General features: G+C 42.3%; 1 protein-coding gene and 1 pseudogene across 4 annotated transcripts in view; both read left to right on the top strand.

The window, feature by feature from the left end:
- LOC135548733 (heterogeneous nuclear ribonucleoprotein H-like) overlaps nt 1–4922 on the top strand; it is a 10690-nt gene extending 5768 nt beyond the window's left edge. For 2 of the 4 annotated variants that reach the window (XM_064978608.1, XM_064978607.1), the window contains exons 9-11: nt 25–105; nt 259–354; nt 4295–4922. In XM_064978608.1, the coding sequence (XP_064834680.1) occupies nt 25–105; nt 259–354; nt 4295–4392 (275 nt within the window). In that variant the 3' untranslated portion in view covers nt 4393–4922. Of the gene's footprint in view, nt 1–24; nt 106–258; nt 355–4290 lie in introns of all 4 variants that reach the window. The other 2 variants (XM_064978610.1, XM_064978611.1) reach the window with 2 other exon arrangements.
- Nucleotides 4923–18271: 13349 nt separating this feature from the next.
- Nucleotides 18272–70142, top strand: LOC135547876 (uncharacterized; annotated as a pseudogene).
- The last annotated feature ends 1947 nt before the right edge of the window (nt 70143–72089 follow it).

Below are 72089 nucleotides of genomic sequence, written 5' to 3'. Positions count from 1 at the left end.
TGCCCTCTCGCTCTTCCTTATCAGAACACCGTTATGTTGAGTTGTTCCTCAACTCAACAGCAGGGGGCAGTAATGGAGGCTATGGTGGCCAGATGAGTGCTGTGGGTGAGTATTTTCAGTTGGGGATAGATGAAGGTATAAATTTGGATTTTCTGGGCCCACGGGGGGGATAGTAGAGTACTTTGTGCAGACTTTGGCATTAATTGGACAAGCACCATATTGTTAAGTTATTTTATTTGAGAGTTCTATTTTCCACAGCCAACCAATCTTCCTATGGAGGCAGCCAGCAGATGAGCGCTGGTTACACGGGTGGTTACAGCAGCCAGTCCAGCATGGGGGGGTACAATGATTACAGTAAGTGTCAGCTCTCTGCTGCCTGTCACAGGAGGGTTGTAACTAGGGCTGTTACAGTGACCTTATTACTGCCACACCGGCGGTCACGTGCCATGACCACAGTCAAATTCCATGTGACCGTTTAGTCACGGTAACGAGGCTTCTCCAAGCTCTGCTGCTGCTGATGGTCATTAGTAGCCTACCAAACTCGTTAACTGTCTGGTACTCGGCCCTCTATTGTCCTGCTAATCACTCTGACATCAATACAAATGTTTTTAATAACATGTGCAACATTTCTATAGGCTATGCAATTACGTGAGCACAGTTTTGATAGCCTCTATGCTAGACCTATTTATGGACTTTCCTAATATTAAGCACATTGCTTTGCTTTACGACAGGATTATAGCCTACCTGGCTGGTATGAAAATGAACCACAGAAAAAGCGTCCTCCATTCGCTATTGAAGTGCATACATTACATGTATGTATTTTTTCCATGCCCCTGTTCCTGACAGGTGCATGATAATGATCCATCCTAAATTAGAACTAATTTCACACTTATAGTATTTAGCAGCATATGTAAAGACAACGCAAAATTAAGAATAGGCTTTTGTCACCCATCACACTATCGCTTGTGAATTATGTATTATCACTTTTAAATGATGTGCACTTAGGCAAACCCCTCATGCCTTTGTGGTTTTTTTTTTTCAAATCAGTCACATGCATCATGTAGTCTCGTCCGTAGGCCTATATGTTTGGACACGGTTTGTTTCAAAACCTAAAGTGGCCAAATAACTAATTAAATGAAGCACATTAATCCGCTTTACATACATACGCAGCACGTGAGTTTCAAGTTGGGGAAGAACTAAGTTCACCATAAACATTTACCTTTATTATAACGCATTACATGCATAGTTGCATCTGCGGTCACTTTTAAGTGTTTTCCCGCTAATTGATTGCTTTTTGCAACATTAGTGCTTACAGCCTACTGCCGTGTTCGTATTGCTGGCTTATGTGAAGAAATGGCGTAATAGTTTATCAACATTTTAAGCTAAATGTTCTGATTGGTTGCGTCAGCGTCATTGCTTTTAAAAGTTTATTTATTTAATTATTGGTTGTATTAAATGGGGATCTATTGCATCCCACAACGGTCCCAGAGCATGTTTGGAATATTTATTTCTTGCACAGAAGGATAAGTTGACCAGTGGTATACAGTACATTCAGACCCCTTTACTACTTCCACATTTTGTTGCGTCACAGCTTTATTCTAAAGTGTTTTACTCATCAGTCTACACACAATACCACATAATGACAAACCATTAACATTTGTAGACATTTCTGTAAATGTTATGAAAGAAAAACAAATCACATTTACATAAGTATTCACACTTGACTCAGTACTTTGTTGAATCAGCTTTGGCAATGATTACAGCCTCGAGTCTTCTTGGGTATGATGCTACAAGCTTGGCTCACCTGTATTTGGGGAGTTTCTCCTATTCTCTGCAGATCCTCACAAGCTCTGTCAGGTTGGATGGGGAGTGTTGCTGCACAGCTATTTGCATTTTTTTTGGTACCCATCCACTCTCTTCCTCGACACAATCCCCATAGTACAAAAGTTGACCAAGTGCATTTGGGAAGTATTCAGACCCCTTTTCCACATTTTGTTACGTTACAGCCTTATTCTCTAATTGATTAAATATTTTCCTCATCAATGACAAGGCGAAAACATTTTTTTAGTCATTTTTACAAATGTATTATAAACCTTTTTTACGTAAGTATTAAGACCTTTTGCTGTGAGACTCGAAATTGAACTTAATTAATCGTCCTTGATGTTTGTTGAACTTATTTGGAGTCCACGTGTGGTAAATTCATTTGATTGGACGTGATTTTGAAACTCACACCTGTTTATATAAGGTCCATAGTTGATGGTGCATGTCTGAGCAAAAACCAAGCCATTAGGTTGAAGGAATAGTCCGTAGAGCTCCTAGGCAATATTTTGTTGAACAAGTCAACAAATTTATGCTGCATTGAAAGGCCCCAAGAACACAGTGGCCCCATCAACTACCAAAACCCACCTTAGAGCTGGCCGCCTGGCCAAACTGAGTAATCAAGGGAGAAGGGCCTTGGTCAGAGAGGTGACACAGAACCCAATGGTCACTGACAGTGCTCCAGAGTTCCTTTGTGGAGATGGCTGTCCTTGTGGAAGGTTCTCCCATCTCTGCAGCACTCCACCTATCAGGCGTTTATGGTGGAGTGGCCAGACAGACGGCATTCCTCAGTAAAAGGCACATGACAGCCTGCTTGCAGTTTGCCAAAAGGCACCTAAAGGGGACTCAGACCACAAGACACGATATTCTCTGGCTGATGAAACCAAGATTGAACTCTTTGGCCTGGATGCCAAGTGTCGCATTTGGAGGAAACCTGGCACCATCCCTACGGTGAAGCGCAGTGGCAGCATCATGCTGTGGGGATGTTCTTCAACAGCAGGGACTGGGAAAGTTGAACAGCAAACTACAGAGATCCTTGATGAAACCCTGCTCCAGAGCACTCAGGACCTCAGACTGGGACGAAGTTTCCCCATCCAACAGGACAATGCCCCAAAGCAGACAGCCAAGTCAACGCAAGAGTGGCTTCGGGACAAGTCTCAATGTCCTTGAGTGTCCCAGCCAGAGCCTGGACTAGAACCCGATCAAACATCTCTGGAGAGACCGGAAAATAGCTGTGCAGCTCCGCATCCAACCTGACAGAGCTTGAGGATCTACAGAGAAGAATGGGAGAAACTCTCCAAATATAGGTGTACCTAGCTTGTAGCATCATACCCAAGAAGACTTGAGGATGTAATTTCTGCCAAAGGTGATTCAACAAAGTACTGAGTAAAGGGTCTGAATACTTTTGTAAATGTGATTGGTTTATTTTTTACATTTGCACAGTTCTAAACCTGTTTTTGCCTAGTCATTATGAGGTATTGTGCGTAGATTGAGGCAATACAATTGAATCAATTTTAGAATAAGGCTGTAATGTAACAATGTAGAAAAGGTTGAGGCCTGAATATTTTCTGAATGCGCTGTAGGAACTGCGAAACACAAAATGGAAGCATGTGCGCACTTTCTGGGGAATCGTTTGGTGAAAATATCCTATTTTATTCAGCGACGTTCAATTGTTTTCTAAATACCATAAAATAATGCCACTGAATTCTAAGCAAATCTTGTCTCTAATCTGCTAAATTAGCTAGTGTAGCCCACAGCCATATCAGGCCTAACATAAGGACAACTCAAGAGTGTTTATAAAGTTCTACTAGATCACATCTTTAGAGCTGTTTGCGATGGTGTAGGCTATATTAAGTGGATTTGTTAGACTTAGAAACAAAATTTTTTTATTAGCCTACATGCCAGTGACGCAGACCATTGCAGGACAGCCAGGAGATGCAAAATGTTGTTTTTTTTTGTTAATTAACGGTCAATTACCGTGAGACCAGCTGTTAGTGCTTGACCGTCTCCGGTTGACAGAATTTAATGACTGCCACAGCCCTAGTTAACATTATTAAGCCCTATTATTATTTTTATTTGTTAAACTCCATATCAGATGAGAATAACTCTTGGCCCGACACAGTTCTATATTTTGCATCTCTTACAAAAATATATTGCTAGGAAAGTGGAGACGACGTAGAACGCCTTCGTTATTGAGACGGTGACACGTTTGCTAGCAAAGAGATTTGCGGAGACTAAATTACTTTAAATAATTGTTTTGCCCTATGTTTAACCAAGATTAGCTAGCCAGCTAAAATTGTTTACATTTTGTTAGCAAAATAGTATAGAATAAATTTGCTATCTACAGTAGTGCCGCTGTGTCAAAATGTCTCAATGACGTGTCTGCTATCTTGTTTACATTTTACCGTTGTTGCATAGTTTGTTTTGAAGGTAAGCCTGCAACGGTCCTAATGTGGATATTTCTTTCTCCTGTTAGGTAATCAGAGCGGGATGAGCAGCAGTTACTATGGCAGCAGCCGTGGCTCCATGGGCATGAATGGCAGCATGAGCATGGGAGCTGGGTGGGGCATGTAGGAGATCCAGGGTGTTCTTCGCTGTTGGCGAAATTATTTTTCGAGATGGTTAAAGATTTTGTACAGATTGGAGTGGTATAGCTCTAATGTATGAAAGCTGGGGGGAAGACATTTTTACCCCGGCCTTTCTTAACCTTGTCATTGGAGCCCGTATGTTATGTTTTTGGTTTTGTGAATGAGACAGCACAGGGTGTAGGATTTTGGTTCCACCCTAGTTATACCTGTAGTTCAACTCTGAATGACTGGATGCTGTTTGTGAAGCCACGTGTCCTTTTGTAAATATGGTAATCATGACTGCTTGTAATGACTCCTCGTGAGTCTGCAAAAATGTTCTGCTCCTTTTTCATGGTTCCTATAAACTTGGTTAGAGCCAGAGGGATTTTTATAATGTTAAAAGGGCATGTTGAATTTGCTTTTTATAAACAGGATATTATTTTTGGTTGCTGTTTTAAACCTTGTAATAGATGTCTCATCCCCGCTCACTGTTTTGATTCTGCTAATGGGCATCATTAATAAACATTTATTCACTGATTTTTTTATTTTTTGTCTCATCCTTATAAAGCAATATATTTTGGGGCACATTATAGTGGTGTAGGATTAAACAACATGGACCGGTTTCCCAGGTGCAGCTAAAGGAGAGTACTGTAATAAAAAAGTATGCTCAATTGCAAAAAAAAACACTGCTGTCCCTATATGCCCCATTCTAGCACTGGGTGGCACTTTCTTCAGTTGTGCTTTATAGGCTAATGCATTCCAGGGGCCCCTATGGTCTAGTTATGGTGTTATCTTAAGCAATGTTGGAGTTTAGAAACACCATTCAGTAGTGAAAGTTGCATACCACCTCACACCTGTCAGAACCTCGAGCTCAGAGTGTTGTAGAAAACCTAGCCACGACCTAGAGAATGCGCACCAGTATTTGTGCCAACCTGTTAATGTGCCCCCCTTGCTTTTCAGTAATCATATCCTGGTCAATGTTTTTTGATAATATTCGATCAACTTCCATACTCACACATTTAAAGTCTTCAAATGTTGTTGTTTTTTTGACTCCGTCATGACTTAGGTCTACTGTAAAGGATTCCTTTATTATAGGATAATGCAGCGAATGTTCTCATGACAGTGGAGGCTACATATTGTTAGAAGTAACATTTTAATGTCCATTGACTTGGCCTATATGATACTGTACATGATCTAGTATGTGGATAACTGCTCGTTGAACATCTCTTTCCAAATTCTTGGGCATTAATTTGGAGTTTGTTACCACTTTGCTTCTAGAACAGCCTCCATTCTTCTGGGAAGGCTTTCCACTAGATGTTCTAACATTGCTGCAGGGACTTGCTTCTATTCAACCACGAGCGTTCGTGAGGTAGGGCGATTAGGCCTGGCTCGCAGTTATTCACCTGTCAGCAACTGGTGGCTGAAATTGCAGAATCCACTAATTTCAAGTGCAGTCCTCATACTTTTGTATATGTAGTGTATATGCCATGAAATTCATACTTTACAGTTTAGGCTCTGCCTCTAATTGAAAAGTGTGGCCATGAATCATTGGGCGGCAACATCCGTAGGGTTATTGCACCACTGGGGAATGAACAGTTATTTTCCCAAATTCTGTGCCAAGCACTGTGATAGAGAAGCCACTTGCTGAAAAGCAGCGACACCTTTAACGGAGATAGAAACATTTTAGCGGACATATATGGTGCTGTGGAAATGAGTTAAATAGGTTTATGGCGCATTGCGTTTATTTTCAGTAGCTCCAAAATAACAGCAATGAACATTGCATATCGACGATTTGTGCTTTTTCTTTTCCATAGATCAGGTGAGTGAGTTGGGACTGTTACAATGTTGCAGCGGTCTGTTTATCTTGGGGGTAGGTTATATTATATAACCTCGCCTACAGTTATAACAACGTATAGGCGAATCATGGGTGTACAGTCATGGCCTAAAGTTTTGAGAATGATACAAATACTATTTTCCACAAAGTTTGCTGCCTCAGTGTCTTTAGATATTTTTGTCAATGTTACTTTGGAATACTGAAGTATAATTGCAAGCAGTTCATACGTGTCAAGGGCTTTTATTGACAATTACATGAAGTTGATGCAAAGAGTCAATGTTTTCAGTGTTGACCCTTCTTTTTCAAGACCTCTGCAATCCGCCCTGGCATGCTATCAATTCACTCTGGGCAACATCCTTATTGATGGCAGCCCATTCTTGCATAATCATTACTTGGAGTTTGTCAGAATTAGTGGGTTTCTGTTTGTCCACCCGCCTCTTGAGGATTGACCACAAGTTCTCAATGGGATTAAGGTCTGGGGAGTTTCCTGGCCATGGACCCAAAATATCGATGTTTTGTTCCCCGAGCCACTTAGTTATCCCTTTTGCCTTATGGCAAGGTGCTCCATCAGGCTGGAAAAGGCATTGGTCGTCACCAAACTGTTCCTGGATGGTTGGGAGAAGTTACTCTCGGAGGATGTGTTGGTACCATTCTTTATTCATGGCTGTGTTCTTAGGCAAAATTGTGAGTGAGCCCACTCTCTTGGCTGAGAAGCAACCCCACACATGAATGGTCTCAGGATGCTTTACTGTTGGTATGACACAGGACTGATGGTAGTGCTCACCTTGTCTTCTCCGGAGAAGCTTTTTTCCGGATGCCCCAAACAATCGCTAAGGGGATTCATCAGAGAAAACGACTTTGCCCCAGTCCTCAGCAGTCCAATCCCTGTACCTTTTGCAGAATATCAGTCTGTCCCTGATATTTTTCCTGGCGAGAAGTGACTTATTTGTTGCCCTTCTTGACACCAGGCCATCCTCCAAAAGTATTCACCTCACTGTGCGTGCAGATGCACGCACATCTGCCTGCTGCCATTCCTGAGCAAGCTCTGTACTGGTGGTGCCCCGATCCCGCAGCTGAATCAACTTTAGGAGACGGTCCTGGTGCTTGCTGGACATTCTTGGCGCCCTGAAGCCTTCTTCACAACAATTGAACCGCTCTCCTTGAAGTTCTTGATGATCCGATAAATGGTTGATTTAGGTGCAATCTTACTGGCAGCAATGTCCTTGCCTGTGAAGCTCTTTTTGTGCAAAGCAATGATGACGGCACGTGTTTCCTTGCAGGTAACCATGGTTGACTGAGAAAGAACAATGATTCCAAGCACCACCCTCCTTTTGAAGCTTCCAGTCTGTTATTCGAACTCAATCAGCATGACAGCGTGATCTCCAGCCTTGTCCTCGTCAACACTCACACCTGTGCTAACGAGAGAATCACTGACATGATGTCAGCTGGTCTTTTTGTGGCAGGGCTGAAATGTAGTGGAATGTTTTTTGGGGATTCAGTTCATTTGCATGGCAAATTGCAGTTCATCTGATCACTCTTCATAACATTCTGGAGTATATGCAAATTGCTATCATACAAACTGAGGCAGCAGACTTTGTGAAAATGTATATCTGTGTCATTCTCAAAACTTTTGGCCACGACTGTATATTCTAGGAATATGTGATTATTGTAAAGATAACATGATTGTAAAATAGGTGTATATTCTAGTATTAAAATGTACATTAACTGGAGTCAGAGCATATGTTTCCTTTGACTATTTTTGCTGTCACTCGGGATGGATTACCTTTTGTGGCTGCGTTCAATCTTATTCCCTAGTAGTATTCAAATAAAAGTCCCATGTGTGTCTCCAGTGTCTTTCAGGCTATCCAGTGGTGCCTCTGTCAATGCCATGGACGGGTACGAAGGTAAGTCCCTGCCCAGATATCTGTGGACAGTCTCCTCCACAGTTACCACAGTTTATATATACTGTACGTATTCATCAGCCTCTCTGAAACTGGAAACTGTTGGCAAAGATTCACATAGTTTAGTAGTAAACCTACAGTGCCTTGCGAAAGTATTCGCCCCCCTTGAACTTTGCGACCTTTTGACACATTTCAGGCTTCAAACATAAAGATATAAAACTGTATTTTTTGTGAAGAAACAACAAGTGGGACACAATCATGAAGTGGAACATTTATTGGATATTTCAAAATTTTTCCCATTCCTCCTTGCAAAACAGCTCTAGCTCAGTGAGGTTGGATGGAGAGCATTTGTGAACAGCAGTTTTCAGTTCTTTCCACAGATTCTTGATTGGATTCAGGTCTGGACTTTGACTTGGCCATTTTAACACCTGGATATGTTTATTTTTGAACCATTCCATTGTAGATTTTGCTTTATGTTTTGGATCGTTGTCTTGTTGGAAGACAAATCTCCGTCCCAGTCTCAGGTCTTTTGCAGACTCCATCAGGTTTTCTTCCAGAATGGTTCTGTATTTGGCTCCATCCATCTTCCCATCAATTTTAACCATCTTCCCTGTCCCTGCTGAAGAAAAGCAGGCCCAAACCATGATGCTGCCACCACCATGTTTGACAGTGGGTATAGGGTGTTCAGGGTGATGAGCTGTGTTGCTTTTACGCCAAACATAACGTTTTGCATTGTTGCCAAAAAGTTCAATTTTGGTTTCATCTGACCAGAGCACCTTCTTCCACATGTTTGGTGTGTCTCCCAGGTGGCTTGTGGCAAACTTTAAACAACATTTTTTATGGATATCTTTAAGAAATGGCTTTCTTCTTGCCACTCTTCCATAAAGGCCAGATTTGTGCAATATACGACTGATTGTTGTCCTATGGACAGAGTCTCCCACCTCAGCTGTAGATCTCTGCAGTTCATCCAGAGTGATCATGGGCCTCTTGGCTGCATCTCTGATCAGTCTTCTCCTTGTATGAGCTGAAAGTTTAGAGGGACGGCCAGGTCTTGGTAGATTTGCAGTGGTCTGATACTCCTTCCATTTCAATATTATTGCTTGCACAGTGCTCCTTGGGATGTTTAAAGCTTGGGAAATCTTTTTGTATCCAAATCCGGCTTTAAACTTCTTCACAACAGTATCTCGGACCTGCCTGGTGTGTTCCTTGTTCTTCATGATGCTCTCTGCACTTTTAACGGACCTCTGAGACTATCACAGTGCAGGTGCATTTATACGGAGACTTGATTACACACAGGTGGATTGTATTTATCATCATTAGTCATTTAGGTCAACATTGGATCATTCAGAGGTCCTCACTGAACTTCTGGAGAGTTTGCTGCACTGAAAGTAAAGGGGCTGAATAATTTTGCACGCCCAATTTTTCAGTTTTTAATTTGTTAAAAAAGTTTGAAATATCCAATAAATGTCGTTCCTCTTCATGATTGTGTCCCACTTGTTGTTGATTCTTCACAAAAAAATACAGTTTTATATCTTTATGTTTGAAGCCTGAAATGTGTCAAAAGGTCGCAAAGTTCAAGGGGGCCGAATACTTTCGCAAGGCACTGTATTTACAATGTAAATGGACCATATACTATGAGTATACCAAGCTAAAAGAACACCTTTCTAATATTGAGTTGCACCCCCCCCCCCCCTTCTCTCAGAACAGCCTCAATTTTTCAGGGCATGGACTCGAGGTGTCGATAGCTTTCCACAAGTTGGCTGGATGACCTTTGGTCTGAGGACCATTCTTGATACACCTACTACCATACCCTGTTCAAAGGCGCATACATGTTTTTGTCTTGCCCGTTCCACCCTCTGAATGGCACACATACACAATCCATGTCTCAATTGTCTCAAGGCTTAAAAATCCTTCTTTAGCCTGTCTCCTCCAGCTCATCTACACTGAGTGAAGTGGATTTAACAAGTGACATAAATAAAGGATCATGGATTTACCTGGTCAGTCTATGTTATGGAAAGAGCAGGTGTTCTTAATGTTTTGTATACTCAGTGTATATTATATAAATACATTGTACATTACTTTACTTTCCTCTCCCGCTCATCTCGTGGCATTTTCCACCAAACTGAAAGTTCTGCCCGTGGCTCCTTTCACAGACAGGAGTAGGGAGGGCAATGGTAAGAAGAGGAACCACTGTCAGAGGAAATATAGGACTGCTGCATTCATGGGGTCTGACAATACCTGAGAGAACTACGAGAGCCATCATGCATGTGAGCCCCATCCGCTCATTTAGCGCATTATATGTATTTTGTTAGACACACATCATTGCGTCTTTGTGTGCACAGAGGGGTGTAGGAGTGACTCTGACATTGGGGGTTGACACATTTTGCTCCTCAGGTCTTGGTGTATGCCCCCAAATTTTTAAATGCTCATTTCTAGTACCCTTTGAGAAAAGGATATAGACAACATAGAAATGGGCAAATGTACACTGCTAAGGGGGGGGGGCCTTGCAGAGGGGCACTTGCTCTGATACAGTCCAAGCAGTCTTAGGGCCATGGCCATTCATACTGTACTGAATACCAGTGTGACTGATAATGTGGATATATTCAATTAAACAACTACTTTGTACTCTTTCTGCTAATGCATAATACATTTCCTAGTATTTTTCTCAATTCCCCTGTCAGGTTCTTAATACTGCTGCTCTACATACGGATTGAAACTTAACATAATATTTTCAACTTATAGTTATTATACTGTAATAATAATCAGCAGACATAGTTAATAAAAACTGTTTTAATATAAAAGTAGGCATGAAAGGTCAAACTGAAATTAATCTCCCAGCTACACAATTATCAAAAATAAAATATAATCACGGCTATCACGATCGTCATAGTGAGGAGACCAAATGTGATGTGAATACATCTTTTTAATGAAAGACGAAAAAACGCAAAGTACACTAAACAAACAAAATAACAAGACGAATGTGACCGCTATCAAAACTGAGTGCAAACAAGCAATATCACATAGACAATAACCCACAAAATACCCAAAGAAGATGGCTGCCTAAATATGGTTCCCAATCAGAGCCAACGATAAACAGCTGCCTCTAATTGAGGACCAATCTAGGCAACCATAGACATACATGAACACCTAGATGGTAAACAACCCCATAAACCTACAAAACCCCTAGACAGTACAGAAACACATACATTACCCATGTCACACCCTGACCTAACCAAAATATATAAAGAAATCAAAGAACACTCAGGTCAGGGCGTGACAGTACCCCCCCCGGACCACTCCGGCCGCAAAAACCTAATCTAAAAGGGAGGGTCCGGGTGGGCCTCTTTCACTGCAGCGGCTCGGGTGCGGGACGTGGACCCCGCTCTACCACAGTCTTGGTCCACTTAGGTGCGCCTCATGAGCGGGGACCCTCGCAGCGGGCCCCGGACTGAAGATCATCGTAGAGAGCGCCACTGGACGTAAAGGCACCTCTGGACTGAGGAGCGACTCTGGCGGCTCCGGACAGGAGGGCGACTCTGGCATCGCCGGCGTGACAGGCGGCTCTGGCAGCTCCTGGCTGGCAGACTGCTCTGGCAGCTCCTGGCTGGCGGCTCAGGACAGACGGGAGACTCTGGCGGCTCAGGACAGACAACAGGCCCACAGTACAGGGGGCTGAACCTAATCAGAATCAACTGCCAATTGCCAGTGGCCTCCTAAAGCAGAAAGCAGACAAGAGATTTGTTTCATGTTAAAGAGACACAACTTGAATATCTGGGATATTTTTCAAACATATAACCCCAAACTTTCAGAAAATTGTACCACAAGGATAGTCTGCACATCTGGCACATCCTCAAGGATGATAGCAGCATTCTGGACGTCAAGGAGGACTGGCAGCTGTGGAACATCTGGCACATCATCCAATGTCACATCCAACTGGACCTCATCAGCACAGTTGTTTCTAAAATGAGGAACATTGGAATATAAAATATTGTTACACATAAAACGTAGCAAGATTGCTAATACTAGCTAGCTAGGTAGCAAAAGTCGATCGCTTAGCAACAGTTACTAAAGTTAATGTTAGCTAGCAAGCTAGCTAGCTACAACATCTCTAGCACAAGCATTTTTGCCATGTCTGAATGATAGAAATACACAACATTTCGCAAATTATAATGACATTGTTAAATGTAGTAAAATAAGAGTTTTAAACTACTTCAAACCCTCTTCGAAGTCGCTGTCACTGTCGATGATCACAAACCCTGCAAAACAGAAAAAGACAAGAAAAACAAGCCACACCTTAATTTGAACAACCTGTTGACGCAGTAGGCCGCGGACATCCAAGCACTCTCTCCGCCAGTCTTGAAAAGCACCCAGGCATTTTCCAGTCGATTGTTCTCAGGTCTCAAAAATCAAACTTGTCAGCAGCAAACTGAAGTTGTTGTTTTTGCACAGAAAGCGTTCCATAGAACGTTGGTTAGATGTCTCTTGGCAACACACGTTCGAATATGATTGTTTACAAAATTGACTGTGTTGCCATAGAAATGAGTTTGGAATTCTATGATTCCCTTTAGAATCCGTTAAAATTGCTTGTCATCGTTCTAGTGACGTCAACATGCTCCTTCGTAGCTCAGTTGATAGAGCATGATGTGTTGCAAACATTGCTAAGAAGATAGATAATGATTTCAGGGATTTTTGTGATGATGAGTTATCTGGAGCTGAGATAATACTGTATTAAAAGCCTTAAAGGACAGTAGGTCCCCTGGAAATGATGGTTTAATAAGCGACTTTTATAAAGCATGCAAAGATAAATTGATTCCTTTCATTCTTACTATGTTTAGAAAATGGGGAGTTACCGGCTTCCTTAAAGCAAGGTGCAATTACATTGATTCCCAAACATAATAAGGATACACTATATAGACAACTGGAGACCCATTAGCCTGTTGAATAATGATGGGAAATTATCACGTTAGATATTTTTCGCATCAGCTCTTTTTCAAAGCATATATGATTGGTCAAAAGAGCAATTACTCAAAAAAATGACTGAATTGGGCTGCCTGTCTCAACGAAGCCATAGAAACCTGGACATGCTCCAGCTGAAATATTCCCTCCTGTCAGTACTGATGTTGAATGGCATTCAATACAACTTTTTTGTTCTCTTCCATCCCCTTTAGGTTTGTTGAACATGAGTGGAATTGAATCTCCAGCACACGGGTAGCACTAAAGACGTGTGAGTATAACTTTTCCAGGTGAGTTGAACCTGCCTGTGGGTGCGGTGGGGATTTTCCTGGGAGATCTACTGATGAAGAGGTATAAGCTTGGCGTTGTGTCTGGAGCCCAACTGTCTTTCAACACCTCCTTCATGGCCTACCTCCTCCTCCCTCTGCAGTCTGACACTAAGTGTGACAACGTTCAGGTGGCTGGTCTGACCTTGTCTTTCAATGGGTAAATATGACATCTGATTGGTTGGTTGGTGGGTGGGTTGATAAAAGGTTACAGGTTATGGAAAGAACACGGTACCAATACTATTAATGTACTGATTGTACAACACATTCACAGTGATGCTGGCCCATGTTGATTCCAATGCTTCCCCCCGTTGTGTCAAGTTGGCTGTATGTCTTTTGAGTGGTGGACCATTCTTGATACACACGGAAAACTGTTGAGCGTGAAGAACCCAGCAGCATTGCAGTTCTTGACACAAACTGGTACCCCTGGCACCTACTACCATGTCCCGTTTAAAGGCACGTAAACATTTTGTCTTGCCCATTCACCCTCTGAATGGCACACATACACAATCCATGTCTCAATTGTCTCAAGCCTTACAATAAAAAATAAAAACTTTCGCCTCCTCTTTATCTATACTGATTTAAGTGGATTTAACTAGTGACATCCAAAAGGGATTATAGCGTTAACCGGGATTCACCTGGTCAGCATATGTCATGGAAAGAGCAGGTGTTCTTAATGTTTTATACACTCAGTGTAACTCATTGGCACTGAAATTAGTTATTTTCAACCATTAACTGGGGCCTTGTTGAGGCCTTATCTAAGTAAGTAATTGCTGATTGACAATAAAGTATTATTTTGATGTATGGAAAAAATATGGTATGCAATTCATATGTAGAGAAGGTTTTCTCTGGTAGTTGTTCAATATGACTTCAACTTTTACAGGGCACTCTGGTAAAATAGATGTTTAATCTCAGAGTGACTCCCTGTTTAAATAAAAGTTAAATAAAATGTAAAAAACATCAACACAAACACAGGATATGGTGGGCGTCCATGTTTGTGTCCCTACTCTGAGGTGTGTTTGGATATGAATGAGCAGCAGTGTTGTGATGTGTCCTATCCTGTCCTTGCAGAGTGATCTTCCTTGGCCTCATCACATGTCTCAGTGGCTCCTCCTCCTCCATGGGCTGATTTCAAGGTTTTACTGCTAACCTACAAAGCATTACATGGGCTTGCTCCTACCTATCTCTCTGATTTGGTCCTGCCGTACATACCTACACGTCATAAGACGCAGGCCTCCTAATTGTCCCTAGAATTTCTAAGCAAACAGCTAGAGGCAGGGCTTTCTCCTATAGAGCTCAATTTTTATGGAATGGTCTGCCTACCCATGTGAGAGATGCAGACTCGGTCTCAATCTCTTCAGTGGGTCATATGATTGAGTGTAGTCTGGCCCAGGAGTGTGAAGGTGAACGGAAAGGCTCTGGAGCAACGAACCGCCCTTGCTGTCTCTGACTGGCCGGTTCCCCTCTTTCCACTGTGATTCTCTGCCTCTAACCCTATTACAGGGGCTGAGTCACTGGCTTACTGGTGCTCTTTCATGCCGTCCCTAGGAGGGGTGCGTCACTTGTGTGGGTTGAGTCACTGATGTGATCTTCCTGTCTGGGTTGGCTCCCCCCTTGGGTTGTGCCGTGGTGAAGATCTTTGTGGGCTATACTCGGCCTGGTCTCAGTAAGTTGGTGGTTGAAGATATCCCTCTAGTGGTGTGGTGGCTGTGCTTTGGCAAAGTGGGTGGGGTTATATACTTCCTGTTTGGCCCTGTCCGAGGGTATCATCAGATGGGGCCACAGTGTCTCCTGACCCCTCCTGTCTCAGCCTCCAGTATTTATGCTGCAGTAGTTTATGTGTCGGGGGGCTCGGGTCAGTTTGTTATATCTGGAGTACTTCTCCTGTCTTATCTTATCTTAACACCCAGGGAGAGAGAACGAGTGAACTCAGTCTAAGACAGTCAGAAAGAGGAGGTGGAAGAGGCATTAGATAGAGGAGGAGGTTACTCCAGAGGCCATTCCTCCTGTTCATGTGAGCAAGAAAGAGCAGAAGGCTTCTAATCAGCCAAATGACAGGCAGAGGGAGAGGTCATAGTGATAGACAGAGAGAAAGACAACCCACACCCTCTTGGTTGAGATGAACTGCACAGAGGTAGAGGCAGAGGGCCTTCAGGGCTAGCCAGTAAGCCTGCCTGCTCTGAACCTCAATTCAATTGTATTTAAATTCATGTTCATTAAAGATTTTTATTCAAGAATTGAAAAGTCCCATTTACTTAATGATAATCTTTCACTGTCTTCAACCCTCAAGAACCAGGGTGAGTCTGGGCCACCCTTTTACTGGGCAAACACAACTTGCATATCGTCATAGACTAGGCCGAAACTTTAGTCTTTTAACCTTGCCTGAATAAAACAATGCTTTTTTTATAGTGAGTTACGCTTTTTCCTTTTCTATGATGATGATCAAATTTTTGGTTGCACCTCAACTCAACGTTGGTTGAGCGCCCTCTGTTTTTTTGTTGTGAAATAATACATATTTTTTTAAATGTTCAAAGTAAATTATTAAAAGCATTAAAATTTGGATGTTTCCCACTAATTTACCCAACCTACTCCACACTTGTAAAGTGAAAGTTTATAGAAATGTTCTGAAATTAAGTAGTAAACAGAAGAAAAGCAGCATAGAGTCCAAATATAATGTGAATAATTTAATGGTCTATGATTCAATCCCATTTCTGAAGGTCTGATGAATAATTCATATTGTTCCTCCTCTTCCTTGTGGCAGGCTCAGCAGCACACTGCCCTCCAAAGCCTGTAAAATAATTGCCGGACTGCCCCTTTCCTGGCTCTGCATGGCACATCCAGTGTCACGTCCTTGGTGACGTGTGGGGTGACATCTGGGATGACCACAGCAACATCCTCTGGAAAGGGAAAAAAGTGGAACAAAATGTAAACAAATGCAAACCGTATTTTCTAAACACTGGCCAGTTGAAAGGTTCTGCTAAGATGTCATCACAAACTGCACCTGTCAGAGTGCTCTCTAAGTGTTACTCACCTGCTTGGATGTCAGCTGGCAGTGTCGAAGACGGCCATCGTGAGAGTCCTTTCTTCAGGTGTGACGTGCTCAATCGATCCTATTTATTTGTACTGGAATTTGATCTTTTTTTTCTCTGCTGCTACTCGTGTTTTACAGAAACACGTTTGAGTGGGTTTTCTACAGTCTGGCCCATGTTGACACAATATGGAGAATGCATAGGCTGCAAACCAGCACGACTATCAGGCATCAACTATAGACGAGTTTCACTCACTACTGCAGTTTGGAGTTAGGTTGATGTTAGAGGCTACTGGAGGAAGTTATGGGGCATACTTGAACTCTTTAAGGGAACATGAACCTTTCTACTCTGCAATCAAATTCTACAAGATGGGTTTTTGAATGCAGTACTGTATTTTCATTGAAATGGCAGATTTTTATGATTTCACACAAAATGTATGTAATGCTTCCCACAAAGAAATTATTTTACTATTTTGTTTCAAATGGTCCCTCTGGCATGCATATTTTTGTATGATTTAATACATGTTTGAATCCCAATACCTTGATATTTTGAAGTTCATTTTAGTCCTCCTCCTTGCATGTTTTGTTCCATACCTGTGCCTTGGAGAAAACAACTATAGGCCTCCAAGTCTAATACGCTATACACACCAGCAGCCTACAGTGTTAACTTATTGAGAATGTATATCATTGCATTTAACATTCAAACTTCTTTTGAACTCTTCAGATCTGAACCGGATCAAACTGTAATGTTAATATATTACCCTAAGTCAAACTGGTTTTGGTGTCTTAGACACAAAAGGTTGTTTTCTCCTCATAGTAAAAACACTTTCATGGTTTGGATTAAAAACACTGGGTATTTGTTTCGTAGAACTTTGTGTTTTTTTGGGGGGAAAGCAATACTTAGCTGTACTGCTGTTTGTGTAGAGGCGTGGTTAGAATTGTATTGCAATGACAGGCGAAGTGCTTGTTGAAATCATGCTGCCTTGCTGCTCATTCCTTAAAGTACTATTACCAACGAATACCTGTTTGTCTGTAGCCATAGCTGTTCTTAACCTGTTCAACTCTGAGGCCCTCTGGTGGCACTTTATAAACGATGCATAATATTGTATCCTGCCCTCATAAAGTACATTTTGGTCCTTACAGAAACATGCTTAGGGAAAGGGGAATACCTACTCAGTTGTGCAACTGAATGCATTCAACTAAATTGTGTCTTACGCATTTAATCCAACCCCTCTGAATCAGAGATGTGTGGGGTCTGTCTTAATCGACATTGACGTCATTGGCGCCCAGGGAACAGTGGTTTAACTCCCTTGCTCAGGGGCAGAACGACAGTTAAGTACTGTTAGAAAGCTAAGAACTGTGGGATTCATTGTCAGAAACAATGTGACTATTACAGAGCCTGAGATATGGAGGAGGTCCCAATTGTCAGTTGTTGGGGAATAAGAGATTTGAAAGTCTAGGTTCTACATAAAATTTGTAACCAATTACTCGCTCTAAACATGTGCACATTTCCATAGGAACATAGCCATTTTAAAAGTGCGGGGTTTATGCAACGTTTTTCATATGACAGGATATACACATGAGAAGAAAGTTGAAGTCTCTATCCATACATTGATGTAAATATTCCCTTGTCTGATTCCCAGTTCGTACACTAGTTAGCAGTAGGAGATCACATGACTTCTCTTGGCCACTTGAAACCAGTTGCATCTGGATCCTGTAATTTCCTAATGAAATTACAGGATCTCATCACCCAGGTGGTGAGGGTAGGCAACAATTTGTAACTGGATCCTGGACTTCCTGACAGGCTGCCCCAGGTGGTGAGGGTAGTTAACATCATATCCGCCATGCTGACCATCAACACGGGGACCCCTCAGGGGTGCCTGTTTAGTCCCTTCCTGTACTCCATGTTCACCTGTGGCTCCAATACCATCATTAAATTAGCCAATGACACAATTGTGGTAGGGCCTGATCACCAATGACTATGAGACAGCCTATAGGGATTTTTTTTAAAGTGTTTATTGCTTAAACACAAATTTTAACACAGAATAAACCAATACTGATCAAATTAGAAATCAAAGCAGTGGTAGGTTTATTGGGGAAAACATTCAATCAAATCACATACACATGGTTAGCAGATGTTAATGCGAGTGTAGCGAAATGCTTGTGCTTCTAGTTCCGACCGTGCAGTAATATCTAACAAGTAATCTAACAATTTCACAACAACTACCTTATACACATAAGTGTAAAGGAATGAATAAGAATATGTACGTATAAATATATGGATGAGCGATGGCCGAACGGCATAGGCAGGATGCAGTAGATGGTATAGAGTACAGTATATACATATGATATGAGTAATATAGGGTATGCAAACATTATATAAAGTGGCACTGTTTAAAGTGACTAGTGATGCATTTATTACATCCAATTTTTCATTATTAAAGTGGCTAGAGATTGAGTCAGTATGTTGGCAGCAGCCACTCAATGTTAGTGATGGCTGGTTAACAGTCTGATGGCCTTGAGATAGAAGCTGTTTTTCAGTCTCTAGGTCCCAGCTTTGATGCACCTGTACTGACCTCGCCTTCTGGATGATAGCAGGGTGAACAGGCAGTGGCTCGGGTGGTTGTTGTCCTTGATGGTCTTTTTTGCCTTCCTGTGACATCGGGTGGTGTAAGTGTCCTGGAGGGCAGGTAGTTTTCTACCGGTGATGCGTTGTGCAGTTGCTGTACCAGGCGGTGATACAGCCTGACAGGATACTCTCGATTGTGCTCTCGATCTGTAAAAGTGTGTGACCGTTTTTGGTGACAAGCCACATTTCTTCAGCCTCCTGAGGTTGAAGAGGCGCTGTTGTGCCTTCTTCACCATGCGGTCAGTGTGGGTGGACCATTTCAATTTGTCCGTGATGTGTACGCTGAGGAACTTAAAACTTTCAACTTCTCCACTACTGTCCTGTTGATGTGGATAGGGGGGGTGCTCCCTCTGCTGTTTCCTGAAGTCCACGATCACCTCCTTTGTTTTGTTGACGTTGAGCGTGAGGTTATTTTCCTGACACCACACTCCCGAGGGTGTAGCATAAGAACAGCTTCATTGGCACAATGGACAATAACCTTACACAATGTTCTAATCTAACATTCTAATCTATATCTGCTTAATTTGTAAATGATGTCAATGTTGGAGCCCCTGGCTATTCATAAATGAAAAAACAAGAATATGGTGCCATCTGGTTTGCTTATTAATATAAGGAATTTGAAATTATTTATGGGTTTATAAGTATATTTTATCCAATTATATTTTTGATACTTAAGTATATTTAAAACCAAATATTTTTAGACTATTACTCTAGTATTTTACTGGGTGACTTTAACTTAAAAGTAAAAGTAAAGATACCTTAATAGAAAATGACTCAGTCATGTATGACAATTGGATACTTTTTCCACCACTGCACTGGTTCTGTGTATAAGCCATTTAGCAATAACTTTTACCCAAAGCGACAATCATGCTTGCTTCGTCCCGCAAAGTATTGTTCCTAGAGATACTGAATATGTCGCTGTTAAGTGGAAATGTTATTTTTGTTTGAGTTGGTTGATCAAGGACGCAATCCTACGTACAGAATCTTCTGCAACGAGACGTCTGTATCAACAATAGTTCGTTGCGGGACGAAGCAACGGCCATGCACGCACATATTTTACATATGGGTGCTCCCAGGAAGCGAACCCATATTTCTTGCGTTGCAAGCGCCATGCTGTACCAACTAAGCTACAGGACCACAGACAAAAATACAAAAAAAAACGGAAATGTAGATAATACACCAGTATTTATTGTTTTGAGTGTTCTTTTTAGTGGTATGGGGATCCAGTATTGCGTCGCTGATTGCATTGATTGACAGATCATCCCTGAAGTTGTTTTATTACGTAAAAGTGCATTCACATTATGACGTTGGCTGAGTTACCGTATAAAATGCGATAGTTTATCTCCTTGGTAATCACTTGGTAAAGTTTTACATGATGGGAACATAGGCTCCAGCCATATACTTTAACCATGGAAGAGAATAAGGTAAGCCTATGAATTGCTAACAGATAAACCCTATGCAGTGGTGCAGGAACCGTTTACCGTATAAAATGCGATAGTTTATCTCCTTGGTAATCACTTGGTAAAGTTTTACATGATGGGAACATAGGCTCCAGCCATATACTTTAACCATGGAGGAAAATAAGGTAAGCCTATGAATTGCTAACAGATAAGCCCCATGCAGTGGTGCAGGAACCGCTGCACCGTCTTTTTTTTATGCTGCGGCAGGAACCACCGTGTTTACAGAACATGCCGATAGGGGTGCCGCAAGTAGTGGCAGCTGGGTGGCGGTGTGGGCTAACGTTAATGTGCCGCTAATATTATAATTTTTAATATTGTAAAAAAATGTATGCATTATAATAACCTATGGGACTTGTTATACATCAAACAGTGCTTCTACACCTGCATTGCTTGCTGTTTTGGGGTTTTAGGCTTGGTTTTTGTACAGCACTTTGAGATATCAGCTGATGTACGAAGAGCTATATAAATTGATTTGATTTGAAATATGATCCTTGCAAAGATAACAGCAGTCGGCTATTTATCATAATTATACCTAAATAATAATAATAATAGGTGACTCCATAACGCATTAATTACGAATTTTGATATCAGGCAATAGGATCTATGTGTATTTATAGCGAAAACCTGTTCTGTTAAAAAATGTATATATTGGCCATTATAAACTGGGTGTTTTGAGCCCTGAATGCTGATTGGCTGAAAGCTATGGTATATCAGAGCGTATACCACGGGTATGACAAAACATTTATTTTTCCTCTTCTAATTAAGTTGGTAACCAGTTAATAATAACTGTGCGTTGTGTCATGTGTAAGAACAGCTCTTAGCTGTGGTATATTGTCCATATCCATGAGCATTTAAAGAATGGTCTAATTTCTTCCAATCAGAGTTTAAACGAAGATGATCCACATCATCATCAAAGTTTGGAAGGTCAAGTCCAGAAAATCAAGAATGATATCCTGGGTTTAAACTATCCGGTAGATAGTGAAGTGAATGATCCCCTGCCTCAGATCGAGCTGAAGGCTGTGGACAAGGAGAAAAGTTAAGGTGAGAGAATAGATTGAGGAGAGAAAGGGAAATCTGGGGTCTTACCTTTCCACACTTTAAACCTGTGCAATATGCTATATAACATGTTGTTGTGAGGTTGGAGGGTAAATTGTCCTTACAACAGACTTCCATCTCATAATATTCAATCACCAATTGTTTACTGTAGCTCTTCTCAAACGCCTGTATAGCAATGGCAACATACAGTATGACATTGACTGTATTGTCTTTTTAGACCAAGAGGAGGACCAGTGCCAACAGGTCCACAGTTGAACAGAGCACTGATACTGATGCAGCTGAGAGAGATTTTGTTGATAATCAGAATGATGAAGATGAGGAAGAGGTGAAGAAGGATCCCCTGCCTCAGATGGAGCTGGATGCTGTGAAGAGAAATAAAGTCAAGGTAAGGGAATAGATTGAGCAGAGATGTGGATATTTCTGATATCTTTCATATCTATAACCTGCCCCTACAGCATGTTGTTCCGAGGAAGGTAAATTGCCTATGCAATACCCTTTTATCTCCTAATAGTAAATCTGGGGTTGACCCCATTTGGTCTACAGTGTGGTCGATAGGCTGTTGGTTGACTGGGATTTTTTTTCTTCATGGTGCACATGGACACCTGTCTGATTCGCGCCTGTCTCAGTTGACTAATCCATTGCCGAGGCCACAGGGATAGCACAGTCCATCACGCTAAGACGTGATACTGACATGGTATATGGTTATATAATGTAAAATAATGGTGCAACACTAATAAATCAAATATTATTTTACAACAAATGCACTTTCTCCTGCATTGGATACGGTCGCTGTCCGTGGTTCTGAAACATAATCTTCAGTGCTCTGTAGAATTGCCGCCCTTTCCTATGTTGCTATGTGCATAATAGCAAAGTTAACCAGCATATTGGGATTGAGAACAATGCTGCAAAGGCAGCAGCAGCAGCAGAGATGGGGAAACAGCCCTTGCCTTAGCCTAATTGTCTAATAAAATTGAGGAGAGAGGAAAACCCAACTAAATTAGGTCTATAATCAAAAGCCTAATTGTTAAATGTGCCTGGCTTTGTAAATCATCCATATATATATTACCAGTCAAAAGGGGTTTTCTTTATTTTTTACTATTTTCTACATTGTAGAATAACAGTGAAGACATCAAAACTATGAAATAACACATATGGAATCACGTAGGTATCAAAAAAGTGTTAAACAAATCAAAATCTATTTTACATTTGAGATTCTTCAAAGTCGTCACCCTTTGCCTTGATGACAGCTTTGCACACTCTTGGCATTCTCTCAACCAGCTTCATGAGGTAGTCACCTGGAATGCATATCATAAATTAACATGTGTGCCTTGTTAAAAATTAAGTAAAGGAATTTCTTTCCTTCTTAATGCATTTGAGCCAATCAGTTGTGTTGTGACAGGGTAGGGTTGGTATACAGAAGATAGCCCTATTTGGTAAAAGACCAAGTCCATATTATGGCAAGAACAGCTCAAATAAGCAAAGAGAAACAACAGTCCGTCATTACTCTAAGACATGAAGGTCAGTCAATCCGGAAAATTTCAAGAACTTTGAATGTTTCATCAAGTGCAAAAACCATCAAGTCGCAAAAACTATCAAGTGCTATGATGAAACTGGCTCTCATGAGGACCGCCACAGGAAAGGAAGACCCAGAGTTAACTTGGTTGCAGAGGATAAGTTCATTAGAGTTAACTGCACCTCACATTGCAGCCCAAATAAATGCTTCACAGAGTTCAAGTCACAGACACATCTCAACATCAACTGTTCAGAGGAGACTGCGTGAATCAGGCCTTCATGGTCAAATTGCTACGAAGAAAGCATTACTAAAGGACACCAATAATAAGAAGAGACTTGCTTGGGCCAAGAAACACGAGCAATGGACATTCAACTGGTGGAAATCTGTCCTTTGGTCTGATGAGTCCAAATTCTTTGTAAGAGTAGGTGTACAGAGGATCTCTGCATGTGTGGTTCCCACCATGAAGCATGGAGGAAGTGTGTGTGATGTTGTGGGGGCGCTTTGTTGGTGACACTGTCTGTGATTTATTTAGAATTCAAGGCACACTTAAACAGCATGGCTACCATAGTATTCTGCAGTGATACGCCATCCCATCTGGTTTGCGTCTCCAGGCTGTGTAAGGGCTATTTGACCAAGAATGAGAGTGATGGAGGGCTGCATCAGATGACCTGACATCCACAATCAACTAACCTCAACCCAATTGAGATGTTTTGGGATGAATTGGACCACAGAGTGAAGGAAAAGCAGCCAATAAGTTGTCAGCATATGTGGGAACTCCTTCAAGACTGTTGGAAAAGCATTCCAGGTGAAGCTGGTTGAGAGAATGCCAAGAGTGTGCAAAGCTGCCATCAAGGCAAATGATGGCTACTTTGAAGAATCTCAAATATGAAATATATTTTAATTTGTTTAACACTTTTTGGTACCTACATGATTCCACATGTGTTATTTCATTGTTTTGATGTCTTCACTACTATTCTACAATGTAGAAAATAGTACAAAGAAATAAAAGCCTTGAATGAGTAGGTGTTTCCAAACCTTTGACTGGTACTGTATACATATATACAGAAGTAAGACAGATATAGCTTCTGTTGCCTGTTTGAGTATGTGTTTAATAGCCTACTGATTCTGTGAGCAACAAGCCTCATGCACCGGCACAAAGTTGAATTAAGTAATTTCTCAGATCGGCTGTTTTTAATCTTTGCTATGCTGTAATAATGGCTTTATAACTTTTAGTCGTTAGAACAGACTGGTATTGCTTAACATTTGCTTAACCTTTTGCGCGTAGGGCGCAGTATTTTTGTTTTTGGCTAAAAAACGTACCCATTTGAAACAGCCTATTTCTCAGCCCCAGAAACTAGAATATGCATATAATTGTCAGATTAGGATAGAAAACACTCTAAAGTTTCAAAAACTGTAAAAATATTGTCTGTGAGTATAACAGAACTGATATTGCAGGCAAAAACCGGAGGAAAATCCAATCAGGAAGTGCCTCTTATTTTGAAACCTCTCTGTTCCTATGCATGCCTATCCTCCATTTAAAAGAATATCAACCAGATTCCTTTTTCCATGGCTTCCCTAAGGTGTCAACAGTCTTTAGACATAGTTTCAGGCTTTTATTTTGAAAAATGAGCGTGAAAGATCACATTGCGTAAGTGGATAGGTGGGGGCTCTCAGAGTGAGTTTTGCGCTACAGAGTAAAGCGGCCATTGTTTCTCCCGGTGTTATTGAAAAACCTACACAATCGGTTGATATATTATCAAATATATATTTTAAAAACAACCTGAGGATTGATTATAAAAAACGTTTGACATGTTTCTGTGGACATTATGGATATTATTTGGAATTTTCGTCTGTGTTGTGGTGACCGCTCTTTCCTGTGGACTTCTGAACATAACGCGACACACAAACGGAGGTATTTTGGGTATAAAAATAATCTTTATGGAACAAAAGGAACATTTGTTGTGTAACTGGGAGTCTCGTGAGTGAAAACATCCTAAGATCATCAATGGTAAACGATTAATTTGATTGCTTTTCTGATTTTCGTGACCTAGCTACTTAATGTTTAGTGTACACAATGTTTTGTTATGCTATCGATTAACTTACACAAATGCTTGGATTGCTTTCACTGTAAAGCATAATTTCAAGTCTGAGACGACAGGTGGATTAACAAAAGGCTAAACTGTGTTTTGCAATATTGCACTTGTGATTTGTGCCTGACCTCCCTGCAGCCCGTTACGCAACTCTTACAAGATCAATATCTTAGGTTTTGTACCATTGATTTTTCCAAGCGCTGGGATGCGCAGAACTTAGAACACAGAGTTATTGAAATGCCCAGGAAATGGCACAGAGAATTTGGGGCGGTCTTTCCATAAAGGTCAATGGCCACACACCAATACATGGATTTGACAGTCAAATTATTACTTAAATAGCAGTCAACTGTTGTCACTGTTGTTATTCTATAGAGGTTGGTGATTCGTTTAGGTTAACTAACAAAAAAAGTGGTCTGGTCTCTTTTCCATGATGGAAGCCTCCAGAAATCAACATCCAACATTCCAAAATATAGATATAAGCCTTCAAGTACTCACCTAACCAACTTCTTCAGGGCCAGCCAGGCCCACTGTCGCCCTCCAGGCGCCCTGAAACCCAACCCCCATAAGAAGAAGCCCAAATACGACCTGCCCTTGCCCAGTATACATACAAGGTCAGGGGACAACACTGGTTTTTCGTCTTGTAGTTCAACTTGTTTTATATACAGTTTAAAGGGATAGTTCATCCCAATTACAACATTTCTTAAGTTACATTTCATTTGAAATCCAATGCATCCAAAGTGTACATTAGTCTTTCCTGGTTCATAACATATTTTTTGGTCCCTTTCAGATCACAGCCATGTCAACATGTGAGATTCAGTGAACAACGCTGGAAGGTGAGATTCTATCTCTCTTAACTACTCATTGTACTGAATTTTTCAGTTTTCGATTTGTTAAAAAAGTTTGAAATATCCAATAAATGTCGTTCCACTTCATGATTGTGTCCCACTTGTTGTTGATTCTTCACAAAAAAATACAGTTTTATATCTTTATGTTTGAAGCCTGAAATGTGGCAAAAGGTCGCAAAGTTCAAGGGGGCCGAATACTTTCGCAAGGCACTGTATTCACAGTATTATGAATGAATTGTGGTTTATTTGGTAGCATTTCGGAGTGTGACTGATTTTACTAATTGCATTAGTACTGTATAAAGTTTTAGGTGTGCTATTTGATAGATTCCTCCACTCCCCCTACCTCAGGTTTTCAGTGGGGAGACCTGAGGTCAACCTACCGCCGCCCCATCTCTTACTTCTGAGTGGGAGACCTTTCCAGGCAGTAGCCTGTCTTGCTCACAAACTAGAATCAGGGCGTCCACTCTGACAAGATTAATTGACCCACAGCCCCACAAGGTGACATGAAATTATTGACGTGACGTGATGTGCAAATCAGTGATAGAAAACCATTCGCGCAAATGTCATCATTCCAAAACAAAATGTGTGAGAGCCCCATGCAGCCCCTGGCAAGATGCCGCCCTGGGCAGCTGCCCATGTCACCTACACCTAAATCCGCCACTGGATTTCCATGAGCCTCCTTTTGCCATTGAAATGCTCAGTCTACCATATTTGAATATATTTACATACAAAAACTTTATTTGCTGATAGGATCGTCTCGACTCTCTAGAGCCCACCCCTTTAACCTCTTACACTTATGGTGGCGCTATTTCATTTTTGGAAGAAAAACGTTCCCGTTTTAAACAAGATATTTTGTCACAAAAAGATGCTCGACTATGCATATAATTGCTACTGTTCGAAAGAAAACACTCTGACGTGTCCAGAAATACAAATATCTTCTCTGTGCGTGCCCTTTAACGTGAGCTTCAGGCAAAACCAAGATGACTTGGCATCCAGGAAATGACAAGGATTTTTGAGGCTCTGTCTTTCATGATCTCCTTATATGGCTGTGAACGCAAGAGGAATGAGTCTGCCCTTTCTGTCGTTTCCCCAAGGTGTCTGCAGCATTGTGACGTATTTGTAGGCAGATCGTTGGAAGATTGACCATAAGAGACCACATTTACCACGTGTCCGCCCGGTGTCCTGCGCCGAAATTGGTGCGCAAAAGTCACCTGCCAGTATTTTTCCATGGGGCACAGAGAGAGAAGCAAGCTTCCACGAACTGCATGTCAATGAAGAGATATGTGAAAAAACACCTTGAGGATTGATTCCAAACAACGTTTGCCATGTTTCGGTCGATATTATGTAGTTAATCCGGAAAAAGTTTCACGTTGTAGGTGACTGCATTTTCGGTTCGTTTCGGTAGCCAGGCGCAATGTAGAAAACGGAACGATTTCTCCTACACACAGACGCTTTCAGGAAACACTGCGCATTTGGTATGTGGCTGGGAGTCTCCTCATTGAAAACATCAGAAGCTCTTCAAAGGTAAATGATTTTATTTATTTGGTTATCTGGCTTTTGTGAAAATGTTGCGTGCTACATGCTACACAAAATGCTATGCTGGCTTTGCATACTCTTACACAAATTAGTCAATTTCTATGGTTCAAAAGCATATTTTGAAAATCTGAGATGACAGTGTTGTTAAGAAAAGGCTAAGCTTGAGAGCAAACGCATTATTTTAAATTTATTTGCGATTTTCAGAAATCGTTAACGTTGCGTTATGCTAATGAGCCTGAGGCTTAGTCACAATCCCGGATCCGGGATGGGGAGTTTCAAGAGGTTAAAAAAGCATGTTTTCAGGCTGGCCAGCATCTCGGAGTCGCCTCTTCACTGTTGATGTTGAGACTGGTGTTTTGCGGGTACTATTTAATGAAGCTGCCAGTTGAGGACTTGTGAGGTGTCTAATTCTCAAACTAGACACTCAATGTACTTGTACTCTTGCTCAGTTGTGCACCAGGGCCTCCCACTCTTCTTTCTTTTCTGGTTAGAGCCAGTTTGTGCTGTTCTGTGAAGGGAGTAGTACACAGCATTGTACGAGATCTTCCGTTTCTTGGCAATTTCTCGCATGGAATAGCCTTCATTTCACAAAACAATAGACTTGGCGAGTTTCAGAAGAAAGTTTTTGTTTCTGGCCATTTTGAGCCTGTAATCGAACCCACAAATGCTCCAGATATTCAACTAGTCTAAAGAAGGCCAGTTTTATTGCTGCTTTGAATCAGCACAACAGTTTTCAGATGTGCTAACATAAATGCAAAAGGGTATTCTAATGATCAATTAACCTTTTAAAATGATGAACTTGGATTAGCTAACAACGTGCCATTGGAACACAGGAGTGATGGTTGCTGATAATGGGCCTATGTAGATATTCCATTAAAAAAAAAATACATTAAAAAAAGCTGTTTCCAGCCACATTTTTTCAGCCTCCTGACTTGATGATTGAGTTGGAGGCGTGCATGGCCATGAAGTTGTGGGTGAACAGGGAGTACAGGAGAGGGTGAGAATGGGCTGAGAATGCACCCCTGTGGGGCCCCAGTGTTGAGGATCTGAGGAGATATTGTTTCCTACCTTCACCACCTGAGGGCGGCCCATCAGGAAGTCCAGGACCCAGTTGCACAGGGCGGGGTCGAAACCCAGGGTCTCAAGCTTAATGATGAGTTTGGAGGGTACTATGGTGTTGAATGCTGAGCTGTAATAAAGGAACATCATTCTTACATAGCTTTTCCTCTTGTCCAGATTAGAGTTTGACTGATTATGATTTTTCAACGTCGATACCGATACCAATTATTGGACGACCAAAAAAAGCCGATACTGATTATCGGCCGATTTTTAAAAATGTATTTGTAATAATGACAATTACAACAATACTGAATGAACACTTATTTTAACTTAATATAATACATCAATAAAAATCAATTTAGCCTCAAATAAATAATGAAACGTTAATTTTGGTTTAAATAATGCAAAAACAATGTGTTGGAGAAGTAAAAGTGCAATTGGTGCCATGTAAAAAAAGCTCAAATTTGAGTTCCTTGCTCAGAACATGAGAACATATGAAAGTTGGTGGTTCCTTTTAACATGATACTTCAATATTCCAAGGTAAGAGGTTTTAGGTTGTAGTTAATATAGTATTTATAGGACTATTTCGGTATTTTATCTAACGGGTGGCATCCCCAAGTCTAAATATTCTTGTTACATTGCACAACCTTCAATGTTATGTCATAATTACGTAAAATTCTGGCAAATTAGTTCGCAATGAGCCAGGCTGCCCAAACTGTTGCATATACCCTGACTCTGCGTGCAATGAACGCAAGAAAAGTGACACAATTTCACCTGGTTAATATTGCCTGCTAACCTGGATTTCTTTTAGCTAAATATGCAGGTTTAAAAATATATACTTCTATGTATTGATTTTAAGAAAGGCATTGGTGTCTATGGTTAGGTACAGTCGTCCAATGATTGTGCTATTTTTCGCAAATGGGCTTTTGTTAAATCATCCCCCAGCGTTGCATCGATTATATGCAACGCAGGACACGCTACATAAACGAGTAATATCATCAACCATGTGTAGTTATACCTAGTGATTATGATTGATTGATTGTTTTTTATAAGTTTAATGCTAGCTAGAAACTTACCTTGGCTTCTACTGCATTTGTGTAACAGGCAGTCTCCTTGTGGAGTGCAAGGAGACAGCACTGTAGAAACTATTACACTCGACGGAACGACTTGATTAGTGTAGTGTCAACAACGCAGCCACTGCCAGCTAGCCTACTCCAGCAGTACTGTATCATTTCAATCATTTTAGTCAATAAGATTCTTGCTACGTAAGCTTAACTTTCTGAACATTCGAGACGTGTAGTCCACTTGTCATTCCAATCTCCTTTGCATTAGCGTAGCCTCTTCTGTAGCCTGTCAACTATGTGTCTATCTATCCCTGTTCTCTCCTCTTTGCACAGACCATACAAACGCTCCACACCGCGTGGCCGCGGCCACCCTAATCTGGTGGTCCCAGCGCGCACGACCCACGTGGAGTTCCAGGTCTCCGGTAGCCTCTGGAACTGCCGATCTGCGGCCAACAAGGCAGAGTTCATCTCAGCCTATGCCTCCCTCCAGTCCCTCGACTTCTTGGCACTGACAGAAACATGGATCACCACAGATAACACTGCTACCCCCACTGCTCTCTCTTCGTCCTCCCACGTGTTCTCGCACACCCCGAGAGCTTCTGGTCAGCGGGGTGGTGGCACCGGGATCCTCATCTCTCCCAAGTGGTCATTCTCTCTTTCTCCCCTTACCCATCTGTCTATCGCCTCCTTTGAATTCCATGCTGTCACAGTTACCAGCCCTTTCAAGCTTAACATCCTTATCATTTATCGCCCTCCAGGTTCCCTCGGAGAGTTCATCAATGAGCTTGATGCCTTGATAAGCTCCTTTCCTGAGGACGGCTCACCTCTCACAGTCCTGGGCGACTTTAACCTCCCCACGTCTACCTTTGACTCATTCCTCTCTGCCTCCTTCTTTCCACTCCTCTCCTCTTTTGACCTCACCCTCTCACCTTCCCCCCTACTCACAAGGCAGGCAATACGCTCGACCTCATCTTTACTAGATGCTGTTCTTCCACTAACCTCATTGCAACTCCCCTCCAAGTCTCCGACCACTACCTTGTATCCTTTTCCCTCTCGCTCTCATCCAACACTTCCCACACTGCCCCTACTCGGATGGTATCGCGCCGTCCCAACCTTCGCTCTCTCTCCCCCGCTACTCTCTCCTCTTCCATCCTATCATCTCTTCCCTCTGCTCATACCTTCTCCAACCTATCTCCTGATTCTGCCTCCTCAACCCTCCTCTCTTCCCTTTCTGCATCCTTTGACTCTCTATGTCCCCTATCCTCCAGGCCGGCTCGGTCCTCCCCTCCCGCTCCGTGGCTCGACGACTCATTGCGAGCTCACAGAACAGTGCTCCGGGCAGCCGAGCGGAAATGGAGGAAAACTCGCCTCCTGCGGACCTGGCATCCTTTCACTCCCTCCTCTCTACATTTTCCTCCTCTGTCTCTGCTGCTAAAGCCACTTTCTACCACTCTAAATTCCAAGCATCTGCCTCTAACCCTAGGAAGCTCTTTGCCACCTTCTCCTCCCTCCTGAATCCTCCTCCCCCTCCCCCTCCTCCCTCTCTGCAGATGACTTCGTCAACCATTTTGAAAAGAAGGTTGACGACATCCGATCCTCGTTTGCTAAGTCAAACGACACCGCTGGTTCTGCTCACACTGCCCTACCCTGTGCTCTGACCTCTTTCTCCCCTCTCTCTCCAGATGAAATCTCGCTTCTTGTGACGGCCGGCCGCCCAACAACCTGCCCGCTTGACCCTATCCCCTCCTCTCTTATCCAGACCATTTCCGGAGACCTTCTCCCTTACCTCACCTCGCTCATCAACTCATCCCTGACCGCTGGCTACGTCCCTTCCGTCTTCAAGAGAGCGAGAGTTGCACCCCTTCTGAAAAAACCTACACTCGACCCCTCCGATGTCAACAACTACAGACCAGTATCCCTTCTTTCTTTTCTCTCCAAAACTCTTGAACGTGCCGTCCTTGGCCAGCTCTCCCGCTATCTCTCTCAGAATGACCTTCTTGATCCAAATCAGTCAGGTTTCAAGACTAGTCATTCAACTGAGACTGCTCTTCTCTGTATCACGGAGGCACTCCGCACTGCTAAAGCTAACTCTCTCTCCTCTGCTCTCATCCTTCTAGACCTATCGGCTGCCTTCGATACTGTGAACCATCAGATCCTCCTCTCCACCCTCTCCGAGTTGGGCATCTCCGGCGCGGCCCACGCTTGGATTGCGTCCTACCTGACAGGTCGCTCCTACCAGGTGGCGTGGCGAGAATCTGTCTCCTCGCCACGCGCTCTCACCACTGGTGTCCCCCAGGGCTCTGTTCTAGGCCCTCTCCTATTCTCGCTATACACCAAGTCACTTGGCTCTGTCATAACCTCACATGGTCTCTCCTATCATTGCTATGCAGACGACACACAATTAATCTTCTCCTTTCCCCCTTCTGATGACCAGGTGGCGAATCGCATCTCTGCATGTCTGGCAGACATATCAGTGTGGATGACGGATCACCACCTCAAGCTGAACCTCGGCAAGACGGAGCTGCTCTTCCTCCCGGGGAAGGACTGCCCGTTCCATGATCTCGCCATCACGGTTGACAACTCCATTGTGTCCTCCTCCCAGAGCGCTAAGAACCTTGGCGTGATCCTGGACAACACCCTGTCGTTCTCAACTAACATCATGGCGGTGGCCCGTTCCTGTAGGTTCATGCTCTACAACATCCGCAGAGTACGACCCTGCCTCACACAGGAAGCGGCGCAGGTCCTAATCCAGGCACTTGTCATCTCCCGTCTGGATTACTGCAACTCGCTGTTGGCTGGGCTCCCTGCCTGTGCCATTAAACCCCTACAACTCATCCAGAATGCCGCAGCCCGTCTGGTGTTCAACCTTCCCAAGTTCTCTCACGTCACCCCGCTCCTCCGCTCTCTCCACTGGCTTCCAGTTGAAGCTCGCATCCGCTACAAGACCATGGTGCTTGCCTACGGAGCTGTGAGGGGAACGGCGCCGCAGTACCTCCAGGCTCTGATCAGGCCCTACACCCAAACAAGGGCACTGCGTTCATCCACCTCTGGCCTGCTCGCCTCCCTACCACTGAGGAAGTACAGTTCCCACTCAGCCCAGTCAAAACTGTTCGCTGCTCTGGCCCCCAATGGTGGAACAAACTCCCTCACGACGCCAGGACAGCGGAGTCAATCACCACCTTCCGGAGACACCTGAAACCCCACCTCTTCAAGGAATACCTAGGATAGGATAAAGTAATCCTTCTCACCCCCCCTTAAATGATTTAGATGCACTATTGTAAAGTGGCTGTTCCACTGGATGTCAGAAGGTGAATTCACCAATTTGTAAGTCGCTCTGGATAAGAGCGTCTGCTAAATGACTTAAATGTAATGTAAATGTAAGGAGAGGCAGGTGGTTATAACATTGGACTAGTTAACTGTAAGGTTGCAAGATTGGGTCCCCTGAGCTGACAAGGTGAAAATCTGTCGTTCTGCCCCTAAACAAGGCAGTTAACCCACCGTTCCTAGGCCGTCATTGAAAATAAGAATGTGTTCTTAACTGACTTGCCTAGTTAAATAAAGGTATAAAAAAAAAGATTTCCGATTGTTATGAAAACCTGAAATCGGCCTTAATTAAACGGCCATTCCGATTAATCGGTGGACCTCTAATCTGGAGAGCTACTGGGTGTGCAGGCTTTTGATCCAGCCCTGAAACACACCTGAGTCTGCATTATCAAGGTCCTGTTGAGTAGCTGATGTTTAGGCTACAATTCTACTGGGCACAGACGTCAGTTTAACTTCTATTCCACGTCTGTTCAACATCATTTAATTGAAATGACGTGGAAACAATGTTAATTCAAGTGTGTGCCAAGTGGGAATGTAGTGTGTTAGAGCAAGGATCAAACACAAGACTGCACACCCAGTAGCTCTCCAGGAGTATGGTTGACCACCCTTGAAATAAAATATTGCAGAATTACAACCAAATACTTGAATGTCTTTATACAATTATTCCCTCATTCAATGAATCAGGGATAAAATAGATAAGGTAGGCTACTCCAAAGCAAGGTAGCTAAGACATGTTTATCGATAACCTTACAAGGTCAAAATATTAATGTTTCAGTGGAGATCTATGCACAGCATGGAAGTTATTCGTCAATTAGGCTATTCAATATTTGTTTACGTTGTCGGAATTACATAGCTAGCCTACTGTTTAATAGAGTAGAATCCCAGTTTTCCAAAAACAGTGTCATTTGTATTTATCAACAGTGCCGGTGCAAAGGTGACAATCATTGCAGATATGTCGATTTTTAAAGCTGCAATCAGCAGAAGAAACAATAACAAAGCGGCCTGGATCTGGATAAATGTAATCATTCTCAAATTCATAAACAGAGCAATGGATGCAAGGATTGACCATCAATGATATCCAAATTATAAATGTAATCATGTTTTGAGGCTATATTGTATTTGTTTACATTGGAGTAAAACAAGCTTAGCCTTGCAAAATGAATAATCCCCCTTGGCATTTTTCCTATATTGTTGCATTACAACCTGTAATGTAATTTGATTTTTATTTGGATTTTATGTAATGGACATACACAAAATAGTCCAAATTGGTGAAGTGAAAAAAAATTACTTGTTAAAAAAATTATAAAAAATAAAATATGGAAAAGTGGTGCGTGCATCACCCCCTTTGATTTGAAGCCCATAAATAAGATCTGGTGCAACCAATTACCTTCAGAAGTCACATTATTAGTGAAATAAAGTCCATCCGTGTGCAATCTAAGTGTCATATGATCTGTCACATGATCTCAGGAAATATACACCTGTTCTGAAAGGCCCCAGAGTCTGTAACACCACTAAGCAAGGGGCACCACCAAGCAATTGACACCATGAAGACCAAGGAGTTCTCCAAACAGTTCAGGGACAAAGTTGTGAAGTACAGATCAGGTTTGGGTTATAAAAAAATATCCAAAACTTTGAACATCCCACGGAGCACCATTAAATCCATTATTAAAACATGTAAAGAATGTTACCACAACAAACCTGCAATGAGAGGGCAGCCCACCAAAACTTACGTACCAGGCAAGGAGGACATTAATCAGAGAGGCAAAAAGAGACCACAGATAACTATGAAGGAGCTGCAAAGCTCCACAGTGGAGATTGGAGTATCTGTCCATAGGACCACTTTAAGCCGTACACTGCACAGAGCTGGGCTTTACGGAAGAGTGGCCAGAAAAAAGCTGTCGCTTAAAGAAAAAAATAAGCAAACACCAAAAGGAGTGTGGGAGACTCCCCAAACATATGAAAGAAGGTACTCTGGTCAGATGAGACTAAAATTGAGCTTTTTGGCCAAAAAGGAAAATGCTATGCCTGGAGTAAACCCAACACCTCTCATCACCCCGAGAACCTCATCCCCACAGTGACGCATGGTGGTGGCAGCATCATGCTGTGGGGATGTTTTTCATCGGCAGGGACTGGGAAACTGGTCAGAATTGAAGGAATGATGGATGTCGCTAAATACGGAGAAATTCTTGGCGGAAACCTGTTTCAGTCTTCCAGAGACTGGGACAGATGTTCACCTTCCAGCAGGACAATGACCCTAAGCATACTGCTAAAGCAACACTTGAGTGGTTTAGGGGGAAACATTTAAATGTCTTGGAATGGCCTACCTCAATCCAATTGAGAATCTGTGGTATGACTTAAAGATTGCTGTACACCAGTGGAACCCATCCAATTTCAAGGAGCTGTAGCAGTTTTGCCTTGAAGAATGGGCAAAAATCCCAGTGGCTAGATGTGCCTAAGCTTATAGAGACATACCGCAAGAGACTTGCATGCTGTAATTGCTGCAAAAGGTGGCCCAAAAAAGTATTGACTTTCAAGTTCTGTATTTTTGTCTTATTTCTTGTTTATTTCACAATAAAAAAATATTTAGTATCTTCAAAGTTACACAAATCATGTTGCGTAAATCAAATGATACAAATCCCCTCAAAAATCTATTTTAATTCCAGGTTGTAAGGCAACAAAATTGGAAAAATGCCAAGGGGATGAATACTTTCGCAAGTCACTGTATTTTGGGTTCTGTTGGGGTACAACAGTTGAGCTAAGGTCATGAGGATTTTAGCAACTTCTGATTGCCCCTTTAGGTGATTGCAAATATATTTAAAAAGGAAAACACAATATTAAAATGTTCTATGATGTTCATGACCATAAGAAACCTAATTTGAGAACTTGGAACAGCGCATCCTGGGCATTCAGTTTTGCGCATTCTTAATCTGAGCATTATCAAACTCGAAAAGTCTAGCTGGCATGCATAGGCTACACCTGATTCACAGACTAGCAGCAAATAAACTTGAACAAAGCGGAATCAGAATATGAATGCCAAATCTCCATTGCTATTCAATGCTGATCCCCGCAGCCTTCTTCCACTTTGATCATCCTTTTGTTATCAACCTAATTTTGACGGTGTGTGTGAATCCGAGCCAGTGATAGGTACACATTTCCCAGAACATTTGAGGTGCAGGTTTGGTACTCCGGACCGCTCCGGCCCAAGTCTAGCACTGTCCAAGACACAAATCTTGTCTTTTCAGTCACATTTCTTGAGGTGGAGGAAAACTGAGGTGAAAGCAGCCAGCAGTGCATTTGGAAAGTATTTACACCCCTTGATTTTTTCCACATTTTGTTACATCACAGCCTTATTTTAAAATTGACTAAATTGTTTTATATCCCTCATCAATTAAAACACAACATATTACATTTACATCAGACCCTTTACTGAGCACCTTTTTGAAGCACCTTTGGCAGCGATTACAGCCTTGAGTCTTCTTACAGGCACACCTGTATTTGGGGAGTTTCTCCCATTCTTCTCTGCAGATCCTCTCAAGGTCTGTCAGGTTGGATGGGGAGCGTCACTGCACAGCTATTTTAAGGTCTCTCCAAAGATGTTCTATTCCGGGCTCTGGCTAGGCCAATCAAGAACATTCGGGGACTTGTCCCGAAGCAACTACTGCATTGACTAGGCTGTGTGCTTTGGGTCAGTGTCCTGTTGGAAGGTGAGCGCTCTGGTGCAAGTTTTCATCAATGATCTCTCTGTACTTTGCTCCGTTCATCTTTCCCTCGATCCTGACTAGTCTCCCAGTCCATGACAATAAAAAACATCCCCACAGCATGATGCTGCCACCACCATGCAGGGACGGTGCCAGGTCTGGCATTCAGGCCAAAGAAAATCTGATCTGAGAGTCCTTTAGGTTCCTTGCGTTAAACTCCAAACGGGCTGTCATGTGCCTTCTAATGAGGAGTGGCTTCCTTCTGGCCACTCTACCATGAAGGCCTGATTGGTGGAGTGCTGCAGAGATGGTTGTCCTTCTGGAATGTTCTCCCATCTTCACAGAGGAACTCTGGAGCACTGTCAGAGTGACCATCAGGTTCTTGGTCACCTTCTCCCCCAATTGCTGAATTTGGCCAGGGGCCAGCTCTAGGGAGAGTCTTTGTGGATCCAAACTTCTTCCATTTAAGAAGGATGGATGCCACTGTGTTCTTAGGGACCTTCTATGCTGCAGAATTTTTTTTGCTACCCTTCCCCAGATATGTGCCTCAACCTATCCTGCCTAGGAGCTCTAAGGATAATTCCTTCGATCTCAGGGCTTGGTTTTTGCTCTGACATGCACTGTCAACATGCACTGCCAAGGTTGTCATGTTCACAGTTTTCTAGGTAAATTGGACTATGAAAACAATGTCACGGGTGAAAATATATTGGTCGCGGGTAGTGGGTTTTTGGCTGCTTCTAAATTGCAACTTCATAATATTTTTCTTTATTTTTATTTTTTCATATTTCAAAGTGACCTGCTGCTGACTATCAGGCAGTGAAGATGCTGTTACTAAGTGAGTGAGTGGGGAGGGGCAGGGCCGGAGGGAAGTGTGTTCAGAGCAGTGGTTGAAAGAGCTCTGCAGCAGGCAGCTGAGTCATGGAGACAGAGCAGCACATGTACACCTTGTGACATCTGTGCTATCGGACCACCATTTTATTATTTATTTTTGCAATCGCAACAAATAATCTGCTCAGACTCCAACAAAGAATTATCAAAAACTGAGCTATAAATTCTCAGGCAACCCAAAGATTCCTAGATGACCTTCTAGACTCTCTCCAAGGATGCCAGAGTACAAAAATCCGTTAACCAACGAGGATCTACATGTAACCTTGCATAATACCCCTAAATGCAGTTGCACCTCTAAAAACATTTGTCCCAAAAAATTTGCTCCCTGTTATACAGTAAATACCCGAGCCTTGAAGCAAGCTTCCAGAAAATTGGAAAGGAAATGGCGCTCCACCAAACTGGAAGTCTTCTGACTAGCTTGGAAAGACAGTACCATGCAATATCGAAGAGCCTTCACTTCAGCCTACTTTTCCAACTAAATTGAGAAAATAAAAACAATCCTAAATGTATTTTTGATTGTGTCCCAAAGCTAACTAAAAAGCAGCATTCCCCAAGAGAGAATGGCAACTTTAGCATGTGGAAACAGTGCCAGGGAAACTAAACCAAAGCACGTATTTGCTGTCATACCTTGTCCATAGATTGCTTACAGGGTAAGGAAACCAATGTGCCGTTTTGTAATTTGGGTGAATTTAATCAATTATAGTCCATGAGCTAGACCCCCAAATTTGAGTCATCGGGCTCAGTTTTTGTGAAGATCCTAGAGTCCTAGAGATGTCCCTAGAGTTACAAAGATTGAAGGAAATACGGTTTTTGCTTTGTCATTATGGGGTATTGTGTGTAGATTGATGAGGGGGAAAAAAACATTTAATCAATTTTAGAATAAGGCTGTAATGTAACAAAATGTGGAAAAAGTCAAGGGTCTGAATACCTTCTGAAATGCACTGTTTACTGTACGAGCATATCAAAGTTCCAGAGTGGAATCTCTGCTAGTTTTAAAGTTATGGGCCATTTTATACAGAGAATTGTCATAGGGGAAAGTGGGGTAAGTTGAGCAACCATACACAAAATGTGTAATTTGACAACATTTTTAGGAAGAGCTCATAATTTCAAAGAGTCTGTGAAGAAGAAACCACATGGAAAAACCGGTAAGCAAGTCAAATGAATGTATTGTGTTCGAGGTTTCATGATGCTTTGTGTCAGGATTTGGCCAGGGTTGTTCCGGGTTTTGGTCACTAGATGCCCCCATTGTGCTTTTTGACCTTATGTTTTTTCCCTTGTTCCCCATTATTATTTGCACCTGTGCCTCGTTTCTCCTGATTGTATTTAAACCCTTAGTTTCCCTCAGTTCTGTGCTCTGTGTTTGTATGTTAGCACCCAGCCCTAGTGTTCTGTGTTTTCTTGTCAATTCCGGTGGATGCTCTTGTGGAATTCTGTTTTTGTTTTTGAGTATCTCTTGAGGCTTTTTTTGTGCTATTCCTACCACCTTTTGGATTTGCCATTTTTGTATTGAAGGACTTCTCCTTTTTACTTTATTAAATACACCGTCTTAAGTACTGCTGTGTCTGCCTCATCTTCTGGGTTCTGCTGACTATTCGTGGCTCAGTTGGTTAAGTGACTGTTTCTCACTCCAGAGACCCAGGTTCGTAACCGGGTCCTGACAGCTTTGTATCTAAACCAAAGTAGATACTTTTAAGATTGTTCTATACATCAGTTGGGGTCTCTAAAAGCTTCAATATGAGGTCCTAAACCTAGCATGCATCCTTGTAGCTATGTGAACTAATATAGTCAGAATGTTTGCCTTGGGGTAAGTTGAGCCAATAGCCTTGAAGGGAGTTGAGCAAATGTAAGTATTTTCTTTTCGAAATGCAAGGCATTATCGCTGGTATATGAAGTAGCAACAGGGCCTGGATATTATTAAAACAGTAAAAAGTGTTTGTTAGCTGTAAGTATGTGCTAAAAGATGCTTAAAATGATTAAAACACAAAAACGTGATTATGATTGTGTCGAATTGTATTTGTGAAATAAAGATAAGCATAGACATGGTTTTAAAAAGGTAATGTTGATATTTCATTCAGTACAACATTTGTAGTTTGCTTAACTTACCCTGTCTCGTAAGTTATGCCAAGAGACCACTTTTTTTGGACAAGCTATGTTTTCATAACTGTAATGTTTAAATTAATTATTGAATTATTATTATTGATTTTATGAATACACAACATCCTGAAATATACGTAGATATCTTTGTTAGAAAGAATACTATATTTGCCTTGACGGAGTGATGCTGAATGTAAAAAAAAATCTACCCCACTCTCCCCTAGTATGCAATGTAACCAATCACAGCCCTCCTTTTACTTGTATCATTGCACTTCCTGCAAATCACCAGAAGAGGGCGACCTTTTGAATCCATTTTCACGTTCACTTTGTTGGTAATGCTTACAAATTGGATCATAACTCTAAAAGTAGCAGAGATCCCACTCTATGACTTTGCTATGCCCATAGAGTATATTATGTTCAACAATATATAGAAAAAATTGCCAAATCAAAAATGTTATATTTTCAATATTCATGTTTATATTTTTTTATATTCACAAATGAATGTCAAAAATATGTTTTTTTCAAATCCAAATACTACTCATATTACAGAGGAAGCAGTAAAGCTTCATATGACATCAATGTTCACTTTGTAGCACCTAAAAGGAGGCCTGGGTAAGGCCAACAATTCATAAATATGCCAACTTTGATAAATTATTTCTCAATTATACTTTTAGATTCAAATGTCAAATATATGTCAATCTTTCCTCCAAATGACTTTTCTATGCATTGCATTTCGTGAAAACCTCTAAAATCAGGATGAGGAATCACTCTTCTTTCATCCCTCCCTATTATCGTGGTTGACAAAACGTAAAAAGTTACAATTTGGCAACACGTGCAACACAAAAAGGAAGGTAAGAAGACACATGAGAATGGAAAGACTTATGTCAGGTTGAAGGATGAACACAGGAAACCCTCCCCAACAAAACCAGATGTTGGTTTAAGCCTGTGGGACCACTGAATCAGACACAGAGAGCTTGGTCCAGGAGAGGGCCTACCAGCGTGAGCTTCAGAGGCGAATTGGTGGCGAGTCTGGCGACAAAAACATAACACGACCCCAAGAGGAAGACACAGACAGCTCATGTCTGAAAGAGGGGGATGAGGAAGAAGAGGAGGAGCAGGATGAGGGGGAACATTCATGTCTATGATAGTTCCGAGGTATCAGCACTTGGGCAGGACAAAAAGAACGCCAGTCCGAGGCCCATTGAAATCCAGCAGCAGAGCTGTGACAAAGAGTTGTCCAGGTAGGCCCTAAAACTTTGCTTTATTAGCACTGCTCTATGGTGATGGTTAGGCTATACCAGGGGTATTCAAATCTTACCCTACAAGGTCCGGAGCACTGCAGGTTTTGTCTCCTTGTCTTATGTGTATGTGAGCAAAAAAACATTTGATTTGATTACCTGATATTCCTTGCACTTGCCTTGTGTCCCAGGTCTAAATCAGTCCCTGATAAGATGGGAAGAATGAAAATATGCAATGGAACTGGCTTCGGGGTCCATATTTGAATTTGAGGTTGCAACACTATAATCATAACCTAAAGGAACTGAACAAATTGTGCCCTGTACTGTTGCATGGAAGCAGGCTTATAAATGGTATCGCAGTGTCTGTCAACAGACTGTGAAATGCGACGACTAAGAAGGAAAGTAGTTCTGTTGGCTCCATCACTGATCTCTCATCTTTTCCTCTCTCTCTCGCGCTTCTTTTCCTCTCTCTTGAGCCCTAGGATCATGCCTCAGGACTACCTGGCCTGATAACTCCTTGCTGTCCCCAGTCCACCTGGTCGTGCTGCTCCAGTTTCAACTGTTCTGCCTGCGGCTATGGAACCCTGACCTGTTCACCATGCTTCTACACCTGCATTGCTTGCTGTTTGGGGTTTTAGGCTGGGTTTCTGTTCAGCACTTTGTGACATCAGCTGATGTAAGAAGGCTTTATAAATACATTTGATTGATTGACTGATTGATTGATCATTTGGAGAAATAACGATTTCTCAGGTGCACACATCTTTCGAATTTCGGAAGGGTTGAGGACATTTAACTCATAGACTTGTCACAAATTTGCAGAGAGAGGAGGGTGGAGCCCCTGCCCACTTCTCATTGTAGTATTTGTTCTAACACATCTCCCCCGAGAACTTAATCGAGCATCACACAATTGCGCAACATTTCTATTCTGGGTTTCAGAGATTAGTCTACACATAACAACAACCATAGTAGGCCTAGACAATACACATGCAACTACAATGTAATAGCTTTGTCAGGACCATTTTCATTTCCCATATCAAACATTAGTGTCAAGATCATGTCTTGAACAATGTTGTTAAAATGTGCATGACTCTGCCTATACTTAATAACCACGTGTAAGTGCATGGAAAGTAATGAGGTTTGAGATCCAGAAGGGGGGAAATAATAGATTTCCTCTAAGACATTTTGCTGAATATCGATGTGACTCTTCAACAAATCTGCTTACCTTTTATCAGACACTCTTATCCAGAGCAACTTACAGTAGTGAGTGCATACATTTTCATATATTCATTCTTCCGTAGTGGTCCCACGTGGGAACCAAACAAACACACGTTGCAAGCGCCATGGTCTACTGAGCTACATTCGACTATTAGTCTAATGTTCGAAATGTATCTGCAAAGCAGCACATACACCATTTAATTGTAAAATGTTTTATTAGTCTCGTAATGCAGATAAAATGAGGCAAAGACCACTCAGACATGGTCTGACTAAGAGATTTAGTCAATCTGCCAAGTTCATACAAGTTCTATTATGTATTCTGGCAGATTCTCAGCCACTGGAAAGAGGCCAACAGTTAATATGACCTGTCTAGATGCATGGTATCACTGGCATTAGGCATTAACATTGTTATCTTATCTTTTCCCAAACTGAACTTCAAGACATATTCAGTTTGGTCAGTAGGTGGCAGTAGTAGATCATGCAAAGTGGCACCTCAAATGTATTTCTTCTTCAACCCTTTGTGCATCTCAATCTTTTTGCCCTTTGTAATGTATGAAGAAGCTGATCAGATTTGGGTTTAGCTTAGCTAGATATGCAAAGTATTTATTACAATTTTGCCTGGAACTTGTTATGTTGTACATTAAATCAGTGTTTCACAAACCAGGTCCTTGTGTATCCCCAACAGTACACATTTCTATTGTAACCCTGGACAAGCACACCTGATTCAACTTGTCAACTAATCATCAAGCCCTCAATGAGGTGTGTTTGTCCAGGGCTACAACAAAAATGTGTCTTGTAGGGGGTACTCGAGGACCAGGGTTGGGAAACACTGCACTAAATCATAATCAGAAGTGTCCAAAATACAAAAAGGCTACAGGGGATGTACAGGACATAATTTATTGATAATTATGTTACAACCAACTGTGATTGTTTTAAAATGAGCCAAGGAATTCCCTTGAATTATTATTATTATTTTTTTAAACATTACAACATTTTAATTAGGCCTAATCTGATTATTACATTGGAAACGGACTGTTTTTCAATTACACAAATTAATCCAAATTAAGACGATAATACAGTGCTTATGTAAATTTAGACAAGGAAAACTCCTTTCCCTCACTTACAAGCACAAAAAAACGAATCTGTGTTCATTCTTCACTCAACAATGGTACAAGGCAAGTAATTGAGCCTTATTCACACATTTGTCAGCAGACGACTAGGCTAATTTTGGTGTTTTCCGAGTAACTGCCGTCGTAAGTCAAATTTGATTTCATTTTGTTGGAGGTTATCACAATAAGCGGTCACTCTCCTGTCCATTAACTGGTTGAATTGTCAACACGCCAGAGACCTCCCTGATGCAGGAATCTGAAGAGAAGACCCCCACATCTGTTTCTCACTCTCCCCATCTACTCAAATTGTTTCCTCACTGGCCTCACAATAATAATTTCACCCTAAACAGTGACAGGCTATCCTCTCATTGTTGTTTCGGGGGAGATTGATGCCTTCAAAGTGATCCACTTCACCATGTATGCCCACATTGTTTCAGTGAAAATGACCACGACAGATCTTCAAAAAAGGGTCCATTTCAGATTGTCTGGCCTGAGAACAGTCTCTATTTCCCAGCGTCATAGTCTCACAATTGACTGGCTCTGTCCTCAAAGCCCTTTGACAGTGGGCATTTTACACCCATGTATAGCCTACTTGTCATTCAATCAAAAGTCTCCCCAATGTCCCCATTCAAGCACCTCTATTCATTAAGTGCAATATGCTTTTATGTTTACCTTGCAATTCCTTTAGAATTCTGATGAAGAAACACATCATCTCTTTTTACTTCCCATACAGTTCGGTTTTTAGTCTAAACTGTTTCATGAAAGCAACCGAGTACCTATTGTGCATGGTGGTAGTGGTTGTGTAGCTGGTCTGTATCTCGGCTGCCATATAATAGCCAATGGGTGTTGTTTTGTGCACGGTAAAGAAGGTGTCGCCCAGCTGTGTTGCATCCATAAAACATTCTCCAGCTTGTTGCAGTTGAGTCATTACTGAGCCATCCCTTACCCTTTTGGCCTCATTGAGTGAAGTGCCCTACACCTAGGAAGCCCCACGCAGGGGCATCATGAGATGAGGAGTATGATTCCCCTCATCTGCAAAGCAGCACAACAAAGAGGCACTCTGCTAATTATTTTAATGAGATCTTTTCATCACCGTTAGAAGGGGCACATTAGGTAGCAATTCCAGTCCATTTTATCAGCTGAAAATGTCCATTTGTGAACCATTCACCAGTAGTAGTCTTCAGACACTCCCTCATTAGTGGATAAGGAGGTGAAAATACGGAGATTAGGTAGAAATACAGGCAGATAATGTGCTGATGTCAAATTCAATTTGAAACAGCGGCTTGTCTGTTCAAAGTAGGACTCACTCGCATTGCTTAAGGACACCATCAGCATCATTGTGGTGTACAGTAACACCTCTTGTACTTCTGACCTTTCATAGCTTGTTGTGTTCTAGTTTTCCCAAAATCTTTATTTCAGGGATGGTGGCCAACATGGTCCCAATACTTTGAATTCAATGACAATAATAGGATCTTCCATTTCTATTTTATTTTAACATAGGCCAGCCTATTGTACCTTTGATTATATTTTAATCAGTCACATTGAGCTTTGACATTATAGTGTTCTGCTTTGACATTATACTGTACTTCCGGCGCCGACAGAGATGGCCGCCTCGCTTCGCGTTCCTAGGAAACTATGCAGTTTTTAGTTTTTTTTACGTGTTATTTCTTACATTAGTACCCCAGGTCATCTTAGGTTTCATTACATACAGTCGAGAAGAACTACTGTATATAAGATCAGCGTCAACTCACCATCAGTATGACCAAGAATATGTTTTTCGCGACGCGGATCCTGTGTTCTGCCTTACAAACAGGACAACGGAATGGATCGCATGCAGCGACTCAAAAAAACGACTCCGAAAAAGAGGGAAACGGGGCGGTCTTCTGGTCAGACTACGGAGACGGGCACATCGTGCCCCACTTCCTAGCATTCTTCTTGCCAATGTCCAGTCTCTTGACAACAAGGTTGATGAAATCCGAGCAAGAGTAGCATTCCAGAGGGACATCAGAGACTGTAACGTTCTGTGCTTCATGGAAACATGGCTCACTGGAGAGACGCTATCCAAAGCGGTGCAGCCAACGGGTTTCTCCACGCATCGCGCCGACAGAAACAAACACCTTTCTGGTAAGAAGAGGGGTGGGGGTGTATGCCTTATGGCTAATGAGGCATGGTGCGATGAAAGAAACATACAGGAACTCAAATCCTTCTGTTCACCTGATTTAGAATTCCTCACAATCAAATGTAGACCGCATTATCTACCAAGAGAATTCTCTTTGATTATAATCACAGCCGTATATATCCCCCCCCAAGCAGACACATCGATGGCTCTGTACAAACTTTATTTAACTCTTTGCAAACTGGAAACCATTTATCCGGAGACTGCATTCATTGTTGCTGGGGATTTTAACAAGGCTAATCTGAAAACAAGATTCCCTAAATTTTATCAGCATATCGATTGCGCAACCAGGGGCGGAAAAACCTTGGATCACTGTTACTCTAACTTCTGCGACGCATATAAGGCCCTGCACCGCCCCCCTTTCGGAAAAGCTGACCACGACTCCATTTTGCTGATACCTGCCTACAGACAAAAACTAAAAAAAGAAGCTCCCACGCTGAGGTCTGTCCAACACTGGTCCGACCAAGCTGACTCCACACTCCAAGACTGCTTCCATCACGTGGACTGGGACATGTTTCGTATTGCGTCAGATAACAACATTGACGAATACGCTGATTCGGTGTGCGAGTTCATTAGAACGTGCGTTGAAGATGTCGTTCCCATAGCAACGATTAAAACATTCCCTAACCAGAAACCGTGGATTGATGGCAGCATTCGCGTGAAACTGAAAGCGCGAACCACTGCTTTCAATCAGGGCAAGGTGTCTGGTAACATGACTGTATACAAACAGTGCAGCTATTCCCTCCGTAAGGCTATCAAACAAGCTAATCGTCAGTACAGAGAAAAAGTAGAATCTCAATTCAACGGCTCAGACACAAGAGGCATGTGGCAGGGTCTACAGTCAATCACGGACTACAGGAAGAAATCCAGCCCAGTCACGGACCAGGATTTCTTGCTCCCAGGCAGACTAAATAACCTTTTTGCCCGCTTTGAGGACAATACAGTGCCACTGACACGGCCTGCAACGGAAACATGCGGTCTCTCCTTCCCTGCAGCCGAGGTGAGTAAAACGTTTAAACGTGTTAACCCTCGCAAGGCTGCAGGCCCAGACGGCATCCCCAGCCGCGCCCTCAGAGCATGCGCAGACCAGCTGGCTGGTGTGTTTACGGACATATTCAATCAATCCCTATACCAGTCTGCTGTTCCCACATGCTTCAAGAGGGCCACCATTGTTCCTGTTCCCAAGAAAGCTAAGGTAACTGAGCTAAACGACTACCGCCCCGTAGCACTCACTTCCGTCATCATGAAGTGCTTTGAGAGACTAGTCAAGGACCATATCACCTCCACCCTACCTGACACTCTACACCCACTCCAATTTGCTTACCGCCCAAATAGGTCCACAGACGATGCAATCTCAACCACACTGCACACTGCCCTAACCCATCTGGACAAGAGGAATACCTATGTGAGAATGCTGTTCATCGACTATAGCTCGGCATTCAACACCATAGTACCCTCCAAGCTCGTCATCAAGCTCGAGACCCTGGGTCTCGACCCCGCCCTGTGCAACTGGGTACTGGACTTCCTGACGGGCCACCCCCAGGTGGTGAGGGTAGGTAACAACATCTCCTCCCCGCTGATCCTCAACACTGGGGCCCCACAAGGGTGCGTTCTGAGCCCTCTCCTGTACTCCCTGTTCACCCACGACTGCGTGGCCACACACGCCACCAACTCAATCATCAAGTTTGCGGACGACACAACAGTGGTAGGCTTGATTACCAACAACGACGAGACGGCCTACAGGGAGGAGGTGAGGGCCCTCGGAGTCTGGTGTCAGGAAAATAACCTCTCACTCAACGTCAACAAAACTAAGGAGATGATTGTGGACTTCAGGAAACAGCAGAGGGAACACCCCCCTATCCACATCGATGGAACAGTAGTGGAGAGAGTAGCAAGTTTTAAGTTCCTCGGCATACACATCACAGACAAACTGAATTGGTCCACTCACACAGACAGTATCGTGAAGAAGGCGCAGCAGCGCCTCTTCAACCTCAGGAGGCTGAAGAAATTTGGCTTGTCACCAAAAGCACTCACAAACTTCTACAGATGCACAATCGAGAGCATCCTGGCGGGCTGTATCAACGCCTGGTACGGCAACTGCTCCGCCCTCAACCGTAAGGCTCTCCAGAGGGTAGTGAGGTCTGCACAACGCATCACCGGGGGCAAACTACCTGCCCTCCAGGACACCTACACCACCCGATGTTACAGGAAGGCCATAAAGATCATCAAGGACATCAACCACCCGAGCCACTGCCTGTTCACCCCGCTATCATCCAGAAGGCGAGGTCAGTACAGGTGCATCAAAGCTGGGACCAAGAGACTGAAAAACAGCTTCTATCTCAAGGCCATCAGACTGTTAAACAGCCACCACTAACATTGAGTGGCTGCTGCCAACACACTGACACCGACTCAACTCCAGCCACTTTAATAATGGGAATTGATGGGAAATGATGTAAATATATCACTAGCCACTTTAAAGAATGCTACCTTATATAATGTTACTTACCCTACATTATTCATCTCATATGCATACGTATATACTGTACTCTATATCATCGACTGCATCCTTATGTAATACATGTATCACTAGCCACTTTAACTATGCCACTTTGTTTACATACTCATCTCATTTGTATATACTGTACTCGATACCATCTACTGTATCTTGCCTATGCTGCTCTGTACCATCACTCATTCATATATCCTTATGTACATATTATTTATCCCCTTACACTGTGTATAAGACAGTAGTTTAGGAATTGTTAGTTAGATTACTTGTTGGTTATTACTGCATTGTCGGAACTAGAAGCACAAGCATTTCGCTACACTCGCATTAACATCTGCTAACCATGTGTATGTGACAAATAAAATTTGATTTGATTTTTTGAGGTTGGTATAACTAAAGAAAATGCAAATTCCTCTAGTTCTACTATTTATAGAAAGTATGTGGACACTGCTTCAAATTAGTGGAATCGGCTATTTCAGCCACACCCGTTGCTGATTGGTTTATAAAATCGAGAACACAGCCATGCGATCTCCATAGACAAACATTGACAGGAGAATGGCCTTACTGAAGTGCTCAGTGACTTTCACCTTGACACTGTCACAGGATGCCACCTTTCCAACAAGTCAGGTCGTCAAATTTCTGCCCTGCTTCCCCAGTCAACTGTAAGTGCTGTTATTGTGAAGTAGAAACGTCTTGGAGCAACAACGGCTCAGCCGAAAAGTGGTAGGCCACACTAGCTCACAGAATGGGACCAGTGGGTGCTGAAGCGCATGTAAAAATCTCCTGTCCCTGGTTGCAACTAGAGCTGTGGCAGTCACTCAATTTTTGTCAGCCGTTGATTGTCAAGCAAATAACTGTCAGTCTCATGGTAATTGACCGTTAATTAACACAAACACATTTGGCATCTCCTGGTTTCCACACATAGCCTACAAGCTACAAAACCATTGGAACATCAACATTTTAAAAAGTCCAATAAATCTATGTACTATAGCTTACACTTTCACAATAAATCCATTATTTATTTTAGACAGTTCTACAGAAGCATGATTTGAAGAAAATGTAGTCTATTTCAGAAGAAAAGAATAGCATACTCTGAGTTGTTCTTATGTTAGGTCCTGACGTGGCTATGCCAAATGGCTGTGGTCTACACTAGTTAATTTACCAGACAAGATTTGCTTAGAATTCCGTGGCATTATTTTATAGTATGAAGAATACAATTGAACAAAGCTGAATATAATATAAATATTTTCTCCAAACGATTTGAGGGAGTGCGCACATGCGGCTATCTGTGTTGAGCGGTTAACAAAGAAATAGCTACTCCTATAAGCTTAATTTAGAGATATTAATATAACTTTAATTGTTCTACAAAGGTTGGGCTATATGTTTTGATTTTAAATACATTGGAAGGCTGCATGATGAGACTAATGATGATTTGACAAAAAGTCCCTTGAAGGGCATGAGTCTGCTTTATTTTTTGCGCAGGCTGTACACACTTCAATAGTCAAATTTCCCAGTGACATCCCCTTTGTGGCCATAATGCAACCTAAAAAAATCCATGTCTTTTGTGGCTCAGAGTGCTGGGTTGTGCCCTTCTCTCTGAGTGCCTTCTCTCTGAATCCGAAGCGCCTCTCACTCACATGGCTCTCCATCAGGTGATTAGGTCTTTCTCACAGGCTACAAGTGAAGACAGACACATCAGGGACGCAACTGCGCGTGTCCTTATATATCCCAAATTAATAAAATAAAAACATGTTTTATGCAATGTGGCTGACGCAACAGATCAGAACGTTTAGCTTAAAATGTTGATAAACTATTAGGCTATTTCTTCACATTATAAGCACAGCAATGCACACATGGCAATAGACTATAAGCGTGAATGTTCCATTAGAGGGAAAACACCATCATCAAAAGTGACTGCACTTGAAACTCACCACTGCTTATGTATACCAGTTAGGCTCTAAACCCCTTGTAAAGTGGATTAATGTGCTTCAATTTAAGAAGTTATTTGTCCACTTTAGTTGTGATACAAACCTTGTCAAAACATATAGGCCTATGGGCTAGGCTACGTGAGGTGTGTGACTACGATTAGAAAAAGTCGCAAAAAAAGGCAGTTCCTTATGCTGGGCATCATTCACAGATTATAATATAGAATTCACAAGTGATAGGGTAATATTGTCACCGAACAGACTATTCTTGATTTAATCTTGTCTTTACATATACTAAATAATATGTGTGAAATTTGTTTTGATTTAGAATGGACCATTATCATGCACCTGTCTAGAAACAGGGGCAGCGGGAAAAAAATACATGTCATCTATGCACTTAAATAGGAAATGGAGGATGTTTTTCCTGTGGTTCATTATCATGCCAGCCAGGTAGGCTATACTCCTGTTGTAAAGAGAAGCAATGTGCTTAATATTAGGAAAGTTGAGAAATAAATAGAGTAAACCTAGTCTATAGAAATCTAATGGGATCCTCCTATTTTAAAAATCCCTCACTCTGTTTTCTCACGCAATTGCATAGCCTATAGAAATGTTGCGCAACATGGGCACATGGGCTCTCATGAAGTGTTTGATTAGATTTTCGATTACATTTGCATTGATGTCAGAGTGATTAGAGGGACAATAGAGTGCTGAGTACCAGGCAGTTAGCAAGTTTTGTAGGCTACTAATGACCATGAGTAGCATTACCATGCCTCAACGGTCACGTGGAATTTGACTGCCTTCATGACTCGTGACCTCCGGTGTAGTGGTAATACGGTAACCGCAACAGCCCTAGTTGCAACAGTCACTACCGAGTTCCAAACTGACACGGGAAGCAAGGTCAGCAGAATAACTGTTCGTTGGGAGCTTCATGAAATGGGTTTCCATGGCCGAGCAGCCACACACAAGTCTAAGATCACCATGCGCAATTCCAAGCGTCAAGTAGTGTAAAGCTTGCCGCCATTGGACTCTGGGGCAGTGGAAACGCATTCTCTGGAGTGATGAATCACGCTTCACCATCTGGCAATCCATTGCCTATCCCAATGCAGTGTCAACTGTAAAGTTTGGTGGAGGAAGAATAATGGTCTGTGGCTGTTTTTCATGGTTCGTTCTAGGCCCTTTACTTCCAGTGAAGGGATATCTTAACGCTACAGCATACAATGACATTCTAGACGATTCTGTGCTTCCAACTTTGTGGCAACAGTTTGCAAAAGGCCCTTTCCTGTTTCACAATGACAATGCCCCCGTGCACAAAGTGAGGTCCATACACAAATGGTTTGTCGAGATCGGTGACATCATTGAATACAACAGAGTGACACTGGGGATCAACTCAGCCAGAAGGAGGTGAAATCAGATAGCTCAAATCAGTTAGATTTATTTGGTGAGTTAAGCTTTTCATTACAAGGTTTCTGAATTGGTGGTTTGGTAAGCAGTTATTCTAGGTTGAAGAGAAATAAGACCACATGTGGGCTCTCCTGCTGTTCACTCACTCCCTTCACTCCCTTGCTCCATTATGTTTGCCTCTCTCTCCTTGAATAGGTTGCAGTTATAAAATCTGTCACTAGGAGCTGCACAAACATAGTGATAAATTCACGTCCTTTCACCTAATCTCTACTAAACCCACTCACTACCTGATGTGTGTGTAGTGTAAATCAACAGGATGTTTAATGGTTTGTTCTGTACTCCAATTTAAATGAGCTGAGAGGGATTAACCAACAGACATTTACATGTGAAATGTAAAAAAAAATCCGTCAGGACGGTGCGAAGATATACACATGGCGAATGGAGAAAGAAAGTCTCCCATGCCTTTCATTTGACAAGCTTCCAGTTCCCTTAGATGTAGCAGCAGAAAATGGCGTTGTCCTCAAATGGAGTTTTTGTTTTTGCACAATACATGATTATTTACAAAATAAATACCACTTACACAAGAATAGACATGACAAAATGACAATTTCAATAAATCAAACAATCTCACCGGTATAGTGAAAAACAAGTCATATTCTACTCATAGACCTACAGAATGAAGAGATTCTACTGTTGAAAATGAGTGAGAAAATGTTAGTTATAAATCCCCACTGTTCACTGTAACCTATTACATGCCATTACGGACTTAGGCTATTTGCTATTGGATAATGATAATTTCCAACGGTTAGGATAGTTCACACTCTCACTGAATTAGTGAAGGCCATGTCCCATACCACTCATACACTAAGGCATTTTGTATTGTGGAAATTTACATTTGGGCTAGTCGTTTTGAAATTCTTGTAGTAAGGTGCTGTGTCTCTGTATAGGGCATTGGCGAAAGTGTGGTATAGATATTAGGATGGACAAACAATAGACATGGAGAAAAATGTGCAGTTTTATAGCTCATCTTGTGCTATTCTTCACATTTTGCTATAAGGATGAAAGATAATTCTGCCGTTTTAAAGCAAATTTCTTGCTACTCTACACATTTTGCCATGAGGCTGAGAGAAAATGTTGCACTTTTAAAGTAACTATCCAGTGAAAATCTCACTTTTAAAAGTACATATTCTGTTAACTCATACACAAATAAAGTTGCTGACTCATCCTATACTCGCATTTGTGGCCAAAGCATAAATTGGATTTTTTAAAAACACTTAAAAAACACTAAGGAGGATGAGCTGGCCAATCAGCGGTCTAGTCGCATTAATATTTTTAATGACCGGTATACACCCACACCATTCTGTTGTTGGGGTACGCCCATTCCAACACAGGAAGCTGCTTTTTAACATACTTAAACTTTTTGAAGGAAAAATATTTCACTCATATTGTAATTAATTATAAGTCATATTTAATAGTACTCTGGAAACACTGGGTTTAAAGTTGACTTTGGGCAAAAATTCTAAAATAACGGCTTTAAACTGTATAACTGATCGATGCACCATAATTGCAGGCCATTTTAATGCTTAGAAACAAAATAAATTATGAATATGATATTTGGCTACAGAAGTGCCATTCTTATCAATCTCTACAGCTTCCGTCCAAAAACAAATCCTGTGAAATTACATATTTGTATTTATTAAGGATCCCCATTAGCTGCTGGCAAGTTAGTTACATCCAATAAAAAATATTACATTTCATAACACTTTTCACAACACATTAAGTGTGTGCCCTCAGGCCACTAATCTACCACCACACTACTCATATTTTTTTATTTATTGTAAAACATTTAAAAAATACTTTTTAGATCAAACTATACTAAATATAATCAAATCACCAAATAACTGATTAAAACACACTATTTTGCAATGAAGGTCTACAGTAGCCTCAACAGCACTCTGTAGGGTGGCACCATGGTGTAGCCGGAGGATATCTAGCTTCCATCCTCTGGGTACATTGACTACAATACAGAACCTAGGAGGCTCATAGTTCTCATCCCTTTCCATAAACCTACACAGTAATTATGACAACTTCCGGAGGACGTCCTCCAGCCTGACATGTTGTCCACCCAATCAATAGATCAGAGAATTAATCTAGTACTGAAAGCATAAGCAACAGCTAGCTAGCACTGCAGTGCATGAAATGTGGTGAGTGGTTGACTCAAAAAGAGAGAAAGACAATAGTTGAACAGTTTTGAACAAATACATTTCTTCCAAAAATGAAGGAGAAGCAAGAGAGAAATAAAGGGAGCAAGAGATTGTCATTTTTTTTTCAGTTTCACTTACTTATCTAGCAAATGCAGTTGGCTAGTTTAGCCTACAGAAACACCCTGCTCAAACAGAGTAATGCTATGTTAGCTAGCTTACCATGACTTTCCAACACAACACAGGAACTCTTCCAAGTCAAGGTAAGCTTTTGGTATTACTAATTTATTGCCAGCGGGGCCCGCCGGTGTAACTGCTTACTGACTGTACACTAACGTTACTGCATGATTGTAGCAGATGTACTAATGCGTTAGTTCGATTATCTATGCTGACTATGACGTTACTTTAGCTAAAACGGTGACAACTATGTAGGCTGTGTGTAGTGGTTTGGCTTGGAAAGTTTTTTCACCTGGTCACATACAGCTGTTGTGGTGTGCATTGAAGTCCTGTTATACGAGTGAACGTGGCTGTTATGAGAGTCAACTCTGTTTACGCGTGATCGGGGGTGTATTCATTCCGCCGATTCTGTTGAAAACCTTTTCTTTTAAAGAAAGCAAACAGAACAAAACGGGGAAAAACATACCTGCATGTGTACAATAGAAACTATTGTTTGCAACTGTTGGACTAATGATTACACCCAACATCAACTAGATGCAGGCAAGAGTCTAGTGTGCAATGCGGTGTAGAATGTCACTGTCTGCCACCTCAAATTAGTTTCTCGACCTGTGTGCACCTACTTTGTAAACTTTCATTCATAGACTAGTTTGTAGCAACCTCATAATGAGTATAGGGGAAATTAGAGTATTATGTAGTAGCCTAAACCTAGCAGCCTAAATTGCTGTCACATTGAACTGGGTGAATGGAATATGAATGAATGAGAGTCATCCAATATGCTGTAATAGAAATAAGGCCACTGACTGCCACTGGTGTACGTGTGGTAGAGTGCACGTGTCATCATGTTTATGTGTATACATGTGTCTGTGCCTGTGTGTGTGTGTGTCTCTTCACAGTCCCCGCTGTTTAATAAGGTGTATTTTTTCTATCTGCTTTTAAAAATCTGATTCAACTGCTTGCATCAGTTACTTGATGTGGAATAGAGTTCCATGTCGCCATGGCTCTATGTAACACCGTGTGCCTCCCATAGCCTGCTCTGGACTTGGGGATTGTGAAGAGTCCTCTGGTGGCATGTCTTGTGGTGTACCCTGTGGCAATTTCGCCTATGGAATAGGGGATGGGAGGGGGTTGTCTTGGTCTTGGGTCAATGTCTATTTTATTTGTCATTTTATTGCACCGTAGTACACTGGTATTTGATACCTATGATGATACCTGTTATGTGTTTTTTAATTCCATAGTACTGACTTTAAATGCTGCCCGGCGTCTCTGGAGAGTAGTAATTTACATGTACTAGGTCTGTAAACGTATACTTTGTCGCTTAAAAAAATATATATTACGCTGAGTTTGGCATTTATGATGCAGATGGAGGCTTTGACATTGACCACTTATATTCCATTAGAAGGATTGCAGAGTAGACTGCATCTCACTGAATGTCACGTTCTGACCTTTATTTCCTTTGTTTTGTCTTTATTTAGTATGGTCAGGGCGTGAGTTGGGTGGGCAGTCTATGTTTGTTTGTTCTATATTTTGGGTATTTCTATGTTTCGGCCTAGTATGGTTCTCAATCAGAGGCAGGTGTCATTAGTTGTCTCTGATTGAGAATCATACTTAGGTAGCTTGGGTTTCACTGTGTGTTTGTGGGTGATTGTTCCTGTCTCTGTGTTTGCACCAGATAGGACTGTTAGGGTTTTCACATTTCTTGTTTAATGTAGTCAGTTGTTCATGTGTACATTACGTATTAAAAAGAACCATGGACACTTACCACGCCGCATATTGGTCCTCTGATCCTTTTCGCCTCTCCTCTTCGGAAGAAGAGGAGGAAATCCCTTACACTGAAATATATAACATATTAAATTATTTTTTGTCACTGGTTTTTAAATTTTTAAGAGAATAGCAGACACTCGTTCAGGCAACAACAACAATTGGCTGTTGAAGATAAAGGCTAAACAGTGTCTTAACATTACATGATCCAACACCTTAGTATTCACACTCTCCTGATGTGAAGATTGTCGGATTCTTTGGAAATAGCCTTCTCTAAACGTATCCATTGTGTTCCTGAATATTAAATGTTTCCATTATCAGCTTCAAATTTGGATTATCTTTTGAATCCTCTCAATGGCAAATATGAGCAAAATTATAGACTGTCTTTCCTTAACCAGAATATTTGAACACATCTCCCTAGTTTATCCTCATATCTTTTTAAATAAAAGAAAGCAAAAGGCAAAAACTTTTATCTAACCAGACTCACGCCCGTCCATTTCTATCATCCAAAACATGAATATGTAATTTCGGCTCACATGGAAACAAGAATATGCAGTAGCGGTCTCTGACCCAGTCTGGAAAATTAATTTGGCAGGAGCAATGCTGTTTTCAATTGCCATCCACTCTGAGAAGGGAAAGGGAGCCATGTCTGGCTATGTAGTGCCTATTATGAGTTGATCTGTACAACAGTAGCTATTAAGAACATCAGAGAGGCATGGTTACCAATAGCCTCTTAGATATCCCCCTGCACCTGGCACAGGGGCATAATTGGCTGAGGACGGTAACCTGCTCCCTCTGTGCTGGGGTATATGCTTCTCTGGTTGCTATATCTCCGAACCCTTTTCCCCCATCTACCTTCTATCCATCTGAGCCCCTAGGCCTGTCACAATGTCTTGTATCATCCAGATTAGCATAGTCAAGAGCCGTTAGCATTGTACAGCAAAAGGCCTTCTCCCTCCCCAAAACTGTCTGTTTTGCCAGTCTCCTCTGACTTAGCTTGTTAGTTTCAAATTGCTACTACTGACTACACAACATATTTTTCTCAAGGGCTGACATTGTGGATAAAGGTTTTGGTCAACCATTTGCATGTAGTGTAGACTAAATCCTATTTTAGTACATTCAAGAATGATCCAGCTTGTGGGTGTTACCGCCTCCTTGATGAAACTCAGCACCATGAAATGAAGCAGTCCAACATTCTTAGAACATTTGTAGAAGGATTTGTTGTTGTATAATTTGTATAAGGATAGCCATTCGGCGAAGATGGAGTTGCACTCTTCAAACAGCCAAAAAAGCAGAACAAACACAAGTCACAATTACCAGGCCTACTCATTCTGTTCTGATATCATTTAAGGTTTGGATACTTCTGCTGCACATTTTGCGCTTCCTTCTCTTTGTCCACAATGTCCTTCAAAAGAAGCCAATTCCCAAGCCAAATCGCATCAGTTTCACCACCATCATTATCCAAGCCCAGCTAAGCATGCTCCTTGGGTTCTCTTTAAAAGGCCCAATTTGGTATTTGACCGACGAGACCGTTCGAAACCAACTTGCGATAATTAGCAGTGTTATTAAATGTACACAATCTTGTAATGCGCCAACTTTGTAGCCGGCGAGTGGCAGGAGCAACGATGGGCTCCAGCAGTGGCCCCCTTTGATAAAGACAGAAGTAGCAGCAGCAATCTTCAGCTATTGCACTCAGCCCGCCGAGTCCCTCGCCTGTCTCTCAGGCCCTCACTTCAAAGCCATGGGACATAATGTACAATCTCTTAATAGCTTTAGACCAAAGCCTCCCGGGGGCTCTCTGCCACTATATACCCTACCTCAGTGTAAACACCTAATCAAGATTGCCTGGGCCTGGCCACAATAGCAAGCAAATAGCAATCCAAGATCCGCAGCCCTTTGAAGTCTTCATTGCAAAAGCTGATATTTCCTGGGCGGCTCGAGGTAAAATGGCATGCCGCGATTGCCTGGACTTTGTTGTGGCCCATCTCGCCGAGAGGAGGACAATTACGACCCCAATTTAGCAGAATAGATATTACACAGCTTACGATGCTCAAAATGCAATTTGGCTTAGATCATTGGGCTCCAATTGATTGGGACTTTTATAATGGGTGACAAAAGGCAGTGGCAGGGGGCACGGGCAGAGGTTGTGGCCTGTCTTGCCATGGGAGAGCTGGGGAGAGAGAGGTGGGTGGGTGGGTGGATGGATGGTGTATGTGGTGGAAGCATTGACACCTGTTACTGATCTATACACAAAACAAATGCTGCTCCAACAGTGTCACACCTGGACACTGTTAGGATCACCTTGAGTTTGATGTGCCAAATAACCAACAACTAACTTAGTTACAAAACCAATCTTTAAATATCAGAATTTAAAGAGACCTGTTTTTCAAATATTTGCCATTGAAATATTACAATATAGGCCTAGTTTCCCCTAGTTTCACATTGAGAAGTTAGGCTACTACTCATAAAATGTATTCCTACTGATTTATTTTGGTCCACCTAGATTATTAGCTGGCAGCCATTTTAGCACCAGTTTCTGTTAGAGGACAGGCCATAACGTCACATGTATCCTGCACCAAATCCCACCATGATAGTAATACAAAAATGTCCCTCTTCAGACCAAAATATAATATCATTCAGTTACTTTAATTTGCTTTTTATTGCAACACCGTTTCTGCTTTTTTCGCCGCTTAGCTATCATCTGTGTGCCTTCTTGCCCAGATAGGGAGGACACGGCATCGTGTTATCAGCCCAGCTCCCCGCATACCTGGCCTTTCAGCAGATAGACAGAACAGTTTGACGCCACACTTATTGATGGATATATTACAACTCCATCCACTCACTCTCTCTGACCTTCGCCTATTCACTCTCCCAGAATTAGTGGCATTCAACAAGGAACTCCTCAGTCTGTCAATACCATCGATCCTCTCAGATTGTCCTTGGGATGCCAAGGGAGGCCTCCAAGTTAACTAAATGATTTTCATTACGGCATTAGCTGAAGACATTCTCTCTCAAAAACGGTGCATTATAGGACAACATGAAGGAGAATGGATGTAATGTGAGGGTTTGTGGAAGCTTAGGCCGAAACGTGAGGGAATTGATTGTTGTGCAGACTACTAAAAAAAATTATAAATATATAGGTTAGGCCTATGCTACAGATTTGACAGAGTAGAGTGGGTTTGGTGGCTAGCGAAGCATCAATACTATGTTTCTGCCCTGTATTCTTGTAACACATTTTAAGCATGCAGTTTAGTGCCTCAAAATGCGTTCTCTCAAAATAGTATTTGTCTTTGGAGTGTTTTTGTCATTATTTGGAGAAAATAAGGAATATATTGGGCGGTTTTGAGTATTGTGCACCTGACTGGACTGTCATTGATTAACTCGCAGTTTATCGTGCCTTGAAATGTTTACCTCCAATATGCTTTGCTCTTACGCAAACCATGTATTCATACAGTGTTACACAGCACAGACAAAAATGTTCCCATCTAGATACCTGATGTCTTTCAATATGTCCCATGAGGGGCTCTTTAATTTTGAATGACACTTTTTGCCCCACTCTCCTTAATCTTTTCTCCATTTCTATCCAAGGATTTCAGATACTACTGAGGAGATTACCATTGGTGGGAGCCAGGAGAAGGAAAGCCAAGAGGACAATTCAGACCCAGAGCTGAGGTGGCTCCAAAAAACCCAGCAACTCAAGGTGGGACCCTCTCCACTCCTTTTCACATTATGATCCCATTGATTTTCTCTCCTGTGTGTGTTTTTGGTGGGGGTTGCTTACGAAAACACCCTCATTGCCTTATAACGCATAACTTCCAGCATGGGGCTTTCTGCTCAAGATGAAAATGTCTGCACAGTGGGTGTACTACTGTCACCTGGGATTTTCATTTTACCCCCACGACAGACCCAATCTTCGTCTGATAGAGTTGTCGAGGCACAATAGGGCCTTCGCCCCGAAAACACTCCTGAAACGGAGCCTCTACAGGCGGGAAAAAGCGAGGGGAATGGAGAAGCATCATTATTTTGAGCACTTGAGCGGTCACCCTAATGCCGCCTTGGCAGAGGAGAGGAGTGTAAATATTTTCCCATTAGAATGAGGGAAAGCTGGTGTTTGCTAAATCAGAGGCATTAGATGCTGAGGCACACAGCCTCGGAGCCCGGCAGAATAATTTGTGAGGGCCATGCTCAGAGGAGCTCCGACATTACATGAAAGGCCCTCTCTGTACATGGCCACGACAATAGCCACAAAGCATCAGTTACATAAGGAAAGAGGGGTATTTTTTCTGCATTTTGGGTGGAATCATCCATCCATCGTCCCACTGATACGTTGAGTTAAGGAACAGATGATACCCCTCTTATGTTGTTCACAATTTGAAAATGTGATGGTTTAAAATAATAATTTTAAGTGTATTTTTTGTTTTTCTCAATCATGGGAAGTACATTATGAGGTTGTATTTTTCAAAAAAATAATTTTAAGTACTTTTTGTTTTTTCTCCATCATGTGAAGTACATTGAGGTTGTTTATCAATTAAAGAAAGTGTCCAGTACATTGGAATCCTCCTGGTTCTTGAAATATTTGGTTATTATTACCATATTTTCCTTGGTCAGATAGGGTCCTTCTTAGATGCATTACAGACTGTAAGACTCATCGATCAAGCGTTATTTCCATTTCCTACATCATTGATATTGACCTAACCCTGAACTAGTACTTTGTTTTTTCATTATTGTTGATGTTGAGCTGATCATATCGCTGTTAGCCTATTGGTTACTGTGATGTTATTCCACATGGGGCGGCAGGGTAGCCTAGTGGTTAGAGCGTTGGACTGGTAACCGAACAGGCAGTTAACCCACTGTTCCTAGGCCGTCATTGAAAATAAGAATTTGTTCTTAACTGACTTGCCTAGTAAAATAAAGGTAAAATAAAACATTTAAATTAAATTAAAATCTGTGTTCTGTTTTTTACAACCCCTACTCACAGGTTACTCAGATCTCCTAAGACAGTAAAGCTCAGTGGACAGTCAATCCCGAACTCAGGTGGGCAAAGCCAGACAGAGAGACTGCTACCTGAGCCCCCCCACTGACATCCCTAGACCCACATCCAGGCTCACTCCCACTCCCACTCTTACTCTCACCACCAACCACAGCATTAACCCCGCCTCCAAGCACAGTGGCACATACTTCCAGTCTAGCATACTGGAGACTGGCCACATATGTGCCAACGCATATCCTTAAGACAGCCCCCCACCGTCCACCTCAACATCAACCTCAACACCTCTCCCTTTCCTGCAACAGTCACCAGGACGTGGTACTCACCATAACCTCACCCTGTAGCGGTCCTAGGCCCCAATGGAAGCCCCAGTCTACAGATGGATACAGGTCTAATGCTAACGTACCGCTTAGGAAAGCTATCCTCGTCAGACCTGACTCCCACCCACCCAAGCACTCATTCCTTCCACCATGACGGTTGGGTACAGCTCGCTTTGGTTCCACAAGCTGCTGTGTCTACACCAAGCCCAGGTTGGGGCACTCGCTGCATGTAGGGCTTCCAAGGGATGCCTCTCCCAAGGCAGCAGAGAACCACTGCACCTCTGGCACCAGGAGAACGCCCCATGGCACAGTGAAAACCGCATTGTCCTGCAGTATGATGATGAGGATGGTCACACGTCTACTTGCACCTCCTAGACGCAATGCTCCTCCGGCTCCTACACAGTGCTGCCCTCTATAGGTAAAACAATGATGGCAGCTGGGCAGTGACAGAACCGTACAGAGATTTACCTCCATGCAGAGAAGCAGCTCTGAGGGCTACCTGGCACAGATGAGGAGAGAGAAACAATTGAAATGAGAGTCACTTTCAAGGTGTGTGTGTGTTAATCTGTAATTGCTACACTAACTAGCCAGGCTATTGTTACATTTCTCAATATGGTTACTGGGCTAATTACAGTACACAACAGCAATTTGCCTAATCTCAAAGGGCATAATCAGTCACACAAGTCACACAAACAATGTGCTTTGACGACAGATGATATTCTCACATTCTCCTTTACAAACGGAACTACTAAAGGAGGGGTCCTTTAGTGGCAACGAATGCAAAACAGCAGGTTAATTGTCTAATTCCTGTAAGATGCACTTAAACCTTTTACTGCAGTGGAATAAATCAGGGACACTTAGTGTTTCTTGTAGTGTTTCAGTGCGCACTGAAAATTAGTTATATTTCTTTGCCGTCATAAAGATTTTCCACTATCCTTCGTTTTTGGTATTTTTGATACTTGTCTAGCTTTAATTTAGGTGATTATTAGCGAGCTGGACACAGTCGATTTGGTTTTAGTCATTTTAAAGTATATTGAGATTGTCCTCCCCCCACAGTGGTTTAATTTTTTAAAATCAAACCACCCGCTGTCCAGATTTAACCTCCTCACAGGCCGGATCCAGTTGTTAGAAAATAAGGTGAATAAAAGAGAGCAAGTGAGGCAAAGACGTCCATCTGCATGTAATGATGGCCTCTTTGTCATTCACCAGCTTGAGCCCTGCAGGTGTGTTCCACTGATGAACAGAGAAAGTCAGCCCCATAAGGTAGTGTAGCACAGACTGCAGACATCCACATACAGTAGTAGATATTCACTATAAGACAAAACGCTCAGTTAATGTTATAACGTAACCTACTATTTTTTATTTAGTAGGTAGCTAATGTAAATAGATACTCTACTGATAATTAAGGTACCAATTAGTTTGAGAAAGTATATTTTATCACATTACCATATTTTAAGCATAGATTGGAAACCCAGTGATAGTAGTACGGGCCAGTGTATGAAAGCATATCGATAGGTAATTGATGCTCTTACGATGGCTACGTTTGCCAAGTTTGGATCGGACTAGCTTTTTTTTCCTAACCCATCAGTGTATGTGTATTTAGAGGTCACTTTACACCACAATTGCCACTAGCCTCTCCGCCTGCCCCTTTTCTCTCCATGTATCCCCACTTTGCCATGTTCACCATCATCTGACAAGATTACAGGGTAGATTTGTAAAACACCCCAATGTGGAGGGTATCACAAAAGTGAAAGCGGATGAGGGTGGGGAGGGGGTTGAAAAGAAAGAAAGATAAAAACAAAACAAGAAGCCGTCCCACAGTGTCCATGACCAATGGCTAATTCCAAAGTGGCCTGAGCCCCTAAAAGGAGCCAGTCTGATCTGGAATGATTAGTCCCCTATTGTCTGGGGCAGCTTGTGGATTGCTTCTCGAGTGCACCTCAGACGTACATAGCGGATTAAGGCGCTTACCCTCTCTCTCTGCCTAAGAGAGAGAGCATCTCTGTCAACCTGTCCCTTGGACTCCACTCCCCAGGGTGCAATACACACTCCCTCTTTATACTAAAAGACCCAAACATACAGGCACTTAGGAGTGACCAGTGTAAAGGAAATTTTTTATATTTTTCTACTTAGGCAGGCATCTTTTCCGGAACCAAGTCTAATGTTTGTGTGTGTTTCTCATCACCTGCCTGTATAATAACTATTCTCTAGTAATATTGTCACAATTTTGGAAATGAGCGGACCAAGGCGCAGCATGAGTATAATTCCACATATTTATTTAAGTGTAACAAAACAAAATAACAAAACTTACAAAGACCGTGAGGATGTGGTGCCCAAACACACGAACACAAACAACATCCCACAAATGCAGGTGGGGAAAAAGCCTACCTAAATATGATCCCCAATTAGAGGCAACAATTACCATCTGCCTCTATTTGGGAACCACACAAACCACCAACCTAGCAATCTATAAACTAGATAACCCCCCCCCAGTCACGCTCTGATCAAAACACCATAGAGAACCGAGGACTCTCTATGGTCAGGGCGTGACAGTACCCCCCAAAGGTGCGGACTCCGGCCGCAAAACCTGAAACCAAATGGGGAGGGTAGGGGGGTGACTAGTGGCGGTGGCGGCTCCGGTGCGAGTCTTTGCCCCCGCCCAGACCAGGGGTCCGGCCACGGAGCCAGGTAGAACACCGTGCCCGGACTGGGCATCGGCGCAGAGTAGGACCCCGGCCATGGAGCTGGGTTGGACACTGCACCCGGACTGGGCACCGGCGCCGAGGAAGGCTCCGGCCATGGAGCTGAGTTGGCCGCCGTGCCTGGATTGGGCATCAGCGCAGAGGAAGGCTCCCACCCTGGAACAAGACTGGACGCCTTGCCTGGAAGCTCCGGGACCGTCGCCGGGAGATTCCGGACTATGGACCATCGCCGGAAGGTTCTGGACCGTGGACCGTCGCTGGGAGGTTCTGGACCAGGAACTGTCGCCGGAAGCTCTGGACTGTAAACCGTCGCCGGAAGCTCTGGACTGTGAATGTGCACTGGAGGCCTAGTGCGTGGAGCCGGTACATGTGGCACCGGACTGGTTACACGCACTTCAGGGCAAGTGCGAGGAGCAGGCACAGGACGTACCGGACTGGGGAGGCGCACTAGAGGCCTGATGCGTGGAACCAGCACAGGTGGTACTGGTGACACGCACTTCAGGGAGAGTGCGGGGAGTGGGCACAGGATGTACCGGACTGGGGAGACACACTGGAGGCCTGATGCATGGCTCCGGCACAGGTGGCACCGGACTGGTGACACGCACTTCAGGGCGAGTGCAGGAAGCTGACACAGAACGTACCGGACTGGGAAGGCGCACTGGAGGCCAGATGCGTGAAACACGCCTGTACGGCAGCATTCTCATCGCTACCACCTCTCTCCAAAATCTTTCATCAAATTCCTCCTCCGACTCCCAAACAGGCTCTGGCACCCTCCTCTGCTCGACCGCCAGCTCCATGTGCCCCCCAATCATCTTGGGGTTTCTGTGGCCGTGGTCCCCGGTGTCGTCGCTGTCCTTCCATGCTCCTTGGCGACTCCCGCCAAGGAAGGGTCTCGTGCGCTCTCATGTCCAAAACTTCCTTACCTCATTTTCACGCTGCTTGGTCCTGGTGGGATATTCTGTCACGATCTTGGAAATGAGCGGACCAAGGCAGCGTGAGTATAATTGAGTATAATTCCACATATTTATTTAAGTGAAACGAACAAAACAAAAATAACAAAACTTACAAAGACCGTGAGGATGTAGTGCCCAAACACACTAACACAAACAACATCCCACAAATGCAGGTGGGGAAAAAGCTTACCTAAATATGATCCTCAATTAGAGGCAACAATTACCATCTGCCTCTAATTGGGAACCACACAAACCACCAACCTAGAAATCTATAAACTAGATAATCCCCCCAGTCACGTTCTGACCTAAACACCATAGAGAACCGATGGCTCTCTATGGTCAGGGCGTGACAAATATTTAGCATTTACCTGTGTGTGTGTGTGTGTGTGTGTGTGTGTGTGTGTGTGTGTGTGTGTGTGTGTGTGTGTGTGTGTGTGTGTGTGTGTGTGTGTGTGTGTGTGTGTGTGTGTGTGTGTGTGTGTGTGTGTGTGTGTGTGTGTGTGTGTGTACATGTATTGTCTTAGGCCTCCTCCCTGAAGGACTACAAGCAGCTGTTTCAGGACGTGAATCTTGGCTGCCTTGGGCCTGATTACACCACCACAGAACTTACAGTGTGCCTCTTCCCACCTTATAAGCAGTAGCCATACCATCATAATAATATGGCCGTGTGGCTTCCAGCAATCCTGTACACTATGCTTTACTTCATTCAGCAATCTTAAATTGAACATTTGAAGAAATTATTACTTTTAACACGTATAACTTGAAACACTTATTTAACTTTAACACTTAAACAATAAGTGTTTGTTTTAATAAAACCACAATGAAGGTAGTTATAAAACAGACAACAGCAATGACTAGATCGCCCATAAATCCATTTACCCAGTTCATTTTATTTGGCTGATGATCTTCAATAGTCTCTTTGTGCTTCCATTATCCCCCGCCCCTCTGTCCCTGTTTCTCATTAATGACTTGCCTCATTCTGAACAGATTAAATTGGATTTACAAAGCAAATGAGAGTATCCCTGGAAGGTTGAGTGGTATTTGGGGTCTGATGTATCTTTTGTTAATCCCTGAGAGTAAAAAGTGAGCATGTATGGCCAATTTGCACTAGATTGAGGCTGCCTCTGTCTCTAGGGCCAGCCCTATTAGTGAATGATATGTGTAAATGTTGATAGGCCCGCTGAATGGTTTGTTGTATTTGGTTTTGTCGGGCGGTGTGGAGAGGCTCCGCCAAGGTATACACAAAGAGAATAGGGCCTTAAGGGAGAAATGGCTCAGTTAATTAAACCCACTCTTTTGTAATCTCCCCCTCTGCTCTCACTCTCTGTTCTTTCACAACATGGCCCAGGACAAGAAAATGAGACGACAGAAGCTGTATTCAAATGTGATCCGTGAGCAGAACAAGAAGATAAGTAGGATTACCTTTTGCCGGACGCCAAGAACCCATTGGGCAGTGACAACAAGGACAACATGGTTCCCAGAAGGAAGGTAACAGAGAGAGAGACCGAGAAAGAATCAGAGAGAGAGAGAGAGAGAGAGAGAGAGAAACACAGACAGACAGACAGACAGACAGACAGACAGACAGACAGACAGACAGACAGACAGACAGACAGACAGACAGAGAATTAGAAAGACAGAGAGAGACTTCGGGAGAGAGAGAGTGGGGGTGAGAGAGAAAATGACTTAGAGGTGAAGAGACAGAGACAAACAGAAAGAGAGAGAGTTAAAGAAAGAAAAAACAAACAGAAAGAGAGAGTACATTGCTTCATAACAAGTTCATCCATCTCATCCCGGTTTCCTCAGTCAATTTGTCCATCATCATCATCTGTCAGCTTCAGTGTGTTGCAACTCCAGTCCCCACTTTTAGTTATTTACAGTACCAGTCAAAAGTTTGGACACACCTGCTCATTCAAGGGTTTTTCTTTATTTATATTTTTTTCTACATTATGGAATAATAGTGAAAACATCAAAACTATGAAATAACACATATGGAATCATGTAGTAACCAACATCACTCTTAATGATCGACCCCTTTAAAAAAAAAATTAACCTAAAATGGCATACCCAAATCTAACTGCCTGTAGCTCAGGACCTGAAGCATGTATATACATATTCTTGATACCATTTGAAAGGAAACACTTTGAAGTTTGTGGAAATGTGAAATTAATGTAGGAGAATAAAACACATTAGATATCGTAAAAGATAATACAAACAAATGTAAATGCTTTTTCAACAACAAAAATCATATTTGAAATGCAAGAGAAAAGCCATACATTCAGATAGGATTTTAGGTGTAATTTAGATGCTGTCCACAAGAGAGCAGCAGTGTGTGGGCAAAGTTTCATACTAATCCAGTGAAGAATTACAACACGACACAACATTTTGTATCAAGTCTGCCAGGAGTTTGCCCAAATGTGAGAAATTGGTCAATTCATAAATTTTCAAGTACAAAAAAAATATAAAAAATGTAACTAGGCAAGTCAGATAAACAACCGTCCCTAATCCGGGACGGTTGTTGCTCAATACGCGATAATGTGACTAGAATGACGTTGTAAACAACAGACAATTCCAGGACATAGACATAACGTATATGGGCAAAAAGCTCCCGAGGGGCGCAGCATTCTAAGGCAATGCATCTCAGTGATAGAGGCGTCACTACAGGCCCTGGTTAATTTCCAGGCTGTACCACAACTGAAATCACAATTGGCCCAGCGTCGTCCGGGTTAGGGTAGGTTGTCATTGTAAATAATAATTTGTTCTTAACTAACTTGCCTAGTAAAATAAAAAACAAAAGCTTAAATTCTTGTTAATCTAACTGCAGTGTCCAATTTACAGTAGCTGTTACAACAAAAAAATACCATGCTATTGTTTGAGTGCACAACAACAAAATGCTTTTATCACGGCAACTGGTTTGCTACATTTACCTCTGAAGGTAAATAATGTACTTACATTCAGTAATCTCTGATTTGTCATCCTGAGGTCCCAGAGATAAAATGTAGCATAGTTTTGCTTGAAAAAAATCTAGTTTTATATTCAAATGTTGAAACTGGGTTCTACAGTTTGACCCCACTGCTGGCTCCACCCGCCCCCGCCATCTAGATGTGTGGAGGTTAGTGTCTTTTCTGTAGGAAAGCTAATGATCCATCATGTATGACATTTCTGGAGGTGTAAACGTACATTTTTTTATTACCATAGCATTTTTGTATGTTCTCTATAGTTGGGCTCCTAAGTGGCGCAGCAGTCTAAGGTAATGCATCTCAGTGCTAGAGGCGTCACTACAGACTCTGGTTTGATTCCAGGCTGTATCACAACTAGTCGTGATTGGGAGTCCCATAGGGCAGTACACAATTGGCCCAGCGTCATCCGGGTTAGGGTTTGGCTGGGGTAGGCCGTCATTATAAATAATATTTCGTTCTTAAACAAATCAAAATGTATTTTTTATTTGAGATTCTTCAAAGTAGCCACTCTTTGCCTTGATGAGAGCTTTGCACACTCTTGACATTCTCTCAACCAGCTTCATGAGGAATGCTTTTTTCAACAGTCCTGAAGGAGTTCCCACATATGCTGAGCACTTGTTAGCTGCTTTTTCTTCATTCTGCGGTCCAACTCATCCCAAACCATCTCAATTCGGTTGAGGTCGGGTGATTGTGGAGGTCAGGTCATCTGTTGAGGCACTCCATCACACTCCTTGGTCAAATAGCCCTTACACAGCCTGGAGGTGTTTTGGGGTCAGTGTCCTGTTGAAAAAACAAATTGTAGTCCCACTAAGCGCAAACTAGATGGAATGGCGTATCGCTGCAGAATGCTGTGGTAGCTATGCTGGTTAAGTGTGCCTTGAAATCTAAATAAATCACTGACAGTGTCACCAGCAAAGCACCCCCACACCATAACACCCGCTCCATGCTTCAAGATGGGAACCACTCATACGGAGATCATCCGTTCACAAATAGTCACGGCAGTTGGAACCAAAAATTTCAAATTTGGACTCATCAGACCAAAGGATAGATTTCCACCAGTCTAATGCCAATTGTTTGTGTTTCTTGGCCCAAGAAAGTCACTTCTTGGGGCAGCAGGTAGCCTAGTGGTTTGAGCGTTGGGTCAGTAACTAAAAGGTTGCTGGATCAAATCCCAGAGATGACAAGGTAAAAGTCTGAACAACGCAGTTAACCCACTGTTCTCCGGTAGGCTATCATTGTAAAAAAGAATTTGTTCTTGCCTAGTTAAATAAAATAAAAATATTCTTATTGGTGTCCTTTAGTAGTAGTTTCTCTGCAGTAATTCGACCATGAAGGCCTGATTAATTCAGTCTCATCTGAACAGTTGATGTTGTGATGTGTATGTTACTTGAAGCATTTATTTGGGCTGCAATCTGAGGTGCAGTTAACTCTAACGAACTTCTCCTTTGCAGCAGAGGTAACTCTGGGTCTTCCTTTCCTGTGGCGGTCCTCATGAGAACCACTTTCATCATAGCGCTTGATGGTTTTTGCAACTGCACTTGAAGAAACTTTCAAAGTTCTTGAAATGTTCCGTATTAACTGACCTTCATGTCTTAAGTAATGATGGACTGTCGTTTCTCTTTGCTTATTTGAAGTGTTCTTGCCATAATATGGACTTAGTATTTGACCAAATAGGGCTATTTTCTGTAAACCATCCGTACTTTGTCATAACACAACTGATTGGCTCAAACACATTAAGAAAGAAAGAAATTCCACAAATTAACAAGGCACACCTGCTAATTGGAATGCATTCCAGGGGACTACCTCATGAAGCTGGTTGAGAGAAGGCCAAGATTGTGAAAAGCTGTCAAGGCAACAGGTGGCTACTTTGAATAATCTCAAATATAAAATATATGATTCCATGTGTTATTTCATAGTTTTGATGTCTTCACTATTATTCTACAATGTAAAAAAGTATTGAAAATAAACAAAAACCCTGGAATGAGTAGGTGTGTCCAAACTTTTGACTGGCACTTATAACAATTAAATCCCCATGCACTGACATTGCAAGTCTGAGAACAATTACAGACACGTCAACATTCTGTCACAAAGTTGAATCGCCAAGTTCACTCACTAGCTCTTGCAGGTGTACCTTTCCCTCCCCCTCCATCTCCAAACTAACTAATAACAGCCACTTTACTTAAAGCCTACAGGTATAATGCTTTATTACTTGTTATAAGCATGAGCTTTTATGTCATCTTAAGTCTTTATAGCAAATGTTCAATTTTTTTATTTTACCTTTATTTAACTAGGCAAGTCAGTTTAGAACAAATTCATAGTTTGAATGATGGCCTAGGAACAGTGGGTTAACTGCCTGTTCAGGGTCAGAACGACAGATTTGTACCTTGTCAGCTCGGGGGTTTGAACTTGCAACCTTGTGGTTACTAGTCCAACGCTCTAACCACTATGCTACCCTGCCACCCCGATTGACTCAAGGTGGCTGTTATTTAGTCAATAGGCATGATATAGGAAATTATAAGAGCACCATACAGTCTTACAATCAATTATAATGGTATTATACTGCATCGTCATTATATCTGTCAGTGATAAATAAAATGTTACCTTTATTTCCATTGTGTTTCAGGCCCTAGAGTATGCCAGGTGCATCCTGCGGCCCAAGGTGGCTCCCCTGCCTCAGCAGACCAAGACCAGAGAGCCAGAGTGGGCCCATGGGCCACACTCGCCTCCTGGAGGGCTTCGACATATCCCAGCTGGCCACACTGGAGACCCTGAGGAAACGGCGAGAGCAGGAGAAACGGACCGTGGCCCACTTCAAGGTGGTGCACACCATCTGACACTACACCGGCCCAGTTACTTTACAACACACGGGAGTCACGCAACAACAGGTTTCCCCTTACAGCTGACATGGCCATTTAACTTTTGGGGAAAGGCAGTATATGGACTATATATTAATATACCTTATTGAAGTTTGAATAATATGCAAATGTTTGTACACATTTCAGATAAATAATGCTCTTGCTATTGACAATGATTCCACAATTCCTTGAATATCTCTCTGCTAATATTCCTTACAATTGCTCATGAGTCATGAATTGAGTGCACATGACCTGAAAATGTTTAATACAGCTGCTCAATTCAATTCAGGCATAACACATATGGTTTGTTGTTGTACAATATTACACATAGAGTGTTAATAGTACAATACTATATACAATCTGAGAGAACATGTACACCTTCTAAAGCTTTGTGTAGGTTGTTTGATGACAAGGAATCGGCAACTGAGTACAAAGACCATGGCTAGACCATTGGTAGAGATTTAATGGTCAAATTGTTGTCATAATGACAAAGGACACTTATGGAAACACTAAAAACATAGTGTTCTCCGCCTTTTCTCTCTTTTTTTTTAGTTTTGATAGCACTCGACATTGAAACATCCTTTGTAAATTCAACAATACATCATTAAATCGGAACGCTTTTGGTACTGCGGGCTATATTGTCTCATTTTTGGGGGGTACTAGTCGGTAATTCACACGTTGGCATTTTATCCACATTTCCAATTTGCCCCCTTTCACCCTCTCACGCACCTGGTTGCTGCTGTTAATCTGAAATAATCTGCTCTTTTTGTTCTGTGCCTGATTATTTTCTCCCTGTATCCCCCAGTCTCTACTTCCAGATACAAATGAGTCAAACAAAGATGACCCTTTGAAGCCCACCTGATTAGGGCTCCGTAAACTAGTGATAATTTTCCCACCAATAAAACAAATCTCAAGCACCCCCCATTTCTTTAATAGAACCGTCAGATCATTATAAAAGAGCTATTTACTCCTATGTAATATTTTAATTTGATTATAGTCTCTATTTAACCCATCATGGCGTCTTTGATGCACTGTGTTTTTAGTGTTTAAGCCTCAGATGCGTGGGGGTAATAATAAATACCGGACCTTTTGAATTAATGAGAAACACTGCCTATCCAGACCAACTCTCTTTGCATCTTTCCCCCCCACCCCTCTTTTGCCATAGAAATCCAGTTAATTGAAGGAGTCTCTCACCACCACACATGAAGGGGGCTAAATTAGCATCCCTTTCTGCCGATTGGAATAGCCGGGGCAGACGCGCACGCTTTGATGTGAGGACAGCGCCTAAGTAGGCGGCAGGCCCCTGAAAATGAGCTGATGGCCCCACTATTAGGCCCAAATGCAGATGCATCCATGTGTTGCAAAACGCTTAATCTTTTAATTGATCACCTTCCGCACAGCCTATTCTCTTCAACGCTTTTTATTTTCTCAGTAAATCTGCATCACGTTTTGAAAACGACATGATTTGCTTTTCAAAGGGCGGGAGAGTGCTGTGTATCCTGTTTGGATGAGCCTGTTAATGTAAACCTTCTAAATTGATGGGGAGCTGCCTCCTGGTGCACATTTAAATGACTGAATAAATTAAATAATAGCTGGTATTGATGATTTTGGCCTGTGTGCGTGTAAGTGCGTACGTGTGTGTGGGTATGGTGTGTACACATGTGCATGCTTTTAAAGGCTAAGGCCCAGAAGGCTAAGGCTGGCTCTGACTGCAAGTGTGGGTATAGATGTGGGTACACAGACCCGTTAGACACCCCTCATGATGAGTTCAGATTTTTGTGGCCATCAAAGTTGCCCATGCCTGCTATAGATGATCACAGTTCACTAATTGAGCTATGAACGATGACCATTGAAGTTCCATTACGTTCTGATCAAACCAATGTGTTCCCAGTGGTACCCTGAGCAGTGCTCTGGCCAGGTTCTCCA

Source organism: Oncorhynchus masou, chromosome 11, assembly GCF_036934945.1.
Source record: "Oncorhynchus masou masou isolate Uvic2021 chromosome 11, UVic_Omas_1.1, whole genome shotgun sequence".
Lineage (NCBI taxonomy): Eukaryota > Metazoa > Chordata > Actinopteri > Salmoniformes > Salmonidae > Oncorhynchus > Oncorhynchus masou.
This window is presented reverse-complemented; position numbering and strand designations above follow the sequence as displayed.